This window comes from Vanessa tameamea, chromosome 22, assembly GCF_037043105.1.
Source record: "Vanessa tameamea isolate UH-Manoa-2023 chromosome 22, ilVanTame1 primary haplotype, whole genome shotgun sequence".
Taxonomy (NCBI): domain Eukaryota; kingdom Metazoa; phylum Arthropoda; class Insecta; order Lepidoptera; family Nymphalidae; genus Vanessa; species Vanessa tameamea.
In genome coordinates, this window is record NC_087330.1 from 9180002 (window position 1) to 9242201 (window position 62200).

General features: G+C 33.8%; 17 non-coding genes across 17 annotated transcripts; 9 read left to right on the forward strand and 8 right to left on the reverse strand.

The window, feature by feature from the left end:
* Positions 1–24736: 24736 nt before the first annotated feature.
* On the reverse strand, positions 24737–24810 carry Trnan-guu (transfer RNA asparagine (anticodon GUU)). Its single transcript has one exon. It is a non-coding gene; the product is annotated as a tRNA-Asn (tRNA).
* Positions 24811–24892: 82 nt separating this feature from the next.
* On the reverse strand, positions 24893–24966 carry Trnan-guu (transfer RNA asparagine (anticodon GUU)). The gene has a single exon. It is a non-coding gene; the product is annotated as a tRNA-Asn (tRNA).
* An 82-nt stretch (positions 24967–25048) lies between these two features.
* Positions 25049–25122, reverse strand: Trnan-guu (transfer RNA asparagine (anticodon GUU)). The gene has a single exon. It is a non-coding gene; the product is annotated as a tRNA-Asn (tRNA).
* Positions 25123–25204: 82 nt separating this feature from the next.
* Trnan-guu (transfer RNA asparagine (anticodon GUU)) lies at positions 25205–25278 on the reverse strand. The gene has a single exon. It is a non-coding gene; the product is annotated as a tRNA-Asn (tRNA).
* A 3027-nt stretch (positions 25279–28305) lies between these two features.
* On the forward strand, positions 28306–28379 carry Trnan-guu (transfer RNA asparagine (anticodon GUU)). Its single transcript has one exon. It is a non-coding gene; the product is annotated as a tRNA-Asn (tRNA).
* Positions 28380–28460: 81 nt separating this feature from the next.
* Trnan-guu (transfer RNA asparagine (anticodon GUU)) lies at positions 28461–28534 on the forward strand. The gene has a single exon. It is a non-coding gene; the product is annotated as a tRNA-Asn (tRNA).
* Positions 28535–38950: 10416 nt separating this feature from the next.
* Positions 38951–39024, reverse strand: Trnan-guu (transfer RNA asparagine (anticodon GUU)). Its single transcript has one exon. It is a non-coding gene; the product is annotated as a tRNA-Asn (tRNA).
* An 82-nt stretch (positions 39025–39106) lies between these two features.
* Positions 39107–39180, reverse strand: Trnan-guu (transfer RNA asparagine (anticodon GUU)). Its single transcript has one exon. It is a non-coding gene; the product is annotated as a tRNA-Asn (tRNA).
* Positions 39181–39274: 94 nt separating this feature from the next.
* Positions 39275–39348, reverse strand: Trnan-guu (transfer RNA asparagine (anticodon GUU)). The gene has a single exon. It is a non-coding gene; the product is annotated as a tRNA-Asn (tRNA).
* An 80-nt stretch (positions 39349–39428) lies between these two features.
* On the reverse strand, positions 39429–39502 carry Trnan-guu (transfer RNA asparagine (anticodon GUU)). Its single transcript has one exon. It is a non-coding gene; the product is annotated as a tRNA-Asn (tRNA).
* A 5399-nt stretch (positions 39503–44901) lies between these two features.
* Positions 44902–44975, forward strand: Trnan-guu (transfer RNA asparagine (anticodon GUU)). The gene has a single exon. It is a non-coding gene; the product is annotated as a tRNA-Asn (tRNA).
* Positions 44976–45059: 84 nt separating this feature from the next.
* Positions 45060–45133, forward strand: Trnan-guu (transfer RNA asparagine (anticodon GUU)). Its single transcript has one exon. It is a non-coding gene; the product is annotated as a tRNA-Asn (tRNA).
* A 2343-nt stretch (positions 45134–47476) lies between these two features.
* Positions 47477–47550, forward strand: Trnan-guu (transfer RNA asparagine (anticodon GUU)). Its single transcript has one exon. It is a non-coding gene; the product is annotated as a tRNA-Asn (tRNA).
* An 80-nt stretch (positions 47551–47630) lies between these two features.
* Positions 47631–47704, forward strand: Trnan-guu (transfer RNA asparagine (anticodon GUU)). The gene has a single exon. It is a non-coding gene; the product is annotated as a tRNA-Asn (tRNA).
* An 80-nt stretch (positions 47705–47784) lies between these two features.
* On the forward strand, positions 47785–47858 carry Trnan-guu (transfer RNA asparagine (anticodon GUU)). The gene has a single exon. It is a non-coding gene; the product is annotated as a tRNA-Asn (tRNA).
* Positions 47859–47938: 80 nt separating this feature from the next.
* Positions 47939–48012, forward strand: Trnan-guu (transfer RNA asparagine (anticodon GUU)). Its single transcript has one exon. It is a non-coding gene; the product is annotated as a tRNA-Asn (tRNA).
* An 80-nt stretch (positions 48013–48092) lies between these two features.
* Positions 48093–48166, forward strand: Trnan-guu (transfer RNA asparagine (anticodon GUU)). Its single transcript has one exon. It is a non-coding gene; the product is annotated as a tRNA-Asn (tRNA).
* Positions 48167–62200: the final 14034 nt, after the last annotated feature.

Here is a 62200-nt window from a genome sequence, read left to right on the forward strand (position 1 = left end):
AACCAGCCACAACACCGCTTGTTAGAACTACGCTGGAAAATAGTGAGCGAGGAGACTGGTCTGAGAACCAGAAAAGTGGTCTTGTTCATGGTCACCAACTACGAATGTCTAGAGATAGACTTTTGCAAGGCCAGCGGATCACAGTATAGCAATGCCAGGAGTAGTTCTGTTAATGGAAGGCTGTACAAGAATAAGCATGAATCGTACAAAGTATGACGCGCAACGAACTTGAAGTAGTGGAACTTAAGAGCCCTTTGTAAAATACGAACTTAATTGACAAGAACGCAGAAAAATCTCTTTCAAACGAATGCTACTTGGAAATAAAAATATATAGGACCTTTAAAGTCACATTGATTCAAATTTAAGTTAAGATACACCAATTTAAGTTAACATGACATGTCTTTGTCTGTCTCCCTGGCATCGTACGAGTGCAATTTATTAATAAATATTAATTATAATTTTCATGTTGGTAGGGCTTTGTCCAAGTCCGCTTGGGTAAGTACCAGCTACTCATCAGATATTCTACCGCAAAACAGTATTACTCAGTATTGTTGTGTTCCGATTCGAAGGGTGAATGAGCCACTACAGGCACAAGGGAAATAACATCTTAGTTCCCAAGCTTGGTGGTGCATTGGCGATGTAAATAATGGTTAATATTTCTTACAGTGCCATTGTCTATGGGCAATGGTTACCACTTCTTCAGGTGACCCATTTGCTCGTCCGCCAACCTACAACATAATAAACAAAATAGATAAAATGATATGAAATAAGTATAATTTACACCTTATACCTCAGGAACAACGTAGCTTTATAATAGTAAAATTGTTTATTGAATTGACTCATTAGTTCTAGAGCTTAGGTTAAGGTTTTTTTAGGTTTGAATGTTACAAACATTCACTTAAAGTAAATAAACTTAATTTGTTTGTATGTATAGGGTAGATAGTTATGTTGCGCAGTACACCGTTTCTACCAACTAAGGAATCTCCGCGAACCAAACCTTCCGTGAGTTTCCAATAACTTGCTGATTCCCTAAATTTAACATTTTATAGTTTTAAGCCTAACAAATCATTACATGATTGGCATCCAATTCTGTCACATGTATTCATTTTATAATTAAGTTTTAATTCCTTTTTAAAATTCAATTTTATTTTTAAATAAATTTTTAATAATTTTTAAAAAGCTCCCGAAACTTGACTAGATTACAATATAGATACAATACCAACAGATGAAAGAAAAAAAAGCGCTTCGATGTTATGTCAGTTCGTTACAGAATCTTATAGAGACATAAAATACCATGGAATACATTTTTATCGATGGAAAGGCTATAAATATTTATAAAATATTGCATGCGTTACGTTACGTCACCAAGCGGTGACGTTATCTTCGGGTTAATCAACGTCCGTGTTGGAGCCATAACGAGCTGAATGTAAAAAGCTTTTCGTAATCACAAAAGATCCAAACTCTGCAACCTCCCTGATAAAATATTAGAAAAAATGTATCAATTGTTCTATCATTATAAATGAAGTTTATAAACATAAATAACAGATAAAAAATTGATGGTCCGATTATAGGATGAATAATATAAATGTGTTAAATAAATTAAAAAAAGTTTTACTTTTTCCGCGTTATAAAAATAGTTTTTTAAAAAAAGTTTTTAGTTAGATTTTTTATAGAGTCTTAATACATAATGTCAGGATATTTTAAGAATAATTTCCATTTCTTTATTACTTTAATATTATAAGATAATAAAAGATTATGTATGAAACACAAATATTTATTTAACCATTATAATAGCTGTAGTAATCGTAATATTGTATTAATTAATATTTACATTAACACCAATTACTTAATACTAACTTTGCATCTTGATAATTGCAAAAAACACAATTAATATATCATCAATAATTTAATAAGCAATAATAACAATTATACTTTATCACAAAATTATATAATACCTTAAATGTTAACACCTTGCTGCTCCAGGAAAGAGTTAAGAGTAAAGTGTTCTGAACGGAGTTTCCATTACTTATATAAGCTCACTACAGATATCATGATTCACAATATTGAACAGAAAAGTCAAAGTACCCTCTTATTTAGTATCAATTTTATCAATACAATTCAAAAATAATTTAAATCTAATTATTATTATTACAGAATTTATTTAAAGATTAAATAAATAATCTAATTATTTAATAATATTCTTACTTAACCTGTCACGTGCAATAAATAACAAATTGAAAAAAGAAAAGAGCTTCACAGATAATCTTATTTTGTAAAATAGGATAGTTATAAGTTGTCTATTTCATTGATACTTAATTGGTGGTTTAATGAGGATCTTCATCAAGTCACCCTTCACGCGCATATTAAAAATTCGCGCTCATATTTTTTTCATAACGCGCCGAAAGAAGTTTAACTTCAAAAAAGGTTAGTTTCGTTATTTTTTTTTTAGTTAGTAAACAAACGTCTTAAGTATTTGAGGCTAGGTTTATTGAGTAATGTTGTTTAAAATTATATTTTAATTTGAGAAGTTTTTAATACCTACCTAGATAAGGTATCTTTAAGGTTATGTCAATAAAAGTATTTCATTTTGCACTCTGTACGTCGCTTTATTTACCGTCTATATTTTCATCAATCGAAAAATAAACTCATGCCATTGCATACTCACGATCGAAATATCGCCTCTGGAATCCGGTTAACACTTGTTACCACTTCGTGCAAATTAAACATAACAAAACGTTACAAAAATTCCAACTGTATATATTATAAGTCGAGACCCTATATATATTGCGGTGAACCAAACGTTAGCGCGATTCAGAAAATTTATAACATTTTTTTTATTTTTTATTTCTTTGATCTTATCTTTCATCTTCCTTTCATAAAAATAAAATCTGCCCTGTAAGTTCTAACTACGAATCCAAGTCGCGTCAGTAGCTGTCACAATGACATTATACAAATCATAAATGACCAATTTGATTGATTAAAAAAAAAGTGTACTGTTAAGGTTATCAAAAAAGTTTTTATTTAAATGCTTTCCTTGCGTCTCTACTTACTTACCCATCTCTATTCTTATTTTTATGCATTTTTAAAATACCTTCAAAGCTTTTATTTTCAATATAAAGTTTTATATGAATTTTCATTCCATTCAAAGGTAAATATTACTTCATAATTATTTTAGGAAAATAGATATAAGTGAGAATTATGTAAAGAAAAAACAAAATAAATATCATCTTTTTCTTGAGATATGAGCATAGTAATCGCCTAGTAGGTATTCGTGAAACGATGGATTTACTTGGTGGTAGGGCTCCGGGCAAGCATGACTGGGTAGATAACACCCACTAATCAGATATTCTAGTGCCAAACAGGACAATATTTCTTGCAGCTGCAATGTCTATGAACTGTGGTGAACTTACCATGAGGTGCTTGCCTATGCAAGCGAATGGGCAAATGGGCCACCTGATGATATATGATATACTATCATAAAAAATGGTGACCTTTCATATGTTTTATTACGAAAAACAATAAAGAATAAATATATATCAAACAAAACCATTTTTTCGTTTTTTTCGTTTTATTCTTCCAGCTTCAAACACAAACCGATACTGAAAAAGTATGTATGTATGTTATTGTAACTATATTGTTATTATTCCTAAAAACTTCATGCGCCAGCCACTTGTTATTAACGTCTGACCGACAAACTTAGAGTGCGCGTACATAGAGGATAGAGTCATAGAGGCGTTATGTAAATTGTAAACAAAAATTATCACACAAAAATGAAATATGAAGTTACACTAAGCTATTTAACATGCATAATAGTTTATATAAAACTCACTGCTATATAATGATAAAATACCAGCTAAAACCAGTTTTAAAGTTTAATAGAGTTACGGAGTTCGGTAAAGGTTCATTAATAATACATAATTCAAACACTGAAAACTATTCATAAGCTAGGCAACGCATTGTTGACTGACAAACTCGTCTTATAGTAAGCCTAAATATGTTATGTTTCAATGCAGGCGCTAAAGTTTTAAAAACATAAAATTACTTTATGCATTTTGTCTAATATAGAAGAGTAAAGTACTATTAATAGGATATCAAAATATATGCAACAAGACTAGCGTTTATTGTTTAAAATAACATTTATTTGAATCGAGCAATAATTGTTATCAGATAAAAAATACAACTTGTATACGATTATTTTTTCAAAGAACATTTTAGTCATTCTCACACTGATGATTGCGACCATATTCAAATTGTGTTAAGACATCCAAGAATCCTAAAAAAATAACACTCCTTTTTTTGCGTACCAATGAAAAGTCATTTGAGATTTGTGGGATTTTCTCACTAACAATTACCTTTGTAAAATTATCCCGTCTTGGTCAATTTTGGGCACGGCACCACTTTTAAAGAAGCCAACCTTAATTATATACAACTAAAAATATATTTTTTTTATGGTACAAATCATGACCATGTTTTATGGTGGCAAGATTCCCCGTTGAATCGCAATACCAATCCTCTGGGAAAAAAAATGTTTTTAACTTATATACCAGCCCTAATACCTAATATTTATATATATATATATAATATGATAGGGCTCTATCTCTATTAATCAATAAAACTGAAGTGACTATCTTCTTCTAGTTTATTACGTATTATTTAAATTTAAAGGCCCTTCACTATCAAAATTGAAATCAAAATATCATTTACCTTTTTACTGCCGGTATGGATTTGAAGAAAACAGTTTTGTTATATAACTATTTCATTGTAGAAACCAAAATTTATAAATCTTACAATAAGTTTAGTTACTTAATATAGTTACAGCTTTTGTACTATAGATAATTAAAAAAATATGCCAGCTAGACTCAGCGTGGGTCACTTGGGATACCCCGAGAACCCCCTCTAGGTGTTGGAGGCCCGCATAGGCGGGCCGACCGTCAGGGCGTCACGGTAGTATGCGCAAGCGATCCCGTGGCGCCCGCCGAAAGACGGAGTGGGTACCGCTGGTTTTTTAGTGGGTAAACCCGGCGTACCTGGGCGCACTCGGCGTCCAAGGCTCCGGGGAGTAACACCCACCCCCCCACTTTCCACCACGTGGGGGAAGCGCGTAACGCGTTTTTACAGCGAGAAAAAATAAAAAAATAAAATGGTCACTTGGGATAAAAGGAATGTTTGAAAATTCAATGCGTAATAATTTATCTTATTAAATATTAAAATTTAGGCGCCACTGACGATTCAAAGATGGTATGTTTAATTATTTAGTACACCGTTCGCCAGGCCGGTGTAACCAAGTTTGTATAAAAAAATTATATGGGTACATCACCAAATTTCCAGCTACATGTGGATATTGTTTATATCTAAGGGAACAGGCATGCCATCCTTGGAGTTGCAACAGCAGCTATCTGGACACACTCAACCAGGAAACTGCAGCCGTTCACACTTAATATTTCAAATCCATGTGGTGGGTAAAAAAAACCCTCCTGCAATACGAAATATACAGGTTCAATAATCAAGTAAATAACCATGAAATAAATACCTTTAACGAGGGGTGTAAGCAGTAATTTACCTTCTGGAGGTTTAAAGTCCTGCTCACTCCAAATGAGGATTTCAACTCCGGAGAATCATTCCAATGGGTCAAAAATCACTGTAAACCACAAATTAAACATGACTACGACTTTCTGAATTGCAAACTAATGAATTTAAGCAAAAACAAGAATTAAAGACTTACAATTTTTTAAAGTCGGTAGAATTATGTTGTATAAAGTTTTATCAAACTTCAAAACTCCATTATTAATATATTCTGAAAAGATATATGCTGTTAAAGCACTGAAGTAATAATCAATCACAAATTAAGAAACTCAACTATTAAGGTAACTCACCGATATATTCAGTATATCGAATTTGAAGTTTGAATTCGCTGTTAAACCGAAGATGTAAAAATGCAAAAAGAACGAAATCGAATGTTCTTGAAACTTTGAAAGGTGCGGGTGTGTGGCCAGAATCACTACCAAAAATACCCTAAATCAAATAGGAATTATATCCATATTTAAATAAAGGAAATAATTATGGAATAATTATTTAATTTAATAAAAGCCTAAAATAAATATAATGTATTTGATTATTTAAATTCACAGAAAATGCCAAAATGATGTATTGAGCTAGCAATACCGTTATATGGGAAGTGGGAAATGGGTTAACGGCACGGATTTTAGCGAATTGACACTGTCGCGACGTTTTATATAATTAAAAAAAAAGTTAAAATTATAAAAATATTTTTTTATGTAACAGTACCTCCCTCCCCGGAAGAATTTTGCGAGGATAAACGAGAAAAATTCGAGCTGGCCCTCCAGCTCATAACCTCGAACAACAAAAGTAATATCCATTTCAGTGAAATCTGAAACGACAAAAATAATTTGGAAAATCCATCTTAAATAAAACTTACTACACACTACAACAATCTTATATTCAGCAACAATCAAATAAAATATACTGAGTTCCCAGAGTATGTGCAGAACAAACTCAACTAAAGCTTAACAACATGTATAACTAGACACATGAAGAAACTAATATCTGCCCTAACACAGATAATATAAGATGCTTCTCGAAAGCAATCTTTAAAAAAAACTATTTAGTAGGCTATACCGCTAAATAAATAGAGAAAACAATTAACCTCTATAAAATAGCAACACAAAGGCAAAACGATTAGGAAATTTACTAAATAACAATTCGAACCCACGAGAAGTTAACAGTCAAAACCTTAATACGGTTAAATAACTTTTAACACTCTAGACAAAAATACATATACCAACCAATAGACATATCAAATCATAATAAAGCCAACTGTCAGGACTGATGGAACACACTTAAATCTCTCTACCAGACACAAAACAACATTAGTTAGGTAATATGGGATGGGAAGGAATAAAAGGATGCCAAACAGATACCACACCAATACAGAAGTGGATACTGGAAGGTGATAAAATGTCAAGGAATAATCTTAAGGCTTATTTTTACAGAGTCACAAACCGCTCTGAGTTGTAAGGCTTCTTTTTACAGAGTTACAATCCGCTCTGAGTGGCAAGGCTTATTTTGACAGAGTCACGAACCGCTCCGTAGGGATATAAGCACAAGGAAAAGGAATAAAGGGAAACCTAACGAACACAAACGAAACCTAAAGTCAATGCTATTCACACCATAATAAACCAACCGTCGGGACTGATGTTACCTTCATAATATCTCCGCTGTCCAGACTACAACAACAGTCAAACAGACAGTCAGGACGGGTGTTACATACCTACACTCTCAGCTCTCCGGACCAAAACAATTTTCATAATCTAATGACACTACCATTCCTTAATAAATCAACTGTCAGGACGGATGTTACCAACATTTACTCTCTGCTGTCCGGACCATGATAATATTCCCAATGGAATAAAAATCAATACTAGGTGCAGAAATACCCACATCGACCAAATGCGTTATAACATTCGCTCGACTTAAATGCTTCCTTTCGAAGGAAACCTCCAAAAACCTCCCCCGCAATTATACTTTGCGAAGAAAACAATCCTCAGGAAACTGCAACGGTTTCCCAAGAATCAATGCTTATATAAAGAAAATAAGCTTGGATTCTATAAAATGTTGGTGTTAAACCAAACATACGCCTTTTATAATGTTGGTGGTAAACCCAACATAGGCAAATAATATAACGCAAGTGCTATACCAAACACTCGCAAAAAATAAGTTTGGCGCTAAATCAAACCTTCGCCAAAAATTAACCCCAAAAATTAAGGGTGTTGTCACAGTAGGGACAACATAAAATTTGATTACTCTAGTCTTAGATTTCAGAGTAATCGGTAAAAATAAATAACTTGACACACGAGACCGTGCATCATTAGCCGTAGTTATATATGGTTAAAGATACTTTATTTCTCAAAAAGAAATTACATTTCACTTACTTGAGAAAATTATGACTATAAACATATTTTAAATTAAAACTTCGACAATCATAATAAATGTATCACTAGTTTAACATATTCTTACAGTAAATTTTGCTTTAAACAAGAAATTTAAAACATACCCTCAAAGCAACAATAATTGTGTACAAAACAGCGATAAGAAATGCAAACTCATAGACACAGAGTAACAAAAACAGTTTGATCATCAGTTATTTATTAGTTATATAAGATATATCAGATGTGTTAATCAAAATATTGATCTAAATTAGACCCTAAAATTTATATAGATGAACCAGAATCTAATAAACCACAAAACTGTTAATCAAAAATAGAAACCGACATATAAGGACGAATGTCAGCCGGAGGACGCTGCATAGCCGCTACACTATGAGTAAAGAAAAGTTAAATCTGTTTTAAATACTTCCGCCAATCTTTAGGATCAAAGTTAGCTGAACGAATTGTCGGAAGGCTTATCCGTTTTTTGGATTAGCAGACTTACAATTAAGACAGGACTTAACGGTGATGCCCTTAGTACCACAACGAAAACAAACAATATGCTTAGACTTACAAGTACCTAAACTATATCCCTTAACCCTACAACGAAAACAAAACAAATCAGGTTTACTTTTACCGCGCACCATCTCGACTTTAAAAGATTTAGAATATTTAAAACTTAAATCAGGAGCTAAAGTATCAGCATCAATCTTCGGTGGTTCCCTAATATCTTTTACTTGTTTAAAAGTAAATTCTAAAATTTTACATTCATCCCTAAGTTGCTGCAAATTATTTAAAATAATTTTTAATGTAACAATTGTAATAAATCATTTTCTGCTAATAGTTTAAATTACGAATACAGACAATCAAAACAAATTATTCCATTATAAACATCAAGCGCGTTCGATATATCCAAATCTTTGTTCTACCTATAACGCCCTTTACAAATAAACTGTGTTGAACTTTAGAATTACAAACAGACGCCCATTGTCTTGTAGATGTTATCTCAATTACGGGAAAGTTTGAGTTTGAAACTTATGCTAGGGAGACCATGACTTTGGTCTTTAAAAGCGAGAGAAGAACGGATCTTGATATTTCAGTACAAAGTTTATTAAACAAGCATAACAGAGTTATCTTTAAATGTATAGACACAGTACACACTGTCTGTTTGTATCACATAGGCTCTTCTATAATAGAACTATAGATTCCTTGCGAAATTTATTTGCTATTTGCTTTTACTTTGCGTTGCTATTTGCTAATTTAATTCAGTGTAGACTCTGTTATTTTTTTGTATCACAAAAGGGTTTCTTGAAACATTTTAAGTTAAAAAAAAAGGTTAATATGCCGTAAATATCCTTCAGACTATCTTCATAAAAGAGGCACATTAGAGGCCAACTGACATAGTTTCACCCGACGCATAGCAATTCCTCTGATATTTTCATCCACTTCTTCAAATTATTTCTATTTACTATTATTTTTCATCGATTTGTTTATTTCTGTTATATGTTATATATTTAATAACTAACTCAATTCCTCTTAACTCGTATCTAGGATATATTAATATCATAATTTGTCCGAGAATAACCGAAACGCCTGGATACACTAGTTCACTGGTAACAGGTACAACGATACAGTTGGCTGTAAAGTGAGATGCTTGTGAGATATTATATGGTTCTTCATAATGACTTTAATTAAACTATGTCGGTGAACACATACATATATCATAGAATTTCCTTACGATGTTTTTTCATCTCAAAACACGATGCAAATTTTGTGTTAAGCACGTGGAACATTCATTCAAAACGTTTTATTGTTTATACGTCACAAGAATTGTCACTTTAATTTTATTAATTACTGACGTTGGTCTAGTGGCTTAAAGTATGGCCGCGGATCCCGATATCTTGGGTTAAAACACCTGAATGGGCTGATAAAGTTTTTGAGTTTTTCTATCAAAATATTCTCAGTAGCCCGGAATCTGGAAATCGGAAGTGTGTTGACTTCCATGCATCGGAAAGCACGTGAAGCCGTTTGTTCTGCGCCTGAACTCTTTCCGGTTGTGTAGGATTAGCCGTCCCATTGGATTATTAGACAATATTATATTAGAGTGAGGGAATTAAGAGTGCAACTGTTATGTGATTGCGCAGATACTTGTGCTGTATAACATGTCCTGCGTAGTTGGCTTATTCAATATAGAAGCATTACGCTTACTTATCGATTTGACAATCGACTACCACGGGTTTTAAAAAGAAAATACTCCGAACTGAGACGAACCGGCGATAGAAACTGAGTTGGTTTTTATTGTTAACTTGTGTACAAATATCAATATCAAAAAGGTAATTTAGCTTTTATTTTGATTTCCAAAGTTTATGTCTCAATGTATCTTTAGTCCCTAGGTTATAATTAATAGCGGCTGCTTTACCCCAAAGCATAATACCGTAAGAAATTATACCGTGAAAGTAACTGAAGTATATAATAAGCGAGCCGTATTTACATCGGTAAATGATCAGCAGCAAGATAAATCGATTCCCCATTGATAAGTAAATCAGCTTTTACAGTTTTTACATTCAGTGTACTAATTTTTAATTATTATTTCGCTTAAGATTGTTTACACTAAACTAGTGTACTATATCGGATAGCATTGTTTACACCATCGTACTGTACCTGGTTTCTATTCATTTTAAAAATCAATGAAATATCATCTGAAATTCTATTAATTCTATTAATACCAACTGAAATTCCAGGAGACCTTTTTCTTTGAACGTCAACCTTCAGAATTATATTGTTAAGAAAAGTGATAAATTAATGATAAAAAAATAGTTTTAAAGTGGAATGTACATATTATGTTGTTTAATCTACACACGCATAACATATACATAAGAGATTATATATACGTTTAGATGTTCATACACATACATATTTACTAACAAATACACATACTCATATATAAACTAACACACGCACATCCGCACGCATGCCCATACTTATTAAAATTAAATAAATAAATAGGTCCAAATCCTAAACGAGAAGCTAAGTGACATTAATTATTTAAATTATTAAAACTAAATATCGAAAATAAATATCTGTATTAAATATACAAACAAATAGAATAATTATACAAACCTTTGATAACAGTGTAACATCGACTTTAAAAAAATGTGGATTGCTTCAATCTATGTTACGTATATAGAAAAATGAGCCAATTAGCGGTACACATCTTTTCCCTGTTACAATAATACTGACTGATAATCTCTTTAGAAACAATACAAATCATTGTTGTTCCACCCTACAATAGTTATATTCATGTTTTCCACTCAATAACTAATGAACTAGTTATGAACTCAGCCTTAGATCACTTACGGCATTCAGTACCAGTAAATGAAAAATAAACGTAATAAAAATAAAAAATTATATGCCGCAAATACTGGCTTCGCACTTCTGTTTTGTTGTTGTATATAACGTCAAATTTATAATCAGAATCTTTTGATAATAGATTTGTTTTTTAATACTGGTAGGGCAGGCAAATGGTCCACTTAATGATAAGTGGTCAACACAGATACGTATATACATCGGCGCTTAGTCAACCATTCCTGAAAACTTCAATGCGCTTCTAACCTGTGTTCTCAAAATCGAAATATTGTTTATTCAAGTAGGATCATAAAGAGCACTTTCGAATCGGCATTCTACAGTGTTGATTAAATGTAAATATACCACCGGATCGAAAAGTAGATTCTACCAAAACCGGTTAGATTAATCAATATGTCGTTAAAGTACTATTAAATTGATATATATCTTGACTAGGATTTAAAAAATATTAAGTCTATGCTTTTTAATCTTGTATTGAGTGATACGCCTTATTTATCGACATTTTTATTAGATGGGCTTTAAGATCTTGTCAGTACCTGTAGTTACATTGGCTCCATCACCCTTCGAACCGGAACACAAAAATACTGAGTATTTACCAGAATATATGATGAGTGGGTGGTACCCACACGGGTTTGCGTAAAACCCTACCACCAAATAAGACAGGAATATGAAATATATCAAGTTTGTTATGTTGAGTTTTGGGTAAACGATTAACGGAGCATTAACTACTCACTCTTCAAACTTAGCATTAAAATATGCCTAACTGCCAACGAGTATATCGTATCAAAGTGGCGCTGTGAAGAGTCGTAAACATAATCATGAACATAATCAGCCTGTAAATTTCCCACTGCTGGGCTAAGGCCTCCTCTCCCGTTGAGGAGAAGGTATGGAGCATATTCCACCACGCTGCTCCAATGCGGGTTGGTGGAATACACATGTGGCAGAATTTCGTTGAAATTAGACACATGTAGGTTTCCTCACGATGTTTTCCTTCACCGCCGAGCACGAGATGAATTATAAACACAAATTAAGCACATGCAAACTCAGTGGTGCCTGCCTGGATTTTAACTCGAAATCATCGGTTAAAATGCACGCGTTCTCACCACTGGGCCATCTCGGCTCAGAGTCGTATATAATTTTAATTCTATACCAAGTTTGAGCATTTTTGAGAATTTTTCGAACAATTATTTTCACCCTCGACGTTGTTGACGCCTTGAGCCAAGGACCGGCTTCTTAAGACGTAATCTTAAGCCTTAAATATACTTTCAATTTATGACTTAATTCTCGGTTCTCGTCTTCCTGATTGACATAATTGAGGCTGATCGTACAAACGGCTAATACATTCCAAAAAAAAAAACGGAAACATTCAGTTAAAAGTTTTTTACCAAATTCTTTGTTCTAAAAATACCAACCACTGTAACCTGAACAATAAAGATATAAATTAATAGTTGTCGCCCGCTGTTTCTCTCGGATTTTAGGGGTCGGTCGTCGAGTGTTATGCATAAAAAAGGGCATTATTAAATTCGGCAACATACAGACAGAAAGAGTTTCGCATTTATAATATTCGTATAGATAATATATCATATATTTATTTTATATTGACATTGTTAGGCGTCCTCTATATCCTACAATGATATTAATTTAACATTTAATTTACACATTTCGTCAAATATATTTATGATTTTGTAAATTATTTGTATTTGTATTGCAATTGGGCTTTTACGAATAAATAAATAGCATTAACACCGAAAGTGCCACTAGGTGGCACTGTAAAGGATCTTGGTTGCGTGTCGTCTACATGCTTTCAGTTCAGTTGCTAAATGAACGTTGGTCGTGACACTGCACCTAGGTTACTCAGTATTCAGTGACTTATTAAGTTTAATTATTTAAGGGCTATCACAATATACACGATACCCAAGTACGGTCAGACTATGCGGTCTAAAGTATCCTACAATCCAATCGCCGTATCATCCATCAAATCCAATTGATTAAATATCCTAAATGCAGGCTTTAAAGTCCAATGTATCAAAAAAAGGCTGCATATTGAGGTCCTGAAGTCAAATACCGGGTATTATATGTTCACGGAAATATATCCGGCACTCTTCGCTTAGAATACCGAAAGTCAAATCAGTCACATAACGTAATTATGTCGATAAATCTTTGTAATTTATATTTATTGAGAAAATAATTTATTATGAGCTGTTAATTGAATCATAATTAAATATAAACGTTCAAATTATAATCAAACTGTAACATGAATAGTTAATACACTGTTAATAGTGTTATTTCATTCAATTATACACCAAGTATTGAGAGAATTCCATTAGTGTAATGTTTAATAATATTTGACTAACATGTTTGAATGATTATATTTATTGGTGATTATTTTATTTCTATGGTGAAGAAAAATAAGGCTCGCATCTAAAGGTCGACTTCTTCTATCTCTATTCCAAATTTCATCCACATACGTTCAGGGATTTTAGACATTAGTTTGGACGTTTAAATAAACGTCCGAACTCTTGCATCTTGCGTGCGACGTTTGCCTGATATAATTTTAACTTATATTATTATTAAGAAAATGAGTTGGTTAATTAATTGTTTGTGTTTGTTTGTTACTTTAACGTCGTAACTTCTTATCCGGTCATTATGAACTTTTGCACGTTGTCAGGGGTACAGATAAAAACACCACAATTCATTTCCAAATAAGCGAACGCAACCGTGTTGGGAAACTAGTAAATATAAATTGAATTATATTTATTTGCCATAACTTTTCTTTTTCAAATGTTAGAAAATACTCTTTAGTCTATAAATAAAAAATGCTTTTCTCTATAGAATCTACAAGTCGAACAGTTGGTAGTTTTACGTTTAATACAATTCTGTAAAATGACGATTTAAAATTGCTTGAAAATGCCTTCTTGAATATAGTATATTTTGTCTAATAAATTGGTTGAGTATTACATAACTTTTTTATCTTTAAAATACCTATGTATTTATTCTTGTTCTTTACCCTAATGACGCCAACTAAGCCCGTAAACATTGACGACGATGTCAACAAGAACTATGTTTCTCCGACATATATATACAAGTAATAATGAAATAAATATAATTAAACATATATTATTGTCATAATCGAAACAAAAAAAGGTTTTGTTTTACTGTTAAAAACTAAAACATATCGATTCGATGTTTGTTCCTTAAAACGAACTCTCGCTTCATCGATGTAACCTCCTTGGAAAGCGGAAGTTAATTCGGTGCAGAAACAAAACAGGCAGATACCTTTTTTTTAGAGTAGACGGGGACAGTAACGTTACGTAACGTAATCATAACAATAGCTAATGATAAACTGAAATAAGATTTAAAAAAAAATTTAAAATCAAAAATGCTACCGACATACCGCTCATAAAATTGAAAACAAGACAATTGTACTCATTGCAAAACTCAAAATTAAACGATGTGACTTACAATTAAAAAAATTAATTTATTGAAAAAAAAAAAACTTAGATTTTTTTTTAAGCTGCATTGTTTGAAAACAATGCAGCTTAAAGACATGATTGTAGTGAAAAGTTATTATATTTTTTACATTATATAAAATCAACATGAAATAAAATCTATGTTTGAAAATAATATAATTTATTACCATTAATTTTTTTTTACAACAGTAAAGTATCTCAATTCCGTGAACTAACAAGTGTGTATTAATAAAAGTAGTTGGCGGAATGAAGTGAAAAAAGATCGGAAAGCACTCTCTGATGCTTCGTATAGTGAGTCGTGCAATTCACAATTTTTACAAGCATGCATATTTATCTATATTCATTTTTAATTGCATTTAGGGAAGTAGGAAGTAAATTAACTGGTCTGTATTACTGGCCTAAGGCTTTTCTATTTAAATAAGAATATTTGGAACGCTTTCTGGGATCCTGTTGTAGAAGCGTATACATTGCCCCACAAAAGAGTTAATGACTCTATGCAGTCGAGTAACAGGAGTAACAAGATTGTGTTTGTTCCTTGTACCAATGGTATGTGAATCACATTTTCTCATAAAAACATTAATATTTTTCCGTACATACAAAACATTACAGAATATATATTGAGAAGCAACAGTTATTATCTTAATTTCTTTAAATTTATACCTTAATGATTCCTTGGCTCCTAGGTTCTCACTCTCCCTCTTCTTTCGCATTCACCTTTACTGATGATTATGGGGTTAAACTCAGGGTAGCTCTAAATATATATATTTTTTTGAATAATCTCGTGCTCAGCTGCGAAAAATTATTTGGGGGGTAAGTCTTCGTGAAACTCAATTTGGGTAGGTATCACCCACGCATCAGATATTCCACTATCGAGCAACAATACACAGTAAATTTGGGTAGGTATCACCCACGCATCAGATATTCAGCTGCCCAGCAACAATATACAGTATTATAGCATTCCTTTTTGAAGGGTTAGTGAGCGAGTGTTACTACAGACACAAGAGAAATAATATTTTAGCTACCAACGTTGGTAGCGCATTGCTAATGTAAGGAATGGATAATCTATCCATCCATCTACCCAAGAACATCAGGTGGAATATTTGCCCGCCCTACCTATATCATAAAAAAAACAATAGTACTCAAAAAAAAAGTCATACATATCTCAATGTAACAATGACATACATTGAAGGCATTGTACTTGACTTATGACGTTATAACGTGAACAGTAAAGCCCATAAAGGCATACACACACAGTTGGACATGAAATAAAAAGGGAGTGAGACGTAACAATAAATTTTCACATGACGAGTCTCATAAGGTTCCTCGGACGATAAAAGGTCCCGTAACACGTCTCTCCGACTAGGGTTGTCACGGAATTATAAATAATAAATAATTTTATATTATTTGAATGTCTGAAATTACAAACTTTGAGTTATTTTTTCTCATGGACAATGTTTTTTCGGTGTTCGTTTTGTTGTAACTCGCCGCTAGATGGCGCCGTAACAAAACGCCGATTCAAAACCGAACGCTACCGATACTCATGAAAGTTTGAATATGAAAATGAATTATTTAATTAAGAATGATTTTATTATTAACTTATTTTAAATCGCCTGTTTTTTTAAATAGGTGAACTATGAAAAAAAAATTGGGTAATTTTTGATTTTGTTAGATTTTTGTAAGTAAGCTTGAGTCTTCTCCTTCACTTAGTAAGCGAGCAAAATTTGAAGTTTTCCTCTTATTGTGCGGGACATTTTTTTACATTCTACTGTTGAATATTCGAATAATGCTAGTAGTCATATAAAATTGAAGTTTAATTTTAAAATATTATGAAGTATTAAGCGTGATCGACAGCCCTAATCTCAAACAATTTATAGCATCGCAATCACTCGCGTACGTTACAACGGCTCTTCCGCGAAGTATTATTGTTAGCGACGCAATCAGGGGCATATATGAAACTTGCATTTCTTGACACGCATAAAAGTAATGGCTAGGCTTATTACATTTTTGCCCCTTAATACTCCGAACAAGCATCACCCCATCTCCCTGAGTCCGTTACCTTGACGGTAGCCAAAGTGTAAATAGTTTTACATAAAGAATATGTAAAATGTCGACTTATTGTGGAAACGGGGTTGAGTTGAGTTATTTCACAAAACAAAAGACAAACGGAGCGCGCGGAACATTAAATACTACTAGTAATTTTTATCATAGATATTATTAATTTTACAGAAGTATTAATACAAAGACGGCGTTTCACAATATCGGGAATTTATATTCGCTTTTGATGTTGTATTCGCTTTTATTGCTTCACTACAATGTTCCGTGCACTGCGTCAGTACAATCAACCTATTTCAATTAAGATTCCAAATAATTATATTCATGATATATCAAATTGAAAATATATATTGTATGCGTAATTCAAGAAGACATATTGTAATCGTCATTTCACGAGATTCTATCAATTAAAAGCGAAATAATATATGTGCACAAAGTAACAAAATGAATCTTACATACGAACAAAATTATTCAATAAGTTTGATTAGTTAATATGTAATAATTATGAATATTTATAAGTGATATTGTTCAACAGCTGAGTAATTTCATACAGTCATATTAGTGTCACATTGAGGTACATATTTGTAAGTAGTTTTTATAGACTATAAAATGCTTATGTCTCGTTGTTACGTTTGCACTCCCGCGAAGGTCGGTAACCACATATAACATAAACATAAAATAACATAATCAGCCTGTAAATTTCCCACTGCTGGGCTAAGGCCTCCTCTCCCGTTGAGGAGAAGGTATTGAGCATATTCCACTCTGCTGCTCCAATGCGGGTTGGTAGAATACACATGTGGCAGAATTTCGTTGAAATTAGACACATGCAGGTTTCCTCACGATGTTTTCCTTCACCGCCGAGCACGAGATGAATTATAAACACAAATTAAGCACATGAAAATTCAGTGGTGCCTGCCTGGGTTTGAACCCGAAATCATCGGTTAAGATGCACGCGTTCTAACCACTGGGCCATCTCGGCTCAACCACATATACAAGAATAAATCTTAATATGATTATTTCTCTGGTAGCTGGTGTAATAGTAGCTAGGCGTAGGAGAGGAATGGGGCTATGTCCACTAGACGTAGTAAATTTTAATATCTATTACTCTATTCCGAATTTCGTCGATAGGGTAAAAGATATCCAAACTCACTTCTCTCCCTTGTCCAAAAAGTTCAGGTAGGCTTTTCCACCACCGTTTTCCTAAAGACACAATAAAAAGGGCTCTTGCCACCATAGACGGTCCTGCTCTTACTGAGCCTCGTGGAGTTAGTTTTGATGATGGTAAGAGACCTGATTGACTGACATTGGTTCCCCGGGGAAAGGGGACGGGCTCTTGTATGGGATGATACATGCTTTGACACACTGGCCCCGTCTCATATCCGAGAAACAATGCTAAGAGCCGTTGCCGGTGCGGAAAAAGCTGAAGCAACAAAACGATCCAAATATTTGTGTCTTATGTCAAATTACTTTTTGTCTCATTTGCTCTCGAAACACTTGGCCCTTGGAGTAGTATTGCAAAAAGCTTCATTAAAAGTGTAACTCGCCTTATTGCCTCTACTGGTGACAGGAGGGCTGATTCTGTAAATATATTTAATTCATATATTTGTATATATCTAGGGACTTAATGTTATTAATTCGTATGTAAATCTTTACATAGTATAAAACAAAGTCTCTTTCTCTGTCCCTATGTCCCTTTGTATGCTTAAATCTTTAAAACTACGCAACGGATTTTGATGCGGTTTTTTTAATAGATAGAGTGATTCGAGAGGAATGTTTATATGTATATAATACATAGACAATATAGTTAAGTAACACTGATAATTTTAAAAGTTTCTAATGTGATGTCGTAATTTTTTGCGCTTACATTGTAAACGCGGGCTGAACCCTACTAGATAGATTAAAATAATGTACTACAGAATTGTACACCTCAAAAATGTCTACAAAAAAGTCAGTGATGGTATGTGTCTATCTGTTAGTGATAACCCACAATAACATTTTTTGTCATTTATTTTTTACCACAAATATTGGCTAATTTTCGAAGCGATTTTAACCTATACAGCATTAATCCTTATCCAATGAAATACCTTAAATACATTGTTGATTTAATATTGATCTATATGGCCCTACAGCATATGATTTAAATGAATATTTTCGAAGATATTACAGATTTAAAAATTGCGGAACGTAGCGTTTGCGGTGGTACCGGCCGGCCGGGGCGGCGGGAGCGTGCTATAGGCGCGTCGGAGGCCACGGTTCTCCCTGTACACTTTGAATTTAGCAGCGATCGGACGCGGTTATTATCGGAGCTCTCTAACATGGGAAATAACAATCCATGCTTCCATACTAATATTATAAATGAAAGTAACTCTGTCTGTCTGTCTGTCTGTCTCGCTTTCACACCAAAACTACTGGACCGATTTAAATGAAATTTGGTACACAAATAGTCTAGAGCCTGAAAAAGAACATAGGCTTTTTATTTGGAAAAAAAAGAAAGAAAAGAAAGAAACTTTATTTTTGGGATACTGATTAAAAGGAGTAGATACTTATTTAAGTGTTTCAAGATAATCTACCATTAAGGGGGTGAAATAAGGGTTGAAAGTTTTATTGGGAATCAGTCATTGTTTAAGTTATAAACATGAAACTTTATTTTTGGGATACTGATTTAAAAGGAGTAGAAACTTATTTAAGTGTTTCTGCATATTCTACCCCTACGGGGGTGATATAATGGGTTGAAAGTTGGTATAGAAGTCCGACATTTTTAAGTTAGAAGCATGAAATTTTATTTTCGGGCTACCGATTAAAAATGTGTTGATTCGCATTTAAGCGTTTTTGGATATTTTACGCCTAAGGAGAGAAATTGAGTTGACATTTCGTATTCAGGTTAGTCTGGAAGTCTATCATTTTGAAGTTAGAAGCTCGAAATTATATTTTTGGGCTACCGATTAAAAATGAGTTGATTCGCATTTAAGCGTTTCTAGATATTCTACCCTAAGGGCTGAAATACACACCTTTTATATTCTATTATATATACTATTATATATATACTATATATACCCATTCATATTCTACGCGGGCAAAGCCGCGGGTAACAGCTAGTTAATGAATAATTTACTTTAAACTTAGATAATTATAATATTATTCTAAGTCTAATGTAATTACTGCCTGATTTCTCTAGAGGTTAGTAGATATAGCCATAAATCCCGAGATCCTGTGTCTCTTACCCAGAGTCAAGCTGTGTATATACTTAGATAGCAATTTTTCTCCTGTAACCTAACCTGTACATTTGAACCGCTGTAATTTAGAGACTACATATTATTGTAATGTTATTTTTTATTAACCATGGAGCTAATACTTATAGACTTTCAGGAGTTGTACTGAATCTATATAACTTTGTATCTCAAATGTTCGAAAAGATTAAATGCTTAAATATTTGCCGGTCTTTATCTGTAGAATCTGCACTACCAACCGGATGAATCCTGTTTCAATAGTGGTCGTAAAAACCTAATTATACAATGAAGTATTTTATTAACGCATAACATTATATAAAACGAGATTTCTAACTAAATTAGCATGTAATGTTAATAAATACACGAAAACCGTTTCAAATACGCTATGACCTATATTTTAGGACGTGCGTGACAGCTGGCATGTTTACAACTTTCCTTAACCGGATCGCTTTTTGTAAATAACAAATCAGTAAATGTTTATACAGACTGTACATTCTTTTACTTGGTGGTAGGGCTTTATGCAAGTCATAAATATACCATAATGTATGTACCATCTTATATCATTATACTTAGTAATGTCGTGTTCCAGTTTGAATCCCAGATTAAATGTAGAGCAGTATAGCTTAAGGTACATGTGTTGTGTTGGCGATGTAAGACATAGTTTATATTTCTTAGAGCACCAATGGTAGAAGCTACTATATTCCTGAGTATTATAGGGTCTCAGTTACAAGCATATCGTATCAATGTCTTAATGAATAAACTGCAGCCGAGCAAGGCCGGCTTGATAGAGATATTATTTTTATGAATTGTATCTCATATTATCTCAAATTAATGAATTTAAGGTAATTTTTTTTTAAAGTACGTAAAGTAAGTGTCAATGTTTTTGTCCTATCCTATCAAGTGTAATGATTGTATGTGAAGTGGGGTTGACAATAGCCCAAGATGCTAAAATGGACACTGCGACTTTTAAATCTTTGAGTAAGCCGTTGAGCTGTTCAATCTTAAAGGAGTTGAAGGTGGCGCGGGGCGTAAATTTAAGGGTAAAATTGCGCGATTTGGATATTTTAAGCTCTGTCGAAAATTCTATCGATATGTAATACCGATTGGCAAAAATTTACCACTAGTTCGGCATAAGCATTTCGGATCTGAGAACAATCTTACTTAGAAGTAAATTACAGTTACAAAAGTATTTTTTTTATTTTTGTTTGAAATATTATTAATAGTCTATTTAAATTACAAAAAGCATGTTATATGTTATAGAAATATTAATAAGCGCCATAGCAACAGTATTAGCAAATAGAAAAAGATTTGAGTAAGATATCAGAATACAATTCGTTTCTTTCGAACAAAGTGTTTTATTGTTTTACGTTTTATTCGTCAAATAAGTTTCTTTTAGATGTCTGTCTAGAAATAAAACCGTTTCTATTGTCACTTGACAGTACTTAAGAGATCACTTTCGAACCCTTCGTCTTTTGTTCGGAGAAGTTAAATAAATATTGTTAAGCTGAATAAAATATTTTTTTCTTGAAATAAAAAACAATATTCTGAATCATGCTAACGATTGGTTCAACTCGATATATATATATATACCTTGTATCGTAACATTAAAAAAAGTGCGTGCAACCGCCTGTCATAGAGACTTAGGTTTACTTTTGGTGCGAAATTCTGTGCTGTGTTTCTTTTCAGTGCTATTTGAAAAATTTCTCCACGAACGTCAGGAATATGCGGTATGTTAGTCTCTGTCAGCTTGATGTTGAGTTAAGTTTCAAGGTCAATCAGTGATGAGCCAAGTTGACTTAGATTGAGCCTGATGCGGTGCAGATATTCGGTATACTGTACAAACATACATATATTGTATAGGAACTTCTTGGTGTTAGGTATCTGTCCTGCCGTTAGCGGATTGATTTCTAGCAAATATGCTAAACGTGTAGTTGGAGTCTACCATCTCTACCACCTTGCACAGACCGTCCGATTGAAACACTATGGTAATATTCTAGATTAAACGAATTATATAAATATATATCTACAAAATCATTTTTACTATCGAAAATTTCGAGTCGTCCTAATAAAAAAAAAAAATTATTGTAAGAAACAGAAAATAAAATATTCAGTGTTATTTGGCCTTGTATTATTTCCGTACCCAAAGGGTGAACCCTTTTTTTAAACGTAAGGAAACGGCCCTGTGGAAAATGCCAGTATCATCCACAGGGCCGTTTCCTTAGAACCTCAATAGCTAGCACATTATGAAAAATAACAATAAAAAAATCAAGGATGGTAGAATATTCTTAGACCGCGATTCAGGCATGTGTCAGTTTATTTTAATGCTCTAATTTTTTTTTAGTTTTACTTGTCAGTCTAATGGCCAAATATAAGGGCGTAGAGCATGAGGTGCTGGGCTTAGATCCCAGGTCAGACCGATAAAAGAAGCACCTGCAGCTGCAGCTGCACCTATGCTAAGTCCGTTAGTGTCGGATTTGGCGTCCCATTGGATTAAGCTCTCTTGTTTGCACATGTGCACTATAAGTATGACTACTGTCGCTTGTCGACCTTGATCTTGACCGCCATGGCCAAAATTGGTCAGGAACAAATTACAAATTTCTTACCTACACTGACATTAACATTAACAGCCTGTAAATTTCCCACTGCTGGGCTAAGGACTCCTCTCCCTTTGAGGAGAAGGTCTTGGAGCATATTCCACCACGCTGCTCCAATGCGGTTTGGTGGAATACACATGTATCAGAATTTAGTTGAAATTAGACACATGCCCGTCCGCCAAAGTATACCATAAAAAATCTTAATATAAATTATATTAAGATTTTTTTATAAAACCGACGGCAGACTTTTGGCGTTGATTATTATATACTAAAACGCTTAAGCAAGACTCCCTACATCTGGTATATGTTTTATGTATATTGGTTTAGTCGTTTTTTTCAGTAATAAGTCAGCTCTTGTATTATTATAGTTATATAATAATTATTTTACATTAATATACACGTTGTCAAACAATTTCATTCGTTTTGTTACGTACATAAACATAACATAATCAGCCTGTAAATTTCCCACTGCTGGGCAAAGGCCTCCTCTCCCGTTGAGGAGAAGGTATGGGGCATATTCCACCACGCTGCTCCAATGCGGGTTGGTGGAATACACATGTGGCAGAATTTCGTTGAAATTAGACACATGCAGGTTTCCTCACGATGTTTTCCTTCACCGCCGAGCACGAGATGAATTATAAAGAAATTAAGCACATGTAAATTCAGTGGTGCCTGCCTGCGTTTGAACCCGAAATCATCGGTTAAGATGCACGCGTTCTAACCACTGGGCCATCTCGGCTTCTCTCGTTTATTTAATAAAAGCATATCAATAAAGTTTTATCGTAATCATTTTTTAATTCCATTTATATAATAGTCTGGTTTGAATACATCGTCCAAGATTTATCATTGCAAGCTTTAAATAATATTCTACGTCCTAAAATAGCTCGAGTAATGAGGTCTTCAGAGGATAGAATGTCTACGCTTATTTTGGTATTTTACCGTTTACACTCTAGAGACTGGAATGAGCTAATGTATCTCTTAGATAAATCTTCCGTACTTTAAGGCTATCTATAGAAATATTAAACTTGAATGTAATACTCGGTGAATTTACATTGGTAGCTTAGAGACTAAGCTTCATCTTGTCTTGGACTGTGGATATTTGGAAGATATATACTTTATTGCGATATAAGTCTTGTGCAAGCTTTGGGTAGGTACAACTCACTCATAACACAGTCCACCATCAAACACTTGGTATTAGTATGTATTACAAAAACGAACATTCAAACATCAAGAATAGATATTGAGAATTTATACTTAATTACTTATAACATTTCTATTTTTTGTAATTATATTAAAGTTAGGTCACGAATACACAAATGCAGCCCCGACTACCGACGATTTAATGATAGTGCTTGACCCTGGGGCAGTTGACGCATGAGTATTGCATGTCCTGTTTCAGACGGCCTCAGAGGAAGGCAGCTGGAATGGTCTCGTACTGCCGTACACACTAGCAAGGAGTAGAGAGGGGCGAGATCACCTTTGCCCTCTGAGGAGAGCTCGGTCAGATCCTGCCGACTCTCCGATTTGTGTTGAAGATGGCCAATACAGTGGTTTTACCAGGCATGAATGCCCACATAAGCATGTTAGCACGGACGACGTGACTTTTTATTAATATGTAAATCTTAAAGTGACTCTCATGATTTTGTACTCGCGTTTATTGCTCCATTTTAATGTTCCGTACGCTCCGCTTATATGTTTGATTTGATAGTCCCAGAATTTAAGTATGTTATGTTCTTTGAGAAATAAATATATTTAAAATGATTATCGGTTTAAAACGCATAACACATCTCTTTAACTAACTTCTAACGATCCTAATTACACGTGTGTGTGTAAAGTTTATAGCTCCATGATAAATATAAAACAAAATGATATATGATAGCCAGAACGGCTATCATTTATCCCAGATGATAGTTTACAATCAAATGATCATGATAACTCTGTCGATACTTAAGCTTATTTTTTTATCGATAAACAAATAATTTAACAAATTATAATAATAATAATACAAATCAAGGAACATAGAGATCAAATAATACAAAACTGGAAGTGGTATTGTAACAATATATTGATAGCATAAAAACAATAATCGCCCCCGGGTGGGCTCGAACCACCAACCTTTCGGTTAACAGCCGAACGCGCTAGCCGATTGCGCCACGGAGGCTTCTTTAGCTTTTTGTTAATATAACTACAACACGTACCACAAATTTAATGCAACTATATATTAACAGCATAAAAACAATAAACGCCCCCGGGTGGGCTCGAACCACCAACCTTTCGGTTAACAGCCGAACGCGCTAGCCGATTGCGCCACGGAGGCTTCTTTAGCTTTTTGTTAATATAACTACAACACGTACCACAAATTTAATGCAACTATATATTAACAGCATAAAAACAATAATCGCCCCCGGGTGGGCTCGAACCACCAACCTTTCGGTTAACAGCCGAACGCGCTAGCCGATTGCGCCACGGAGGCTTCTTTAGCTTTTTGTTAATATAACTACAACACGTACCACAAATTTAATGCAACTATATATTAACAGCATAAAAACAATAAACGCCCCCGGGTGGGCTCGAACCACCAACCTTTCGGTTAACAGCCGAACGCGCTAGCCGATTGCGCCACGGAGGCTGATTATGTCTGCACAAAAAGAAAAACTTATCTTATGTATAGTATCACATCCAAATCTATTTCCTATTCGACAATTTATAAATCAATGAAAGTTTTATCGAAGAAGTAACAAGAGCGTATTTCATACTTACTTTGTAAACATAAGTCATACATTGGTGTGATATATATTTAAATAAAAATGTACTGTTATTTGCACGAATTCTGCTTCATTTCTCGCGCGTTATAGCGTAAATATGTTCTGCAGACGTGTTTTCTGAGAATTATAGCTCGGCTATCTTGAAATCAAGATTGAATAGGAGTTTTCTAAGCAAGCCTGTTCGAAATTTAAATCAGTACTCAGGTACGATTGAGGTCGAGAGTAAGCCTATATAGTAAATAAAAACCTAAAAAAAAGGAGTGTATGTTGGTATCTATTTATTAATAATGAAATAATAATTACTATTATGATATATGTAGCTTCTCAAATACTAAATCACAAATTTAAACATTCAACGTAATTTAAATTTATAAACATACATTGTAAAATCAGATAAGGTGTGAAATTATCTATTTTGAATGGCTTGGCACTTAATTGGCGGTCTAGCTTGCAACGTCATGATGTAGTTTTCATGTCACTGTATGCGCGCGCATCATAAACGTTCACTCTCAGAATGTTTTCATAGCATATAGCAATAATATAACAGCCATTGCGGTTGAATTGCTCGCATTTCTTGATCAGTTCCGTTGGAGACAACCCTCGCATCATCGGATCTCTGCGACATTGAAATGTAACCATTATGGAACTACAAATGGAAATTGTTGGCTATTAGTTTAATTTATAAATGAGAATCAACATATAAATATTGAGTACATTAAAAAATTTAGTTTCGTTGGTAAAATCTATTTTTATTGTATATACTTTGTACTCTACGAGCGGGCTTCGACGGCGAGGTAGAGCACGCGCTTATATATTATAAACGTTCCACCTCAAATCGCATCGATGAATGAATATTCATATGATATGTTCATGTTATGTTTATGTCATGCATGGAAAAGTTACCAATGACGTCATGATAGTTAGTAGTAATACTATGTTACTCTAATATACTATATTGTAGTTACATAAATATCCAGAGAATATATGATACTGTGGCAAAGCAATAATAAATAATATATACCGTAATAAAACATAAGTACTTTTTAAATGTAGTTTTCAAAATAGTCATTCCAGACCAGAACAAATATAAAATTAAACTGGATTGTAAAAAATCGACTTGTCATAAATCATCTACAGTTTGATTTTTTATATTTTCGCTTGAAGTTTTTCCAGCGTCTACGCTTTTCGAAGTATGATCAACTCTGTCAAAACGTATGAACTAAGATACTTCTCAAAGGCTTTAAAATATACACGCAAAAAGACTTTTTCGAATCGAACTGACAGTTCTTCGAATTGATGTGTTCAAAGGAACCCGCCATGTGAAGCATGTTACTGGTAACATTAATACAATTATATATGTGTCACTTAGGATTAGAAAATCTTCTCAAGTTTAATTTAGATCGAAGCTATATTCCCGCTCCCTAAGGGAGTCAATACAAAATATATATCAACTCCCAACTCCCCTCCCAACAGACCCCATTAGTGATGTTACTATATATCAAAATGATGGATAACTTGGGATTTTGATAAATATTTATTGAAATTGGACACTGACATGATATCATATAAACTTAAATTCATACCAGCGATCGTTTACGACACACACAATAATAAATTCGAAACTAATTCCTTTCGTAAAATAATATATAAGTATATCACTTACCAAGTAATAAATTGAGAGGTAGAAAAAACCTTAAATTGATAATACAGATATAGAACATTCGCGTTTTACATTTTCTAAAGGATCGTTTCAGTTAAAGGTATTCTGTCCTTTATGAACTTATGGATTGTATAATAACATCGTACAGTATAATTAGTTGATTACGTGATGATAATGATTTGAAATTTACTTACTATTGTTGTAGTAATTTATTTATTTAATTTATGAATCTCTAAAAATGTATACACTAAACGCATATTCTTAAAATTAAACAACATAAGGTGGTCCTTCAATTATAGTAGATCACAGCAAGCACCATAAAACAAAATATATTTAAATACAATTAAGATAAAAGTGAAAGAATTATACACAGCAGTAAAAATTAAATATAAATAAAAAAATTTAATTTTATTTATGTGTGTAGTTAGTACTGTTTACAGAGCCTTGGAACAGCAGCTCTATGTCCTACGTTTCATTGAAATGTAGGAATATTAAATTTAATAAATTTTGAGTGGGCAGTAGCTACCCAGACACTGGTGGTGGGACTGTATGCAAGCCCGTCTGGGTAGGTACCACCCACTGATCAGATATTCTACCGTAAAAAAGCAATACTTAGTATTGTCCTGTTTCGGTTTGACGATTGAATGAGCCGGTGTAACTGCCGCAAGGGCATCGTGTTAGTGCGCCCCAACCTTGAATGTCGGCGCTCTATCAATATAATAAATGGCTAATATTTCTTACAGCGCCAATGTCTATAGGACCTATACTACCAGGTAGGGTAGTTGTCCGTCCGCTTAACTATAAGATAAAAAAAAAACAGACCATCGAGGAAAGTAAAGCCTAATTGAATTGTAGTAAGTACACTTATCAACAACTTTTATCTTTTATCTTTGGTAAATTATAATATGGTATCCAGTATAGATTCGTAGAAGTTGTTATCGTAACTTTGGAAGTAAACTTAATATTGATATAAGTTTTTAAGTGAAATAGGTTTATGTGTGTATAATAAAAATATATATTAATAAAGAGCTGTTAGTAGTTCGTAATAGAGAACATATATTTAGCTAATACTATAATGTAATGATAGATTGTGTACATCTAATATTTGTTTATCCTTCTTTGCTATTAGTATAGACTAGGTTTGATCCCACCGCCCCAGACGTTTATTACATTTTTGCTGTAAATATTTTTGGAATATGTATTGTAGTGATATTAATGTAAAGCTCAAGAAGCCTCCGTGGCGCAATTGGCTAGCGCGTTCGGCTGTTAACCGAAAGGTTGGTGGTTCGAGCCCACCCGGGGGCGATTATTGTTTTGTTGAAGTAAATATATTGTTGCATTATATTTTCAGTGTGTATTGCAGCGATATTTACAACTGTTAAAGGAGCCTCCGTGGCGCAATCGGCTAGCGCGTTCGGCTGTTAGCCGAAAGGTTGGTGGTTCGAGCCCACCCGGGGGCGATTATTGTTTTGTTGAAGTAAATATACTTTTGCATTAATATGCATGTAGCAAATGAAACTCCGAATGTAATATATATATATATAGAGCTGGTTTTCACGTACCTACAGAATTTATGTGAACCTGTGGCTTGGTACTCTCTGCTCGAGATGTGAGAAGTATTCATGCAGGAGCGTGGTAGCTGCAGGATAATAAAGGATAATTTAAGCAAAATTTATCTTTATCAATAATAATATTATAAAAGGGTAAAATTTGTTTGTTTGTATGTAGCGGATAATCTGCGGGATTTATGTTCCAATTCAATTTTTTTTTTCTTCTGTTAGAAACTTACATTATTCCTCAGTGTTATACGATATCAATTATATTATTTTTTATGATAGTATTTTCTTTATTAGTAAATTGCACCCGTGCGACGCCGGGGGCCGCTAGTCTCTAAGTAATTTTAACTTGATATCATTTATCTTCAATAGCAATATAAATATTATTTCGTGCTATATTTAGAACGGTTGATTTTATTTTCTGGTTACACACGAGATATGCGACCGTTGAGGTCAGAACGCGCCGCATGTTGTCACTGTGGGAAATGAAGGCTACAAATAAAAACAAAAAAAAATGAATTCAAACTAAAATTTTCAAATTTTAACGCTATGCCAAGCTGAAAAGCCAAAAATTGAATTCAAATTTCAACGAGGAGTTTGTTTATTTTCACTTAGTAGTAACAGTCTGTAAGTTGACCACTGCTGGTCAAAGCCCACTTTTCCCTTTAAGGAGAAGGTTATGGAGCTTATTTCAGCACGCTGCTTGCGGGTTGGAAAACAGCAGAATTTCATTGAAATTAGACACATGCAGATTTCCTGACGATTTTCTCCTTTTTCCACTGACACGAGATGAATAATAAGCACAAATTATGCACATGAAAATGCGGTAGTCCTTGCCTAGATTTTCACGTGTACTCCGGGAATCCCCTCTAGGTGTTGGAGGGACGACCGTCAGGGCATCACGGTAGCATGCGAAAGCGATCCGTGGTGGCCGCCGAAAGACGGAGAGGGTGCCGCTGGTTTTTTAGTATGTATTCCGGTGTACCGGGGCGCACTCGGCGTCCAGGACACCGGTGAGTCCCACATACCCCCCCCCCTCCCTCACTTCCACGTAGGGGAAACGCAGCAAACGTTGCAGGTGCTTGTGTAAGTGTTGATATTTAACGTCCAGATTAAATCGAAAAGTACTTTTGAACTGCTGGATAAAAACATCTTGGCGATATCATGCAGGGTCGCTCCATGATATCGCCAAGAAAGACGTTACTGGTTGTCCCAGAAACGCCACGTTTGATTTGATGATCATTTAAACCTTAATTGTTACAAATCAATGTCCATCAGTCAAACCTTTTTTGATACAGAACACCCTCCTCACCCCATCAAACCATTTAAGCTACTATTTGAATTATATAACATGTACAATAATTTTCAAAATGCAAGTCAAAGCATGTTCTACTTTAATATTGCAAAATATACCTGAATAAGAAAAATGTCATATCAGCGTCTGTCCTTGTTTTATTATTCAAGCGATGGGTAAAATTTATTTATTGTAATAGTAGAGACTATTTCCTTAAGGCTGTTTCCCTACACGCGACACCATTGCCGTGCAATAATGTTATACCGATTTAGTTAAATATATATTTTGTTTAATTTGAATTTAAATTGAGAGGACTGTTTGTGTCGAATGAAATTTTGAAACATGAATTAATAGTCCTCTACTTTGGATAAACGGGTATAAACTCTAAAACTAGTAAATAGCGTATAATTTCAACTCAACTGTAAAGATCATTCTTCTATGGCTTTCTTTTAGGACCAAGAGTAAATTCCAAATATTTATTATTCAAATAGAAAATATTAACTTCGAGACTAATCCAAAAACTTAAGGTCGCTCTTTGTGTTATAGAGCAAGTTCTTTTTGAAGTATGAAATAATAACATAACAAAGATAATCAATAAATTTACTAACTGCATGTCTGTATGTAATGTGAACTCACATACAGATCCATGATGGCCCCGTGGCTAGAAGACGTGAAGCTTAACCGATGATTCTGAGTTCAAACCCGGGGCTAACACTATTTAATTTTTATTTTTTTGTTTTCATAATTCGTTTCGTGCTCTGCGGTTAAAGTAAATTTCATGAGGTAACTTTCGTATGGGAGATGAGAATGTACGAGAAAACACACCGGCCTTAGCCCAACAGTGGGATGTTTATTAACTGCTGCTCTTCTTTTACTTCATGTAAACCAAGATAGTTATCAGTTCGTATAAAAGCGACCTTATGTGTCTCCGTCAAATAAAGGAGAATAAATTGTGTGCAACTTATGATTTTTATGGATATTATTTATCTTATTTAAGATATAAGGTCATCAATAACACATTAAAATGTAATATTACAAAAATGAAATAAATTTTAAGATATGACTATTAGTGATGTCTTCAAAAGTTTTAATTCGAATAATAAAGTGTTAAGGAATATTTTAATACATGTGGTATACCTCAGGTAACTAAGATATTTGTCTGAATTGGGTTTAATAATGGTCTAGAGAAAGTGGCTTCGCAATTAACTTACCGTTTTTACTCATTTGTAATCCTAATTCACTTGGTAGTGAGGTTCGTGAAAACCAGTTCGATATTCTACCCCAGCAATACTTTGTATGGCAGCTTAAAGACTGAGTGAGCCAAGATAACAACAGGGATAAAAGAACATAACATCTTCGCAACATTGGTGGCGCATTGTCAACGTAAAGAAGATACGGCGCCAGTGTCTAGGAACAAGGTGGTGACCACTTGCCATAAAGTGGCCCATTTGCCCAGCCGCCTTTTAAAATAATATTACAAAAACTTAGTTAGGATTTGTATTATGTTTAAGATGGAAAATGGATTCTCCTTTAACTGTAGAATAGATATGTGTTTATGTGTGTGTGAATATTACCTCGAGCCTACTAAACACCTCAATTCCAACAAATTAGATATAATTAGTTACGGAGCATGGGGCTTAAGACGTTATCAGGTCTAATATGGTTGGCTAATATGACAATATATTCATATATTTTTTTATTTCTGTGTGTGTTTGTTTATTAACTATTATAATCTTGTGTGTGTGTGTGTGTATCTGATCTAGATAAATAAATATCTATGTTATATACATCAGCATGCTTCCCTATCATTCACTTATTTACGGCTCACAAGATTTTGTTTCAAACTCAATGTTTTATTTATATAATTCCTATTATATAAATAAAACATTGTGGACGATCAAATGAGGCACTCGATGGTAAGTGTTCCATCATCGTCCATAGATTTGAAAAATATTGACCATTCCTTACATCACCAATGCGCCACCAACCTTGAGAACTAAGATGTGATGACCCTTGTTTACTTTACCGATTCAAAAAATGATAGTTTGTTAAAAGAAAAATAAGGCAAGTAATTCGACACAAAATTCTACAGATACATATATAATTGTTTTAAACTGACATAACTTTGTATTTCAAATGTTGGAAAAGAGTAACTATTGAGTTTTTAGCTGGATCTTCTCGTTTGACTACTTTCCGAATGGGTAGTACCTTTTCTTTAATACAGGCTTGCACAAAGCCATACCATCAACTAAGGCTTAATTATTATTTTTTTTGATAAATTTGCAAACTTTTTATATTAAACTAAATGAAATTTTCGAGACAGTTCATTATACATGGAAAAAAGCTCATTAGTCTTTTGAACTCAACAGAAGTTTTATAACCATAAATATGGATACTTCGTGTGAACAAGCTGCTGGAATTGTGGCATTGGTACGGGCTTGGATCAAGAAACGATTGCTAGAAATTTTAATTTAAACCAGTCTCTGGTTTTTAGAGTATACTGAAGGTTAGGTAGAGACAAGTTCTTACAAAAAAGACCCCGTACCGACAGAACTTGAACAAGCAACCATCGAGACGACCGATTTATTGAACTTCTCTATTCTTCTCGATTCTCTAATCGTTTCCTCACATCAGTTAACATCAAAACAGAGCTAAATTAAGTTCGTGGAGTAAACGCGAGGGCACAACAAGAAGGAAGCTGAAGGAAGCGACAATCATCTCTCTTAGATCAGCAAATGGTCCAAAGTTGTCTGCAGCTCACAGACAAGCTCGTTTAAGATTTACGCGAAACCGATTAGAATCGGTAATAAGGGCACATGGAGGCAATGTAACTTATTAAAAGAAAAACAAAACTGTGCTTCAACTTTTTTTTTAATTTTAAAAACCAAATTTTCATTTAACCAACTAAAACGATTTTTTGTTTTACCGTTTTAGGTGAATAAGAATTAATGGCCCTTTCCAGTATACAAACATAAATCGGTTAGTAAACATACAATTAACTACATCCTTTTGAATATGTTTGTTTAATCAAAAACCCAAAATAAACTCTATTTAAATAGGCTTTTGTATTGTTTTCCAATATTAATTAAATGTTAAATTATTTAAATGTAGAAACTAATTGGATGGATTACCAAAAACAAAACCGCTACTATTTAATGCAAATTATGACTTATTTAGCTACCCATGTGATTCAAAATTGCTTACTAGCCATCAAGTATGTCTTTAGCTTACAAAATACGTGTGACTAGTTCTATTTATTTATTCTGCTTTTGTTTTCACGCAGTGGAAATCATCAAAAAAGTCCCTGGGTAGTGGTTTATTTATTTAGCTATGCTATCGGAAAAAATTTTTTTTTCACGAAAACATACAAAAGATTCGCTTACTACAATCATTAATATATATATATAAATATTTATTTACGACTGTAGTATGTCGATGATTGTCTTTATGCATAATTTGGATTTATATGTATATATAATAATAGAAGCTTAACGCTTTATACGAGTAACATCATGAAAATTAATTACGGTTATTTCTTTTTACAAGCCTACACAGGTGAAATTGACAATGTTAATAATTTGAATTGTGATAGACAGGTTTGGATTCACGCTAGGCAGTATAAAATAGTGCTAAGGAAGAACGAAGTGAAGGTCATTCTGCAAAAATTCTGGGAGTCTGGCATAGAACAAGGTAGTGGAAATCATTGTAGGAACTATGCCTTAAAGGACACGAAGGAAGCACAGATAGAGAAACAAACACGAAGAAATAAAATTGAATATTTAAAAACACATGTCCTAGAAATAAAAGAACTTACAAAGAATATAAAACCGTTATCAGACCAGGTGCTAAAATCTTACACAGCTAAAGCAGCCCTGCCTCTAGGACGTAGCCTTTCCACTCGATCGTTATTTCACCTGACAATGTCATTGAAACGTTGGACAATGTGGTAACCTGTATACGTTGAGCCCTCGATGTGCGGTGGGCAGACGAAAGATTGGCGGGTTCAAAATTCAAGATAATAGACCAAGAAAACGATGATCCTCTTGTAATTCTGAATAATCTACTACAGCGATGACAACATATTGTACTCTCTAAAAAGGCAAAAGAAACGTTTAGTCCAGAACATCCCACAGTCTGATTACAGAGCTGTAATTGCAAGGCGTCGCTGGCGGTATCGCCGAGTGCCGTGTTAACCCTCTGGGGTCTTCACCCTTTGGACATGCGCATGCAAGAAGCAGCAGCTCTATATGAAGCGAAGCGTGGAAGGCTGCAAGATGCACTCAAGGTACGGGTAGTTGAGAAAAGAGCGAGTTATCTTGAGTCACCGCATCCGGGGGTAGAGCAACGAATCTTCTTCTCACATAATCAGCCTGTAAATTTCCCACTGCTGGGCTAAGGCCTCCTCTCCCGTTGAGGAGAAGGTATGGAGCATATTCCACCACGCTGCTCCAATGCGGGTTGGTGGAATACACATGTGACAGAATTTCGTTGAAATTAGACACATGCAGGTTTCCTCACGATGTTTTCCTTCACCGCCGAGCACGAGATGAATTATAAACACAAATTAAGCACATGAAAATTCAGTGGTGCTTGCCTGGATTTGAACCCGAAATCATCGGTTAAGATACACGCGTTCTAACCACTGGGCCATCTCGGCTCTTCTTCTCACACTGTGTATTTTTTTGGTTCAGTTTAATTGTATTGATTTGTGTTGACATGTGTATTGTTAGTTTGTTTAATAATGCATAAAAAAACGAGATGTGTGGTGCGTCACCCGGATATGATAAAAATACATAATTAAAAATATATATATATTAAAAATCCCGTGTAAATTTAAACAATAGAAATAATTAGTTTAAATAAAACCTCTTATAAAAGGAGGCAGGAAAAGAGACATAAAGGTCACCTGAAGGGCATAACAATTTTCCCTTATTACTAAATGTTCATATTCATATTTATTAGGTAGGGTAGGTAGGAGATGAAAATGGGAAAAAGGTGAACATTACAAGAATTAAGTCTGTAGTTATTGTGGTCCGAAGTTGTTACCCAGTTATTAAAGTTATTCCGATCCCTGCATCCGTAGAGACGGACTTCGTTTATTAGGTCACGAAACACAAAAACTAGGTTACAATGAAATATTACAAAGTTTTGATAGAATAACATCAATTATTAAAATGACTATTATAAAGATTACATATAAGATCGACCAGTTCATTTTTATATTATATTAAGTAGTTTATAACTTCTTGTTTTATTATTACGATGATTGCCTCGCTTATCTAGTGGCTTATAAGGATTTAGATCTCTCGGTCCTAGGTTAAAATTCTATCTTATTAACATATTCTGATCGTGTATAGCCGTTTAGTCTGATTATGAAATTGAGGGAAAAGCGTGTGTACTTGTGTTTGCTTACACTTATGCAGTCAAGTCAGTCATGAGAACATCGTCGCCATTATTATATTAATGAATAGAATAGATTATCTTCACAATTAAAATCAAAATTTCGTCTAAGTTAGGTATATACGTACACCTTGCCGTCCCATGAGTGATGTGACCAATCTATCATTTGCGCGCTGTTTGCGTTTGCATTAGCCCCCTGTTGAGACGTTAATGAATGAACGTTGAAACTTGACGACTTTATGTATATATACGGTTGTCTTCGTGAAATATTAATCAATCACAAGGAAGCTAATGACTAGCGATGTAAGACTATCCTGTCTATGTAATAACTTACCTCGTATTTCAGACTTACAATTATATAGATCTATTCAATTACAAAGGCGCGCCTTTAACAATACATTATTGTTAAAATGATTTTTTAGATAATAGGCCACCTGTAAGTGGTCACCACCTCCCATAGACATCGGCGCTGTAAGAAATAATCTCCTTACATGACACTAATGCGCCACCAACTTTGGCAGTTACACTTCTTCGTGGAACTGCCTCACTCAACCTTCAAACCGGAACATAAGAACACGAAGTATTGTTGTTTGGCGGTCGAATATCTAACCAAATAAATGAATTTGGAATTCTTAACCAATGAGGGGATATTTCAGATCAAAGTGGTCAGTACGACAAAACGCTAATTTCATATGGAAGGACCGTCATCATGTAGTTTTCATATCTCACTGCACGCATATCAATTCACTTTCATCATAGCTTGCCAAAAACAGCATAAGGTCTCAAAATTTGCCTATAGTAATGAATTAATTTAGTCTTAGTAATTAGTCACATTAATATTCACTTCGAAAAAAACAAGCAAATTTGTAGTGTACTTGAACGTACATGACCTGCTTTTCTCCAGATATTTTTATCGCAATAAACACATTATGCGATAGCATTTCTACGGGGATTTGGTTGGTTTATTCCCTCTGAGGTTATATCAATCCCATGAGCGATGGCTTCAATCTATCACCATAATGAGACATTAATGAATCTGTGATTCATGATAGGGAATATAATGGAATTAAATTTCACTTTTTGCCTTTAGCTTAAAGTGAAAATCAGGTAATGTTATAATGTATACTTATATTATAAATGCGAAAGTAACTGTCTATCTGTCTGTCTGTTGCTCTTTCAATGCCAAATCACTAAACCGAATTTAATTAATGTGGTATAAAGCAAGCGTGAATTCCAGAACTTCAAGGACGGACAAGGGCTACTTTAAACACATAACGAACTGAACCTAGAACGAGCAAACCGCCGGCGATATCTAGTTGAATATAAGTTATAGTTTTTGTCTTGCTTAAATTCCAAAACAGCCAATGTAATTGGTTATATTAGTAATATTTGTGTGTTTTTTTTTTTGGCAAATGACTACAAAGTTACGTGAAAATGAAATGCACTTAGTAAAGGGAGAGAGAGAGAGAAAAAGCATATTAACATTTCCTAAAAATGTCACTTCTTACGATTAGGTATTGTTCGGATTAATCCCGGCTGCTGAATTTCACCTTCGGACATCTCGCCAAAATTCAAAATATCACCCACACCACCTAGATGTCCGAAAATCCACAACAGCGCGATTTTTAAGACATTTTCTGCCTCGCACAACCACTCTGTGGAACCAGCTTTCGCCGGCGGTTTTTCCGAACCGATACGACTTGGGAACCTTCAAGAAAAGAGCGTACTCTTTCCTGACAGGCCGGCAACGCACCTGCAAGCCCCCCGGTGTTGCAGATGTCCATGAGCGGTGGTAGTCACTTTCCATCAGGTGAGCCTCCTGCTCGCTTGCCACCTCTAACATAAAAAAAAAAACGCTTCGTCAGGCTGACTAATTTTAATTTCACAATCTCTTCTCCTATTCAAGCCGAAGAGAAAACCAAATAACAATTTCGATAAATCTTTACATATACACGGAGGCTTCTTTTTATTAAAAATAAGTGCATTTAAATGCTGTCTTTTAATATATTACTTAGAACATCTTATGTAAGTCCTTCCGTCCGTCCAAGGGGCCAGAATTCAGTTCTATTTTTAAAAATCATTTTATAATTCTAAATTCTGTCAATGGATTGAATAATATTTAAGAAGTTATGTTCCTTGTATATGTATAATGATTGTGTATGTATGTATCATATTTTATCTAAACATTATAATACAATAATCTGTGTACAATAATAATTAAAATATAATAATCTTTTAACAACTGTACATCTAAATCTTCATTTGCTCTGTGTTGCCTGAAATAAATCCTTCCTTAACAACGAAGTCGCCTTTTGTAACGTATATATTACACTATTTTTTACAGTATTTCTTTTACTATAAATGTTTTAGTTCGGTCAAAAAAAAAACTATTTTAATTATCAATTCGCATAGATCTGGCAATTATGTCCTAGGTATTATATTACCATTGACACTTGACCTTGAATACTTTTTTAGCACACACGGTATTGTCGTCAATTTTCAATATATCATTTGTAATATACCTGAGATCTGCACCAATTATTTCCAGCTTCCCACTATTTCTTGTTCTGTTTTGGCCAGATTATAATATAATAATTCTGGATACCGTTAATATGAATTATCAGTAAATTATAACTGTATTTTATGTACACCTAACAGCACAGGTTCAATTAAGACAATTCCAGAATTATATTGGATATATCACTGAATACCATCCGTATATTTAGTGTTATATCATATTCGCTTAATGACACCTAAATTCCTTCAACTGATAATTAGTATTAGTTGCATCAGTAATGGGCATTATTCGCCCAACAGTATACCAGGTATGCCCGTAAATGTAAGTGCTGAGACCAATTAATCATCGTCGTTTTCATTAGCGACTCCCTGATGGGCCGTTAAAGCATCGATGCTTGACCATCTTGTGTTCCTCAAATGTTACATAAAATTGTTTGATTTATACCCTGTACAAGATAGCTTGATCTTGATGTGAATTTTTCTGATCGACATAATTTTGCAAGGACGAACATATTATTTTCTTAATTTAATGATTTTAAAAATTGTAAAAATATTTAAGAGAATACATGAAATACAAAAGTTCCTAAAGATTCGAGCGTTATCCGAAAATTTTAAGATTTTTGCTGTTTTATATGATTGCTTCAAAGTAAAATTTAAATAGAAACACTGAAAATAATAGACGCTTGTACAATGTTACATCGGTCGGATAGTAGGTTCGTGAATAATAATAATAATAATAGGCAGTAACTGCTACAAATATCGATTACAAAAATCCTTCTTAAAGATAATTGTTAAGTTATTGTTATGAACGGGGTCCTTTTTGTTGGGGTCTCTTTAGCAGGTATAACTATTCTTAGAAAAAAAAAAAAATTGAATTCTAATTTGAATTACGCATTCCATAGTTTCATCGACTATTATGTATGATATATTTTCTGTTTCTCATCACTAGCCCGTCTGTCAAAAAGATCAAGCTTACTTGAACAGGGGGTATAATAATTCTCTTATACTGAAGTAACTGTTTGACTGACTACTTCGTTAGTTCCGTGACTATTTGGCGCCATACTTGTAGTGGTAATGTAACAATTATTTTACTGCAACAAAACAATAAACGCCCCCGGGTGGGCTCGAACCACCAACCTTTCGGTTAACAGCCGAACGCGCTAGCCGATTGCGCCACGGAGGCTTCTTTAGCTTTTTGTTAATATAACTACAACACGTACCACAAATTTAATGCAACTATATATTAACAGCATAAAAACAATAAACGCCCCCGGGTGGGCTCGAACCACCAACCTTTCGGTTAACAGCCGAACGCGCTGACCAATTGCGCCACGGAGGCTTTTTAATAATTTAATAAATACACATAGCACAAGCAACTGGCACTACGTTGCAACAATAGTTTAGGGTTTTGTTTACTATACAAAAATATAAATCGCCCCCGGGTGGGCTCGAACCACCAACCTTTCGGTTAACAGCCGAACGCGCTAGCCAATTGCGCCACGGAGGCTTCTTTAGCTTTTTGTTAATAACTATAACACGTACCACAAATTTAATGCAACTATATATTAACAGCATCAAAACAATAATCGCCCCCGGGTGGGCTCGAACCACCAACCTTTCGGTTAACAGCCGAACGCGCTAGCCGATTGCGCCACGGAGGCTCTTGACTTATCAATAAAAATACTCCAGTGAATCGTCCGCGAAGCGTAAAACATACTTAAATATATATTTTACAAAAAACAGCTGTCCGATCTATTTATAATCTTGGAGCTCGAGACTCCCTTTGGGATACTTTATTATAAAAAAGTGGGTATACTGTTGCATCACAATAATATTAGTTATGTATGTTCCCAATAATATAGATCATTTTGAAAGTTAATACCACCTTCCTGGGGCACGGTTTCTATCATAAGATTCTACAATTATTTTTAACTTGACCTATTAATAAATTTAAATCTCATGTAAAATGTAAAACACTTTGATAAAAAGGCACATTACTCAACACTAGATTATATTTAGTGATCAAAAAAACCTAACCTCGACCTAATTTATTATAATATATTTTATATATTTAATATCTATACATATAATAAAATTGGAGTGTCTGTTTGTAATATTAAAATAACCGCGGTTAACTAAATGCATATGTATGTCTACACGGTACATATACCTAAATAACATTTTTACAATTTTTGTGTGTCTGTCTGTTTGTTCCGACTAATCTCTGGAACGGCTGGACCGATTTTGACGGGACTTTCACTGGCAGATAGCTGATGTAATAAGGAGTAACTTAGGCTACTTTTATTTTAGAATTATATGTAAAACAATAATAAAGTCACGCTTTTTTTTTAAATTCAAAGGCGTACGAAGTCGCGGGCGCAGCTAGTAATTGAATATATTTTATTATTTAAACATTCATAATAATAAACTTAATTATATTATATTGTTATAAGTTTTGTAACTAAATGAGTAGAAAAGAGTAACTACTTAGTTTTTTGTTAGTTGTTCTCGGTAGACTCTACATTTGGAACCAGCTTTAGATTTATTTAAATACTGGTAACCTTAAGATTCAAAATTGCTTGTTGCTATAAAATAACACATATAATACTATACGGGAAAATTTGAATAAAAAAAAAACATTTCAATTTATTATTATAAATCGTATGAAATTAAAGCTAGACATTAATGTCCCTTATATATATTCTTTAAAATTGGATTTGTGTAAATCCTTAGGCCTAAAGATAGGCTTAAGGAGAGGCTTAGGAAAGAGTCTCCCCTGGGGTATTATCGCGAACAGTGCTTTTATCGTTTTCGATTTCATACAAGACTTTATAATGAATACTATAACATTTACATCTAACTAATCCTGTGGATATTTGTAATGTTCTAACATTTTTACCTTGATTACATATCATGATTTTTGTAACCTTTTCCAATGGGAGTAACATCTTAAGGATTTATTAGATATTGATTTGAATAGGTAACGTTGGGAGGAAAAGTTTCTCTAACTAAAAGGTTAAATTTAAAATATAAGAGTATAGCATAACTGGATGAAAAATTCTTGACTATTCCTTAAAATAAAGATGTAAAATACAATATGGCGTTAAATGATGGATGCGGTGTATCGCTCATGAAAATAATCCATTTACCTAGAATAATATTTTTAGGGAATACGGAGAAAACTAAATAAGTAAACAATGTATTTTAGAAGACAAGGGCTGGTGTATTAAATAGAAGATTATTATATATTTAGAGCTGGATCACTATGCCAAAGAAGACGCAAAAGAAAGGTAAGGTCCAAGAACTTGTAATGGTTGTTATAACGATGACAAAAAATACTTGGACCTCCTCTCATCTCATCTCACACATAAAGATCTGGTGTGGGTCGCGGGAAGCCGCTCGATACGGGGAGCGGCTGTTGTGAAGATCTTCGGAGGAGACCTTTTGTTGGCAAAACTTTCGGCTGAAATTATAATGAAAACATATAATATATAATAATGAAAGATCTATATTTATAAAACATATTTGTTAATTCTAATTTTGCTTTGATTTCAGATAAGTCAATTTGATAAGTTTTATATATGATTTGAGTTAACTGTATGTTTGTGTATATGAGGTAATGTTTGACTGGTAAAGCTTAGCTATACCTATAAGACAGAGACTTGGAAAGAGTTTCTTTATAATATTATTGCTTGATAACATTACACTGGAAGGTCATTCTCTCCTGGTGATGAGCAATATATATACAAGTAAATTGGAGTATTTCCAATAAAAAATTTACTGTGGGATTTTATTCACACACGCACAGTTTTCTTCAGCTTCAAGTATAAAATTATACATACAAATTAAGCGTAAGAATTCAGACACTTTTCCAGGTTTGATCTAGCATTAAAATTTACGCCCTCTACTCACTGCATAAAACATTTTACTTTTCAATTATAAACTATAAACGTTTATATAACATATGAATATTTAGATTTTCGTATCGATCTAAAAAAAGAGAGAATCTATACTTATAATAAATCTGTAGAGAGGTCAATTCTGTACATGAAATATATTTCCAAAATAACTATCAGGTGATTGAAGGTGATTAGGGATCGATACTGATGGCAAAAATGCAATCAGTAAATTTTTTGTCTGTCTGTCTGTATAACCGTTATAGAAACAAAAACTACTCGAGGTATTTTAACGAAACTTGGCACAAATATTTTTCATACTCCTGAGCTGGTTATAGTATACTTTTCATCACGCTACAATCAATAGGAGCAGAGCAGTGAAGGGAAATGTTGGGAAAACGGGAGAAGTTACTCAATTTTTTAAGCTTCCGTCGCATGTACAACCTTAATGGTTAACGCTACACAGAAATTATGTATGACGGAAATGTTCTTCTTAAAATTATATAAAAAATATCCCACGACAGCATTTGTCTATCTTTTATGATTGACTCACAATAACACGTGTGACTCCCGATAGCTAAGCAGTTCGAAGTTTTCTGATTATATCATCCGTAATTAAAAAAATTAATTATGTCATCCCTAATTAAAAAATTTAACAGTATTAACTATTCCATAAAAAAGAATCATAGAAATTGGTATAGAAACACCAAAGTTATACATGAAAAACGTAATATTTTAAGTTAATTTGTAAATATATTCAGATTCTACGCGAGCAAAACCGCGGGTAACAGCTAGTATATAATATAATAAATCAAGTTAGTTTAACACGAAAACTCATTCGATTCTAAAATATAAAACACTATCTACATTAATTCGTAATTGATTCTTATAAGGTCATTGAACTGGCGCTTTATATTATAGCGAGCCGTCTGACTCCAGTTTCATAGATCGTAAGAAAATTGTGAGTCATTTACTACGCCTCGCGACACTCCATCAAATTGAAGGAAATCGAGGGGAAATGTATTTGTCAACGGAATGGCTCAGTTTTGTCTCCATCTTCGTCCCACGATTGAGACTCGAGGAAAAATATTCCATATTAATTTAATGCTGTATTTTAAATCATAAAGACGTTTTATGTGCGAAATTTTATTAAATAGGAACATAAAAGGCTTCTATAACATAACAAAAATGTACTTTTAATGCTGGTGACACTTTTATAATAACCAGCTGAACATCCTTTACCCGCGGCTTAATTTATAAAACATTATTTATAGCACAAAATAGTCTCGCTCCATTTTAGTCCTTTCCCGGGGCTGAAACTATCTCATTACCAAATTTCATCTATTAAATATTAGTTTAGTAGTTTTTTTAGTTAGGCATAACAAAAACACATATCTTTATTTATTATATAAGCTAGAGTTTTCTTAATAGATAATTCATTAGTAGAAACTTTTTTGACTAATACTTTTTTAATATGCGAGTGATCTAATCTCAAACTTGTTTATTCCATTTTGTATTCGCAATTCTTTCGATAGTTTCATTTTCAACAATAATATATATTTATTACTATAGTCAATATGATTTTAGATTCTCTCTTAATGAGATTTTTATCTAGCATCAAAATTTTATTGAATTTTCTAATTGTATAATTATTATATAAGATTTTAAATTAACATGGTTATTTTTATTACTAACAGTATCTAAAACGGGATATTTACCATGTTTTTTATTTTTATTTCACGAGTCTCGTGAACAAGACATTCGTAGATAATGTCGAAATATCGAGCTCCACCAAATAAAAATAAAAAACATGGTAAATATCCCGTTTTAGATACTGTATAATTATTATCAATTTTGCTTAAAAAACCTCAGATTTAGTAAACATAATTTATTGTTTTTTTGGAACGTTAATGTTGTTTTATTACGTTCGCCAAAAATGCATGTGTTGGTGGTCTTTGTACATACGCCTTGAATGTCTAAGCATATTAAAAAAGTCTTAATAATTAATTGGAAATCTTTTTATTTATTTCAAAGAACACAACTAAAATAAAGGAATCCATTGATATCTAAACATTACTTTTCATACAATGTAGAACTAAGAACAGACCGAGATGACACTTGGTTCAAACTCATTTGAGCACTGGTGATAAAAAAATTTTACACATTTTCCATTGCTGGTTTAATATCATATTGTTTTGATTAATTTAAGTCTGCGCGTCTATGTAAATTGTGCCTTGTTATTAGTAATCTAGTGAAGCACCCCGTCTGTGGTAGCGAGACATTTTGAGATCACACTAAGGCTCTGTATCAGTGGGATTTTTTTGAAGGCTTTTGTTACAAACGAGCTGGCACCTAATGGAAAGTGACTACCAGCACATATGGACGTCTGTAATACCGGAGGGCTTGTCTTCTTCCTGTTTCGGCTTCGTGCTTCGTTCCAACCGTATGTCTAAAACCTTTCGAGTTTTTTATCAGTTTACTGTTTGTACTTTTTTTTCTAATAAAAAGTATCTATACTTCGAATATTCTGATATTTTTCGGATAAGGTATGTAGCCACGCTATCTATCTACTGGGCCTTCTTGGATCTGACTTTGTAGCGGAATCTATCACATCAACCTTTAGAAAATTGAGAATGAACGCCCACATACTGTTCTTATTTTATTCCGTTTGCCTACTGGGTAGGTACATGACAGCCACCACATATTCTACTGCTAAACATCACTACTTCGTTGGTTTTCGGTTGAAATGGTCAGTGGCTCGGTGTAATAAACAGCACAAGGGACATAACTTCCTCGTTTCCAAGTTTAGTGGCGACGTCAGGAATGTTTCATATTTCTTGCATGGCTAATTTCAGCAGGTGTTATATGGACTATTTCTCGCTCCTCGTTCCTAATAATATATATATATATATATATATATATATATATATATATATATATATATATATATTTATTCTATAATGTATAAATATTTCGAACGATTTACTAAATATATTAAATAATACGTATCCAATAATAGTTAAGTAATAACAAAGTATTCACTTAAACATTGTATAATCTGAATTGTTTTACTAGCTGCGCAAATAGTCATAATGAAATTTGTAAGTTACAAGTAAAAAAAATACAATCGTATTGGTTATTGACTTTTAGTTAGTATATCACGAGCCTCCGTGGCGCAATCGGCTAGCGCGTTCGGCTGTTAACCGAAAGGTTGGTGGTTCGAGCCCACCCGGGGGCGTTTATTATTTTGTTGCTGTTAATAAATATTGTTGAATTAAATTTCCAGTATATATTGTAGCTATATTAAAAATTAACTAAAGAAGCCTCCGTGGCGCAATCGGCTAGCGCGTTCGGCTGTTAACCGAAAGGTTGGTGGTTCGAGCCCACCCGGGGGCGATTTTTATTTTATTTAAACATACTGTTTTATTTATTATGTTATAAGTACCACATGTTTTCAAAGCTGACTCTTACCACGAGTGCGAAGGGATACCAGGGCGAGTACTTAGATATCATCATTCATCGGGTATTCTATAGTTATGTGTACACTGACAAAATATATATAACATCTTTATGCAAGCCCATCTGGGTAGGTAAATCCACTCCATACCGTTAACATATATAACATTATAACATTACCGTTTCATAAATTCAAATAATTTGTAAAAAACGCATTGGTAAAGAAGGCATATTATTCGATACAAGATTGTATTGATGATAAAAAAGCGTGGAGTTGATGCTTGTCGACTTCCAGACAGGAGACATAACATACATATATAATTGTATTTAACTAACATTACTGTATTTTCAGACATTGAAAAAGAGTAACTGAGTTTCTTGCCGGTTCTTCTCGGTAGAATCTACATTCTTAACCGGTGGTAGCTTTACTGAAAATAGTTTGTTAAATGGCGATTCAAAAGTGCTTGTAAAATCCTACTTGAATAAAGTATATTTTGATTTTGAGTGTAACTACAGACACAGGAGATATAGCATTATAGCTCCCAATATTGGTGGCGCATTGGTTATGTAAGGTGTGGTTAAAATAAAATTCTTACAGCTCCGATGTTCATGCAAAGTCTATATCCATCTCTCTCGTACCTAGTAAGCAATAACCATCAAGCGGTCTATTAGAACAATTACCTACCTTTAATATAAACATTAAAAAAATCTCCATCATCGGTTGCTATTTTTTGTTCAGATTAAGTAAAGTATACTTCGTCTGTTTATTGTTCAGATGGACATATCATCTTTTAAATGGTAAAATAGTTCGTCTCAAACAATAATTTTCTTATCTTATCTAAAAGCTGTTAACCTCCGAGTCATTACGACATAAATTCGTCCTTTATTCTTAGTTTTACCCTTAGTGTTTGTTGAGCATATTGCAAAACAATATTAAACTGAACTAATATACAATACAACGCACATAAAATAACACAAAGCAACAGCCTGTAAATTTCCCACTGCTGGGCTAAAGCTTCCTCTCCCTTTGAGGAGGAGGTTTCGCGCTTAATCCACCAGGCTGCTCCAATGCATGTTAGTGGATATGTGGCAGAATTTCATTAAAATTACACACACATGCAGATTTAATGTCGATGCTTTGCTTAACCGCTGAGCACGAGCTGAATTAATAATAAATATTAAGAATTTTAAAATTCAGGGGTCGTGCCTGGGCTTGAACCCATCAGGGCGTCACGGTAGCATGCGCAAGCGACCCCGTGGCGCCCGTCGAAAGACGGAGAGGGTACCGCTGGTTTTTTAGTGGGTAAACCCGGCGTACCTGGGCGCACTCGGCGTCCAGGGCTCCGGGGAGTCCCACACCCCCCACCACTTTCCATCACGTGGGGGAAGCGCGTAACGTGTTATTTCAGAGAGAAAAAAAAAATGGGCTTGAACCCATGATCATCGGTTAAGATGCTCGCGTTCTAATCCGAGGCTATCTCGGCTTTGTTGTAGATACTTTGCTGTCTGTGTGTAGAGGTAACACTAACTATTATTTGGTACATAATTCGTAACATTTATTAACGTCAATAAAATTACAATAATAAATAAATTTGAGATTTATCTAACAAAATTAAATAATAAAAATATTGTAAGAAATAATTTCAAAGTAGTTACGCTTTTATCTTTTAAAACCAAAAGAGATAAGTTAAAGCTGCACTAAAGATTTATTTAAAATATACATTCATAGAGCGTAGGAGGAGGAGCTGTGAGGAGTAAATTACTCTATATTTAAGGAGGTATTCCGCCGGCGTTACTATTACCCCTTAAATTTCAAAATTAGTAATAATCCTTAAATGTGGGTAAAAACGGTTTCAAGATTGATTGAATAATATAATACTCATAAAATAGTCTTAAATTTTTATAAACTAGTTTTCAACCGCGACTTCACTTACGTGGGATTGGTATTTTGTGTTGTGTGATATAATCTTTTTGGTACTCCAGACAGTGTGTATGCAAAATACCAAGCGAATCGTTTGGATGGTTAAGACGTACAAGCGTCATTATATAAATCTTCATTTTAATATTAAATATTATAATATTCTAATCCGAGATGACTCTATCGTTCTATTTTTAAATTTTAATATATATGTTTTAATATTTTTAAATGTTTATTTCATTTAAATACAGACTTCAATTAAAAACTCATTGTTGTAAGAAGTTTGTACCTACAACTAAAACTCACATATGGTTATAATACTAATGATTCCCAATTGTTGGCGTATTATAACAAATCTGATAAGAGCCTCCGTGGCGCAATCGGCTAGCGCGTTCGGCTGTTAACCGAAAGGTTGGTGGTTCGAGCCCACCCGGGGGCGGTTATTGTTTTGATGCTGTTAATATATAGTTGCATTAAATTTGTGGTACGTGTTATAGTTATTAACAAAAAGCTAAAGAAGCCTCCGTGGCGCAATCGGCTAGCGCGTTCGGCTGTTAACCGAAAGGTTGGTGGTTCGAGCCCACCCGGGGGCGGTTATTGTTTTGATGCTGTTAATATATAGTTGCATTAAATTTGTGGTACGTGTTATAGTTATTAACAAAAAGCTAAAGAAGCCTCCGTGGCGCAATCGGCTAGCGCGTTCGGCTGTTAACCGAAAGGTTGGTGGTTCGAGCCCACCCGGGGGCGGTTATTGTTTTGATGCTGTTAATATATAGTTGCATTAAATTTGTGGTACGTGTTATAGTTATTAACAAAAAGCTAAAGAAGCCTCCGTGGCGCAATCGGCTAGCGCGTTCGGCTGTTAACCGAAAGGTTGGTGGTTCGAGCCCACCCGGGGGCGATTATTGTTTTGATGCTGTTAATATATAGTTGCATTAAATTTGTGGTACGTGTTATAGTTATTAACAAAAAGCTAAAGAAGCCTCCGTGGCGCAATCGGCTAGCGCGTTCGGCTGTTAACCGAAAGGTTGGTGGTTCGAGCCCACCCGGGGGCGGTCATTATTTTGTTTTAGTAAAGATTTAACTTTGTACAATACAATAAAACTTATTAATAAATTACAACAGTGTATACACTATCATGGAACATATATTAATCTTAAATGAAAATACTTTAATATTTTTCATTCCTCTAAGAAATTGAACTTAATGTATTTAAAAAACAACATAAATAATAAATAAAAAAAAAAATTCCACATCAATCAAATTTATTATTTTTAGAGAATATCGCACAAGTAAACAAATGAAACTACATATATTGAAGCAAAAATATTATCCAAATATTCCTCGCATATTTCAAATGATATCTTGGTTTTGTTAGCAGTTGAAACACTTGGAATATTAAGTAATAGTACAAGAAACTTTATTAAAAGTATAACACATCGCCTTATTGCGTCCACTGGTGACAGAAGGGCCTCGTTTTTTGTCCAGAGGATCGGAATCGCGCTTCAACGGGGAAATGCTGCTAGTACTCTTGCTATCATTCCACGCAGTCATCATTTGTAGAGTAACTTTTACATAATAACATAACATAATCAGCCTGTAAATTTCCCACTGCTGGGCTAAGACCTCCTCTCTCGTTGAGGAGAAGGTATGGAGCATAGTCCACCACGCTGCTCCAATGCGGGTTGGTGGAATACACATTTGGCAGAATTTCGTTGAAATTAGACACATGCAGGTTTCCTCACGATGTTTTCCATCACCGCCGAGCACGAGATTAATAATAAACACAAATTGAGCACATGAAACTTGCCTGGGTTTGAACCCGCAATCATCGGTTAAGATGCACGCGTTCTAACCACTGGGCCATCTCGGCAGTGCAAATAACATTAATATACACTAAGTTGCGTTTCGCAGTTTCACTCGCTTTAACTTTTGGCTATTCCCGTGACGAGTGTGAATTACATGTTCGAATTTCATCGTTTGTATTAGAAGACACAATTTTTGTAGTTTATTATAAAAAAGATGGTCAGTTACTCTTAATAAGTAAATAAAATTACACAATTGAGACCGACATTCCATCATACTTAAGGGAATTGCGGAAAAGTAGTCGAATTGCGGAGATACTCGTTTCGATCCACAAATTAGTGGCAAAACCCTAGTGACCGCTAGCGAAACAGGTTCGACTAATAAACTACAATTTGTCGTATAAATAAACTGTTTTCAAATTATTGAAAACGAACTCTCGCTGAGAATTTGTTGAAGTTAAATTCAAATGATCTTTGAAATCATTAGACGTAATTTTAATTATTATCAAAGGCCAGCGACCCTGGCCTCGCACCTGTGCAATTTTTTCAATAGATAAAAAGTACGCTTAACAATACATCGTTAAGTATTTCTATTTATTTTATAACGTTTATTTACTTTTTAGTTTATCATCCTCAAATGTTACTAAACGTTAATGTTGTAAATTTTCGCGAGAATTTCAGTTTAATTTTATATATAATTTATAACTGATTAGATACATACATATTAATGTATGCATGTTAGATATCAGATACTGTAGATTATTTTATTTTAAATATATTATCATTTCACTGTAATGTATTCATATATTATGTTTATATCTGCCTTGTACACCCCTACCTCTTTCTATATCTGTTTCTTTCCTCTACCCTAAGGTTGCCTGGAAGAGATCACTGTTTTAGCGATAAGGTCGCCTCCTGTGCATCTTACTGTGACTAAGTTACGAGTTTACTGGTCTACAGTAAAGAGTATTTTGATTTGATTTCATTAGTTTATATAAATTTAAATAATAATTTTATTTCGAAACATAGATCAACTTTGAATTTTGACCTTGTAGGTTGACCTGTTTACAGTTAACGATTTTTGTCGTTGCGAGTTATTTGGAAACGATAGTATAAGCTCAAACATGGGTTAGAATTTAGTGTACAGGGAGTTTTTAATCTATCTTAAATGTTCAAGGAAACTAATACAATTTATCTGAATGAGGTTTAATAGATAATAGGATAGATATTCTTCGCAAATCACCTATACTACTTAATAATTTGTAACAAATAGAAATAGTTTTACGAGTTCTTGCGGTCTTTTCTGTTAGAACTTCTAACCACTGGGTTATTACATAATGAATTAAATAAATGTCTAATTTGGAGTGTGTTCGTAGCGAACCTCTTCTACCACAATGAATAGATAGATCAATGTGAGTATGTAATATTTATCCTGCAAATCCTACTTCAGAGCTAACCAAAATAATGTATCATATAGGTAAAATAACGTAAAGATAAAAATATGTGTGTAACCTATCACAGCAACATAGTCACCTAATTGACTCAGCTCTTAAAATGAGAATTAAAAAAAAAATCTTCAATTTAACAATTTATAAAGTCTTGAGTTGTACTAATGTTGTACAAAGTTTGTATGGAGGGATGTTTGTTATGAATCACGCCAGAACGGCTGAACGGATCTGAATTAAATTGAACACAGGGATAGATTATCGTTTAGAACAGCAGAGTTACAATTTTGTCCCGGAGAAATATACTTTAAATTGCAAATTGCCCAAGTGAATAATATATTTAATAATTTGTATTGTAACGGAGATCGACTTAATATGTACAGTGTGATTTCACTCACTCACTCGTAAAATGTTGACAGCCGACTTCCATTAACAGCCATTTTGATACACGCATCATATAACAAACTGAGATTTCACACGTGTGAGTTTCGTGTTCGTTCTTAAGAAATATTTTACTGGTTGCTTTTTATTAAAGTAAAATCCAAAATGTATAATTTAAGCACGCTTCCATAATATATTTTAAATACTTTTTTACAAAATAAATTAAATGTTCATTCCGGCTTGGAATGAAGATTCTATCGAAACGAAGCGACAGGAAATTGAATTACTTAGGTATTTTAATTAAATACTTACTAAATTTTTATTCTTTATATATTTATGATTTTACTTGTTGGTAGGGCTTTGTGTAAGCCCACCTGGATAGGTACCCACCACTCATCAGATATTCTACCGCCAAACAGTCACTCAGTATTGTTGTGTTCCGATTTGAAGGGGAAGCTCGTGTAACTACGAGCACAACATAACATCTTAGTTCCCAAGGTTGGTGGCGCATTGGTGATGTAAGGAATGGTTAATATTTCTTACAGCGCCATTGTCTATGGGCGTTTGTGGCCAAGTACACTTGTCCGTCAACTTATATCTTAAAAAAAGAATACTAAATCTTTATTTAATTATTATTTATAATAAGTATCATTTTTTATCACGACATTATAGTTTAATAATTAGTAAAGCTAAAAATATTGGAGATAGGTATTCATAATTCGTAATCAGTGACCGGCAGACCAAACTATTAATAAAATGTACCCCTACTACCGGTCATCAAAACATCTTCCAACTGCTAGGGTTACTCCAAGTCTCGCCACGCCCTTGCAATTTGTTGGATATTTAAGTATCAAAAACTCATAAAAAATTAAAAGTATTTTGGTATCATGTATTTGTGAATTAAACTGATATTATAAACGCAAAGGCGTTCTATCTATTTGTCGACTAAACCACGGAATTGATCGTAATGAAGTTTACAATTGAGTTAGGCTCGGACATAACTACAGAATTAACGGATTTACAGGACAAAATTGACGTGAACGGATATTCGAGGAACAGCTGGTAACAATAAAATATTTGTTTACCGAATTATGTTACAAGCGAGTGTAATAACGTTACAAAAATAAGTTACAAGTGATTGATAGTAACATTTAGACGTGTATCCGTGGATATCTCATAGGAAATATTATTGAATTTTTTTTTTTTTTTAAGCATAATTGCAATGCCTCATATCAATGAAGAAATTACTAATAGCCCTATTTACCCCTCTTTTTAAGCTTATCACTTGTGTTAGGAGTGGGGACGATAATAGCCCAAGGGGTCAGGATCGATCTTGCGCCTTTTTACATCGCAATGAGGGCCGTAAACCATTGCGCTTTTGACGCTTTGTAAATTTTCATACCCAATTTCACTCTTTTCGGTGATGATTGATCAAAAACGCCGTAAAATCTATCTTTTCCTCATCATGGCACAAATACAAGTACAAATCTTAACGTCGTATTCCAAATTTGAACTTCAAATAATAACGGCTTCGTGCAACCAGCAATACTTAGTATTATTGTGTTCGGGCTTGTAGTGTCAGAGACTACAGACTGATGGTACATAAGTCATAACATAACATCTTCATCTCAGTGAATCAAAAAAATCAAAATCAAAATATACTTTATTCAAGAAGACTTTTACAAGCACTTTTGTATCCTCATTTAACAAACTATTTTAAGTATATCTAACACCGGTTATTATTATTTATATGATATTTAGCTTCCGGTGTTATGGCATCTCGGCTCTTGACATAGTCTCATAAGTTGAAATTAATTAAAAATAGTATCCATATCAACAAAATTAATACCATTACACAAATTACAACAGCTCGTTGTTAAAATGTTACAGTTCGACATATTGAGTTTAATTAATGTTGTATTAATTAAAATAATTGCTTTATTAAGCTATTTCTCTTATGATAATTATGTAACGTATCTTCGCTTTCGCTATGGTAGTAAAAACAAATATTATGCTCGTATAAATATATAATTTTAATGCAAAGTCTTGGTGTTTTGGTGTGATTTTTCATTCTGGTCTTTTATATATGAATTTGCATGTTTTGAACATATTTCTCTTCTAATGTATTTTTCAATTTTATTTAAATGGTTATATTGAACCTCGTCAATAGTTTAAATAGAAATAATATGATTTGAAATGATACGATAAGGTGGATGAACTCATTTTTCTTTGCCTATTTAAATACAGTTAATATACATATAATTAGATATTACCCGACCGTTTCGCTAGGCATTAAACAAAAAGATGGTGGAGGGATCAACGGAATTAAGAAAAAAAATTATAGCCCAAGGACACACTATAAATAAATATATAATATAATACATCTACGGACGATTCCGTATTCCGTAACGTATGTTTAGTATTTTTTATATGATTGACGCACATACATACTCACACACATATATATATATGTATGTATGTATGGAATGACATTATAGATAACTCCCATAGGTTTCATTTTTAAGTTCAAGCCAAAGTTAACGCAAAGATTTGTTTATTTATTAAGAGCAATAAATTAACTAGAACTATTTCAATATCAAAGACAGAAGATTCGTACAACGATCAAACTTTAGTAAATTATTCAAATTTCCACCGCCTTCATAAACTAATCGAGACTCCGGGATTCACATTATCATACATTTGAACTCGATTCGAAGGGCTTTTATGCGTGATATTTCAAGAAAGTTTAACTAATAATTATTATGAATATTCAACATTTTCATATATTTTAAAATTCGAATTCGCTTTAAAAACATTTATTAATTATAAATAATCCGTCTTTGATACTTTTAAATAATTAGATATATATTATAAAATAAATTTAATTAATAATTTAAAAAAACCTATGGAGGATTAAGCGCTGTACGCATAATACGCATATTAACACACGACGTATTTAGAGAGCCGAGATGCCCAGTGGTTAGAACGCGTGCATCTTAACCGATGAGTGTGGTTTCAAACCTAGGCAAGCACTGAATTGTCGTATGCTTAATTTGTATTTACAATTCATCTCGTGCTCGGCGGTGAAGGAAAACATCGTGAGGAAACCTGCATGTGTCTAATTTCAACGAAATTCTGCCACATGTGTATCCACCTATCCGCATTGGAGCAGCGTGGTGGGATATGCTGCAAACCTTCTCAAAGGGAGAGGAGGACTTAGCCCAGCAGTGGGAAATTTACTTGCTGTTAATATAAAATGTTGTTATTAAGACAAAGTCCGTCGTTGAGGAGGCGTCGCCGACAATTGATATGCGTAGTGTGTATACTTTGGGGTAGCTCAGTTTGAGCTCATATTATAAGTTTTTAGTGTAATTTAGTTTCCTTTGGTATTTTATAAATTAAGTGAAACTAATTCCTTAGTTGGATTAATTAATATTGAATACCACCTTGTATTTTTCAATTGATATTATTCTTAAATAAAAAAAACAAGTCGATTCGGACTCACGCACGAAGAACTAACTATCACGGTTCATGATGTACAGCCTGGTGACAGACTGACGGACAGCGGAGCCTTAGTAATAGGGTCCCGTTTTATCCTACGGGTACGGAACCCTAGAATAATTCCTAAAGTGTAGTTATTTTTATAACATTTAATATATTTTTCTATCGTTAAAAATTTATTCAATCGTGTATCGATATCTTAAGAAAATATATTATATAAAACTTTAATAGAACAGTTAAAAAAATTCTGTGTCATCCTAAAAACAATTTTTAAATTAAATTAAAAGTAAGTTTAGGCGGACGAGATCGCGATTCTCTAAGACCATTCACCGTAAAACATGTACTAGTTTTTGATAATTAATATAACTAGATAGACTGCCAATGGGCACGCTTCGATACAGCAGTTGAACTAAGTTCACATAAGTACGCACACTAGTAAACTAGTTTGACGTTTGTCGAGCGTCAAACGCAACTGTCACACTAAGATATTAGAGTTGGTTCGTTTGTTTTAGTTTGACATTCTACCTGTAAATAATATAAATCTGCAATTCACAGCAGTTATTAGCGCCTGGCGTTAAAGAAGCTGCTTATGTCTTGTCGTCTTTTGTTTAATCAGAAAGATTAAGATCACCGCGACAAAACGTGATTCTAATTTTAAATATACTGCAACATGGCGTCATTGAATGTTTAATCAATAAAAAAATTCAAAAAAAAAAATATCTCCGTGGAATTTAAAAATATCTTAGGAACCGTGGCCCCTTGCCTAGACTGCCTGTTGGATAATCCGGCCCTGGGTAACCCAGTTGCAATTGCAGCACTAATAACACTACTTAGTATTGTTTTGTTCCAAGTGAATCGTAAGTGAGCCAGTGTAATTAAAGGCACTATTATATAACTTCTTAGGTACCTAAGTTGGTTGCGTATTGACGATGTAAGTATAGGTTATATTCTTTACAGCGGCAATTTCTCTGAAGTGTAATGACCACTACTATATATAAAAAATATTGTTAACACGTTCAATGCGGAGCGAGGTCTAATACCCTTGCAGTACGGCTAAGAAAAACATAGATTTCTCTGTCGTTAGTAACATATATTTGATATATTGTAGGAAAGTGATAAATATATTTATATGATGCCTATTGAAAACAGAATGCTATGGTGTAACTACTTTAATACGGGTATCTTTGACTATGTACCGCACTGAAGAAATAAAATTCGATCACATCACATCGAGTTTTAGTTTCTTAAACGTTACGGGTTCTAATAAGCCCCGTGCCAGTATACACACACACACACATACACACACACACACACACACACAAACACACACACACACAGATACAAGCCAGCGCGATACAACGCGAGCTCGTGCTTCCACTGTGAATATCGTTCAATATTTCAATATTTTAATGTTTGGTTTCTAATCGTTTCTATTTTATATTTTTTCTGTTTGAGTCACTCTGTTAATGTTTATTTTCAATACTTTAAACATTGTAATCTTTTTGGCCTTACATTTTAAATCAATGTAAAACTATAATTATGTTTTGAAAAACGCTGTTGATTACAAATAAATAAATAAATAAATAAATAATGATCGTTTTCATCCGAGGTCTTAAAGGCCCCGTACCGCAGGAATAGAAAAATACAAAAATGATGCCGCTGCCGACGTGTTACAGGTGAATTTACTATGTAATTTTGATTAAAATTTTGATTAAAGTTATATACTACGAGACGTTAGTGTGAGCCTATCTCGCTGTAAAGCCGAAGATCTGAGGTACTGGGTTCGAAACCTCGGACCGATACAAGGTTATTCAATTATTCAGTCAAAAAAATCTCCTTAGTTACATGTAAAGCTGTTGGTCCTGCGTCTCAACTCATTCCGGTCCGGTGTACGATATGTCCTGCGTAGTGATTGGCTACTCACCCCTGAGTTTGGTCGTCGTGGCCGGAAACGGAAAAAACTACATTATTACTATAAGTATGAGACAGCCCAAATTGTATTGACACGGCATTTAATTGTGAACATTTCTTCTAAATATAATACTATATATTGAACGAAGACCATATCTCCTCGTAAGTATGAACACACTCATATCAACAATTGAAACGACTTATCATATTTATTATCGTCATTAAAAATACAAAAAGTTGTTAATATTATAAGTGAAAGCTATTATTATTCATTATTATTAAATTTTAATGCTTAATTATATTTTGAAGTTGTCATTAAAGCATTTCTTCGAGAAATAAAAGCTACCACAGACTTGTACATCGACGATGCGTTTGACGCGCGTTTAGAAAACTAATAAAACTTGCTTGGTAGAAAGTAAAAAGTGTGCCCGCTGTTTTGTCGATAAATATACTTTGGAAGCTAAGATTTTATGATCCTTGCGCCTATATTGGCCCACTGACACTTTACATCGGAACACAAAAACCCTAAGTACTTATTGCTGATTGGCATTTGAATTTATGATAAGTCCAGACCCAAACAATCAAAGAACGACTAAGTCTTTCAACCAAGTAAACTTACTATCCTCTTACAAGAGAAATATTCTTTTTTTTCTCCACTAATTACGTGCAATCAATAAAAATATATATAATGCAATAAAATGGCGACTCATGTGAGCCAGTGAAAATAGTTTATCATTCAACATCTTAAACATCTCACATTATCGGATATCCTGTTTACAAAACGCGCGTTTCCACTCACGTAGTGTGAACCGGCTCTAATTCACGACGGAGATTTATATAATGCACCGACGTATCACTGAAAAGCTGAGTGTGTTCCAAATGTGGAATCTTTTTAAAAATGTCGTCGTATTTTTATCTTTGGACGAACAAGAACATCAGTGCACATACAGAAACTGGCTCGCGCGCCAAAGAACGGTTACACTACACTACACAGTCATTTTAAAACATTGTAACACTTTCTGTTTATTTTTTAAATGACGTTACAAAATGTGTCATTAAAGATTATCGCGTAGATACCACAATCTATTGTTTAACTAAATACATTTCATTTCATAGTTTCATATATTCAAGTCAATTGTAAAAAGTACATTGGTAAAGAAGGCATATTATTCGATATAAGATTGTATTGATGATAAAAAAGCGTGGAGTTAATGCTTGTTGACTTCCAGGCAGGAGACATAACATACATATATAATTGTATTAAACTAACATTACTGTATTTTTAGATGTTGAAAAACAGTAACTACTGAGTCTCTTGCCGGTTCTTCTCGGTAGAATCTACATTCCGAATCGGTGGTAGCTTTACTTTAAATAGTTTGTTAAATGACGATTCAAAAGTGCTTGTAAAAGCCTACTTGAATAAAGTATATTTTGATTTTGATTTTTTTTATATAGAATAGCACGTAAAGGAAGAAATCCGCATCAACCCATTGGAACAGCGTGACGCTTTAACCTTTTCCTCACGAGGAAAGCACGCTTTAGTCCCGCAGGGGGACATATCGTGCTATTATATATATAAGTCATATATATTCAAATATTAAATATATACATAAGTCAAATCAAATCAAAATATTCTTTATTCAAACAGGCTCAACTAATTGCATTCATTCATATTTGAATTTGATCATAATAGTAACGTTATTGATACAATAAAATAGATCGATTCAAATTTCGAATCTTACTTCGACCAATCAAAGTCAGGTAGATCGTTACGTAAAACGCTAGTATTGACACGTTTTTCACGTAATTATTGCGACATAAGCAAATAAGACTGAACAAACTGTCGCCTCGTCAGTTACTGCGCGTGAAATTATACAGCGGATTTATCGTAATTCGTTTTAAATTTCACATTCAACACAATATGTTCAGAAAACATCGTTAAAAATAAGGAGGGATGTTCTTTTTTCGCCGTTGATTTAAATAAATATATCGTCTCTATTCAATCATATGTAAATAAATATTGGACAACATCACATACATTATTCTGATCCCAATGTAAGCAGCTAAAGCACTTGTGTTATGGAAAGTCAGAAGTAACGACGGTACCACAAACACCCAGACCCAAGACAACATAGAAAACTAATGAACTTTTTCCAAATCGGCTCGGCCGGGAATCGAACCCAAGACTTCGGAGTGGCTTACCCATGAAAACCGGTGTTTACCCATGAAACTACTTGACCCCGGAGGTTGTCAATATATATTTTAAATCAAATTAAGAGTTGCTTGAATGGATATATAAAAAAATTATGTTAAATTTGCTTGAGATTAATAGACTTTGACACCGTTAAACCGATTAACATAAATTAACATTTACTTGGGAGTAAAGCTCTGTATAAGCCTGTCTGGATAGATATATTCTATCGTCAACAGCAATACTTAATATATTGTTGTGTTCCAGTTTGAACGGTGACAGAGCCAGTATGACTAAAGACACAACAACTTAGTCCGTAAAGTTGGCGTATTGGCGATGTAAGGAATGGTTAAGAACGCCAATGTTACTGGCGGTGGTGACCACTTATCATCAAGTGACCCATTTGCCAATTCGCTTATGTATTCGAAAAAAAAATATCTTGGTTATTTCATTATGGAGGGAGTTTTTAAATTATCCACTTTGTTTTAACTAGCCAATGTGATATGAAAGCACATCAATGATTGTATCGTACATCTCATCTTCATGACAAGAATTGTTATATAATATTTTAGCCCAAGTCATGTCAAATAAATGTATAGAAACAAATATATATATATATTTAGTAAAAAATGATTTATATTATATATCTTTTATATTTTTTTGGGTAATGCCCAATCGAAATAACTACTAAAACAATATAAAACTTCTACTAGAAGGTCCATCGCATTTCGAAGAAGGTTTTTGTAAATAAGCTAATATTTTGAATGCGAAAGTAACTCGGTCTGTTATGCTTTCATGACTGAATCACTGAAGCGAATTTGATAAAATTTAGTTAGCAGGCTTGGACCCCAAGTAAAGATGGATTGCTTTTTATACCTAAAATCTGCTACCGTAACAATAATATGCGGGTGACGCCATAGGAGAAAAGGTGTACTCTTGCAATTCACCTTCTTTAAATTCAGACAATTGAAACGACGATTGTTAAGAATGAATTTCATGTTTTACGTTTCATAATTGTGAAAAGATACATCTGAAAGGAATAAGAATTTATTATTTTCCAAAGAAGTTTCACTTGAAACAAACTAAATACAAAATGTTCAGCTTAAAAAAGAACCTATTTTTCTGCAATACGGGCTTAAGAAATGATGACGTTAAAGTAAAAAGTTTTTAAGATAAAACGGTAAAAAACTTCAGAGAATCTGATAATTTCTACTTCAGAATTCTCAGCTTGAGATTGGATCTTCAAAGTATAAACAAACTCAGTACTGGCTCAATTAGTATTACGTATTTTACTTGGTGGTAGGGCTTTGTGCAAGCCCTGAGTCTGGGTAGGTACCACCCACTCATCAGATACTCTACCACTAAACAGCAGTACTCAGTATTGTTGTGTTCTGATTTGAAGGGGAATGAGCCAGTGTAACTACAGGCGCAAGGGACATAACATCTTAGTTCCCAAGGTTGGTGGCGCATTGGTGATGTAAGGACTGGTTAATATTTCTTACAGCGCCATCGTCAATAGGCGGTGGTGATTACTTACCATCATGTGACCCATTTGCTCGCCGCATAAAGATATCATAAAAAAAAGAGTAAAACCCAGGGTATGAAGGCTTAATACGTTTTGTTATTATCAGCGTGCTGGATCTAATGGCTGGGTAAAGCCTATACTCTATTTATGCAACTGCTTTTTTTTGGAATACAAGACCAATCATTTTGCAATGAGTCCAGCACATCTAGCCAACTCTTTTGAAGCCTAGCACGATATCTTTCGTCACTACAAGGGATTTGGCTGTAATTTTGGCTCATCTGATATGCGGCCGACGTTACGTCTTCGCCTACGTCTATTCTTAACTCGGTCTGATAATTTATGGCCAAAAATATGTGGCTCTATCAAGTTTGTATTCTGCAATTCTCCCTTAACTTAATAAATATATACATATATATATATATATGTGTGTTCATGTATACTAATGCAATAGTAAGTGCAAAAGTAACTCTGCTTGTTTTCTCTGCATGCTTAAAATGCTGATCCGATTTAGATGAAATTTGCTATGAAGAAAGTTTGAATCCCGCGAAGGACATATTCTAACTTTTTAAATTCACCTCTAGAGTTAAGATGGAGGATGACAGTTTGTTTGCTTAAGGTAAAGTTTTATAAAATAGGAAAACGTCAATGATAAATATTAATGATACGGATAATTCAAAGAGATGTACAAAGCGATCGCATTTTCTTTGATCCAGTTCATAGGAGTGAGCCAGTATAATTACAGGTACAAGGCATATAACATTTTAGTTCACGTAAGAGACAGCACAATGACGACATACGAAATGTTTCTCACAGCGGTATGTTTTTAATAATAACATACATATTACACGAGCGAAACCACCCGCGAGCATACGTCCAGGAAATCCCGTAGAATTAACTTGGATTTTATCATCGTAATAAAATTGAAAACAAATTATTTTAATTGCCATTCGCATTTATCGTTCGGAATTATCGCCCGTATTTTCGGTAACAGATATTAATAAAGTATTGTCATTATTAATGATATTTAAATGATTGTTTATACGTTTTAAAATTAATGATCTTATAAAAGAGATATGTAGAGCTGTGGTCAGCCAACCGGAAGTTATAGTAATCGGTTATTAATCGTGGCTGTGATACTTTTGCATTAATCACCAGTGGTAAAGCTTTTTATATAAATCTCAAAATACGCACACGGAATTCAAATTCCTTTGTTTATTTTAAAGCGTTAAATAAATAAATAAATATTGAACAACATCACATACATTACTCTGATCGCAATGTAAGTAGCTAAAGCACTTGTGTTATGGAAAATCAGAAGTAACTGTACCAAATACACCCAGACCCAAGACAACATAGACAACTAATGAACTTTTTCTACATCGACTCGGCCGGGAATCGAACCCGGGACCTCGGAGTAGCGTGCCCATGAAAACCGGTGTACACACTACTCGACCACGGAGGTCGTCAAGTCGTCGTTACTTAGACTTATTGATAGTTAAAATTAAAACTAACACTTGTTTTGTTAACAAATACTACCCTGACCTGAGTTTGCTTATCTATATTTATAAAAAAAGATATATGTTTAATATATGTATGGAATGTCCAGGTGGAGTACGTTAAGCATTACAGTGAAGCAATAAAAGCGAATACAAAATTGCTCCATCTGTCTTTTGTTATATAATCTGAGGGAGTAGTTTTGACTTTTAAAAATATTTGGTAACAGTGCTTTGTGTAAGCCCGTCAGGGTAAGTATTACCAACTCAGCTGTTCTACAACTAAAAAGTATTTTTTTGTTCCGAGTTTAAAAGAACTTGTGCCTGATACACCGACTTCAGTGTAAAGACAGGCACAAGGGACATACATGTTAGCTTCTAAGGTTTGTTGCACACTGGCGACGTAAGGGATGGTTAATATTTCTTACAGCGTCGATATCTATGGCCGTTGGTGTCCATTAAACATCAAGTAAATTTACATTCTAAGATAGTTAGAATATATAAGATATCTTTAAATTTAAATACATATATGTATGTGCCAATAAAGATTTTTATAATCATTATTTATGTTTACAAGTACAAGTTACATACATGTGTGGTATAATGCTAATTACATGTTATATATAACATGCACTTTGACATGACATCGATTGATGTTTTAGAGTCAGGGAGGCATGCGAAAACGATCCTGTGATCCCTAAGGGAACCGCTGGATTTTTCGTGGGCATCCCGATGTACTAGGGCGCACTAAGCGTCCTAGACACCGGGGAATCCCATATATCCCCTTCATGTGGGGGAAACGCTTAACACGTTTTACCAGTGACAAAATAAGGTATC